The sequence below is a fragment of the Malania oleifera genome, chromosome 13 (assembly GCF_029873635.1).
Source record: "Malania oleifera isolate guangnan ecotype guangnan chromosome 13, ASM2987363v1, whole genome shotgun sequence".
Classification (NCBI taxonomy): domain Eukaryota; kingdom Viridiplantae; phylum Streptophyta; class Magnoliopsida; order Santalales; family Ximeniaceae; genus Malania; species Malania oleifera.
This window is the reverse complement of record NC_080429.1, coordinates 19,669,648-19,741,736: the sequence shown is the minus strand read 5'-3', so window position 1 is coordinate 19,741,736 and position 72,089 is coordinate 19,669,648. Positions and strand designations below refer to the sequence as shown.

The 72,089-nt window shown below is 37.0% G+C and overlaps 2 protein-coding genes across 2 annotated transcripts; one reads left to right on the top strand and one right to left on the bottom strand.

Annotated features, from left to right (window-relative positions):
* Positions 1–504: 504 nt before the first annotated feature.
* LOC131146936 (MYB-like transcription factor ODO1) lies at positions 505–2,229 on the top strand. The gene is made up of 2 exons (XM_058096793.1): positions 505–846; positions 1,389–2,229. Exons 1-2 carry the CDS (start codon positions 584–586, stop codon positions 1,933–1,935), a joined length of 810 nt encoding a protein of 269 aa, XP_057952776.1. The 5' UTR covers positions 505–583; the 3' UTR covers positions 1,936–2,229.
* Positions 2,230–18,742: 16,513 nt separating this feature from the next.
* LOC131146935 (probable serine/threonine protein kinase IRE) lies at positions 18,743–67,341 on the bottom strand. Its single transcript, XM_058096792.1, has 17 exons — positions 66,879–67,341; positions 66,454–66,521; positions 66,170–66,346; positions 64,610–65,980; positions 57,274–57,446; positions 56,807–57,053; positions 54,574–54,666; positions 54,340–54,480; positions 54,138–54,230; positions 36,283–36,490; positions 36,094–36,179; positions 34,036–34,124; positions 25,883–25,934; positions 25,743–25,799; positions 25,472–25,645; positions 19,740–19,823; positions 18,743–19,404 (listed from the first exon to the last, which is right to left on the bottom strand). The coding sequence occupies exons 1-17, from the start codon at positions 67,261–67,263 to the stop codon at positions 19,315–19,317; spliced, it is 3,588 nt and encodes a 1,195-aa protein (XP_057952775.1). The 5' UTR covers positions 67,264–67,341; the 3' UTR covers positions 18,743–19,314.
* Positions 67,342–72,089: the final 4,748 nt, after the last annotated feature.

Below are 72,089 nucleotides of genomic sequence, written 5' to 3'. Positions count from 1 at the left end.
TTTAAAAAGTTCTTTTTTTTTTTTTACTTTTCAAATACAAAAATTACATGAATAATGATGATTATGGCACACACACTCTCTCAAAATTTCTTCCAAGGCTCCTTTCATAGGCCCTACACTGAAAATTTCACAAACTTTTTTCTTCTTCTTTTTTTGCTTGGCCAATATTTCACGACCCTTCTTGTACTTTCAAATGGCAATGCACATTCTCTTCAAACCATATTGACTTGCACGTCCATTGAATTAAATCTACTTGAGAAGCATATATATATATATATATGAAATTTCAATTTCTTGGAAAGTTCATCTCCTAGAGCCCTCAAAATTAAATCACCTAAAAGTCATACAGGGGAGTGGGTCCAAAAATGCACCCGTGTTCGGTGTTCCCCTACCCACCATAGGGAAACGCATAGCCCTTGTAGGGCATTTTTACTGGCCCATCTTGCCCTAGGAGTCCTACAGGCTACAAGATTTATATATATATATATCGGGGCTGAGAGTTGTGGGACTTGCGCTACAGAAATATAGAGAGAGACCCATTTAAGTTGTAAGTAGCTTAGCTGTGGATTGATTTAAGGAAGAAATGGGAAGGCAACCATGCTGTGACAAGCAGGATGTGAAGAAGGGGCCGTGGACGGCGGAGGAAGACAAGAAGCTGGTGAACTTCATCATCACCAATGGCCACTGCTGCTGGCGCACCCTTCCCAAGCTCGCCGGCCTCCGCCGCTGCGGCAAGAGCTGCCGCCTCCGATGGACCAACTACCTCCGCCCGGACCTCAAGAGAGGCCTTCTCAGTGAAGCTGAAGAACAACTTGTCATTGATCTCCATGCCCTTCTTGGCAATAGGTCCATCTACTTAATTATTTCCTACTCTCTGTCTTTAATTTCCTCAGTACATCACTACTGTGTTTTGCCCATACTACTTACGGATATCATAATAAGTAACTGAGTGAGTTTTTTTTTTTTTTTTTTCTTTTATACTTTGTAAAAAAAAAATGTAAATCTCACACATTCAAATTAGGAGAATATATTGGCCCCATCACAAACTCCATTACGCCTAAGATGCATTAATCATAAGTAAGAATATAATTGAATATTAACGAGGGACTCAATTTAAAGTGGAAGCTCATAATAAGGTTGTGACATTAAGTATATGAAATTGATAAATTATTTTTTGTTGAAGTCCTCTACTATTCATAGAAAATCAGGGTATCCCAGAGCTCTATTTTTTAAGATTATAATGTATTGATTGTTTGAAAAAAGAAATTAACTTTGGGTAATAATATGTAGGGAACAAGCTAATTAAGTACATTTGAATATAAATAGAAAATGCTTTGCTTTGAATTTTATTATTGACAAAAAATGTTACATGTATTAATTTTCAATAGGTGGTCAAAGATTGCAGCAAGATTGCCAGGAAGAACAGACAATGAGATTAAGAATCACTGGAATACTCACATCAAGAAAAAGCTTCTCAAGATGGGCATTGACCCAGTTACGCATAAACAACTCAATGAACAAGATGATGCCCCCCAACTAGAAACTCAATCATTTGAGCATTGTGCCAATGATCTTGTCTCGAAATCAATCTCTGACAGGCCCAAGGCATCAAAAAACAGTAACCAGGCCACCTCCGAGGACAACTACGGGACACCGCCACCTCAAAAATGTTCCAGTGACGAATCTCAATCGTGTGATCGCAATAGGGACGATGATGACTTGTTAATGAGTTACTTGCAATCTGAGTCATTTTTTAATGAAATGTCATGGAACATTATGCCTGAAACAGGAATGGAGGAATGCAATGAGATTGGTTCATGCTCCTCCGAGGATAATTGGTCATGGTTGTTGGACTATCAATTGCAAGAAGATGGTGATGAAGACTTTGGGTTTGTTTATTTCAATGACTTCGACATGATAAACAACCAAGCATGAGAGGGGTACGATTTGATTAATTGAATGGAGCATACATAGTGAGCATATGCAAAAACCATTTTGTACATGATTACTTAAGTCTTTCATTTCACTATAATGAGTTTATGTAATGATGATACCACCCATGTGTGCGTACCATACACACCCCCTTGGCATATATTAGATTGAATATCTAATGACATGCCATTGGGTGTGTATGATACACACCGCTTGAGTCGGTATCATAGAATTTTCTATCTAACTAATGAGTGTGACGTTCGGAAGTTTAAAATAATGAATGTTACTTTGTTTGTACCACGTAGTTGTCACAATGAAAAAAAAAATACAAACAATAATAATTATTTTGGTCTTTAATGTGAACTTTTCTTTTGGGGTTCTAAGTAGGAGATGGCTTTCTTCCAGTTATTCTCAAAATGTTGAGTGGTACACTAAGACAAATCATATTCTATCACTTGTATATCATTCAACTGAAGTATATATGTGTAACTTTTTTTCATTTGATATATTATACATAAGGTGAAATCATATTAATTGCTTTTGGTAATACCAATCACCATATTGATTGAGGAAACTAGCAGCATGCTCTGTGATAAATTGAGATCAATCATATTGTATCATGTGTTTATCTTTTAACTGAAATTAATAGATATGTATAGCATCATGCTCTGTGATATATTGAGATCAATCATATTGTATCATGTGTTTATCTTTTAACTGAAATTAATAGATATGTATGCTATAGGCTTGTTAAAAATATATCAGTTCCAATATCAAGTTGGCTATAGCATACCAAGTAAAAAGTCCCAAAGCACAATCTAAATGATTATAGTATCTATTCTTTTAACTTCTCACCCTTACAAATTTTGCGGAAGCTGCGCTGCGCTTGGGATATGAACTTTATACTTCGCATATATAATTTTGTAAATTTGCGTGCAACTTAATATCATTTTATGTTATAATTTATTCACGTTCATTCAAATTTAATATAATGTCAAAAGACACTCACCTCTTCTGAGATTTGACAAAAAGACTATGACATTTTCTGAGATTTTAAAAATGTCACAGACTTCCCCTGAAATTTAAAAAATGTTATAAACATCTCCTAAGGTTTTTCAAAAAGACATAAACCTCCTCTAAAAAAAACTTGTCATTTTACAAGATATAATGAGAGATTTGTGCCTTTTTGACAAATCTTAAGGGACGTCCTTGGAAAGTTCAAAACCTTAGAAGAGGTTTCCGAAATTTTTGAAACCTTAGAGGAGGTCATTGTCTTTTTCCCAAACTTTAGAAGAGATTAGCGTCTTTTGCCCTTAAAATAATTAGGGTTTGAGTTCTAAATTTTGAATATTAACGAATTTGAACTCGAATCTTTCACATAAAAATCTAAAAATGAATCAACCAATTACGAAATGCATTGTTAAGAGATGAATTCAATACATACATGACATTTATAAAATGTGGACCCAGTATGTTCTAAATCTTTTTTTAAAAGTTTTTTTAAAGAAAAATCATTAAAGGCTCAAAAGAGCTTGACTTACACCGAAAGAGTTTGTCCATTTCTTATTACTAATCTCTTTTTATCTTTCCTTAAAATTAAAACATTCAACTATTAATGTAAAAATTTCAAGATTAAATCATTGATAAAACGTGTATATAAATTTTTTTTTTTTTTTTTTTTTTTTTTCATTTTATTTTTATAAACATGCATAAAATATGAAGATATAGAATATGTGGCACATTGCATGTTTCACGTGGTGACAATAACTTGAATTGTTGGGGAGTACCCTCACTTTTGAGTGTGCTTTTTGATTGAATACAATGAATAGTGACAGTAGAAATGATGACAACAGCTCACTCCACTAACACGAAAGATGAGGGAGCGTGGTTGGAGCGTTCAGAATCTTCGGGAGTGATTGGATGCATGATCTTCCATAAGCTTGTGTTGGGCAATAAAATAAGGCACGTAGGGGTGGCAAAAACGGGTTAAAACTTAATGGGTGACTCGTGATCCATCTGTTTAAATCGAATTTGAGTTTAATATAAGTTTACCCATTTATAAATGGGTCAATTCGGATCCGATCCATTTATTAAATGGATTATGCGAGTTCGGGTCGAATCCTTCGTTGGGTGACCCTTTTATGACCTGTTTAAAAATAAAATGAAAGAGTATTTTTTTAAAAATATATATATTTGTCATTTTATATGAAATGTTTAAAATTTTTTAAAATAAATAAATTTATATTTTTAAAACAAGTGGATTTGAATTTACATAATAGTCATTCATTAGTAAATGGATCAACCCGAACCTAAACTTGTTTAATCCCGATCAATTTATGACCCTCCTCAATCTGAGCTTAACCAATTTTTCCACCCGTGAAGGCATATGCACCAGAGCAATCAATTAGTGGATAGGATATTTCCATCCATGGAAATCATGGGATTAATCCTAGGAAATAGGGATACTCCTATACTTCTCTTTCACCTTTTTAAATTTTTCTTTAAAAAAAAAAAAAAAAAACTTTTGTGGCCAAGTATTTCTTAGCCTTAAAAATTGAAGCCCAGCTGGAGCTAGCTGGCCAATAGGTGAAGCTTTGCATGGATTAGTAATTATTTATTTACTTATCATCATTAATGCACCACCTCCTTTTTCTAATTTAATTTCAACCTAAAAGATATTTTATGTTTAGTATTTATATATTTGTCAAGGAAGTGGCTAATTAAGCATTCAATTTTAACTTAAACCTCAAGATTAAGCTTAGATCATGTTAAGTAGAGTACTTTTTGGGGTAAATTATGTTTGAATTTTGTTATAATAGAAATTTTTTGAAGAAGACATGTGTTATTCGTAGAAGAAATAAAATAAAATTGAATGCAAAACTGCTCGAGATTGTATTTTTAGAAGTAGAACAATAGCATCGAAGCAAGACGAGAAGAGAAAAGGGTTGGGAGGGTGATTAATAAATAGTCAAAGAATAGAAATTAAGAAGGAAAATGAGAAATTAGTACCACTGCGTACTACTAATTTTTAACTGTTAAGTTATGATTGAATGACTATAAACATATATGTTATATGTTATTGTCAGTATAAATTTGGTCAAAAAAGATGGGCTCAATTAAACTCTTCACGCGATAAAGATTCAAGATAAAACAAAAAAGACAAAGCTAAAATCTATGATGATCAATCTGAATTTGTATAACATAATCAATCCAAAATGACCAAAAGAAAAATAAAAGCAAGGTATAGTGAGGGTTGGTAGCTTTATACCATAAAAAACTATTTGCACATCTATAATTTCATTCATGAAATCATCAAAGTTACATTTGCAATGCTCTGATTATAAGTCCATATTTATTATTTCAGTTGATGGGGTTGTGGAGTATTGAGGATTTTGTGTTTAATTGTGTAGCCACCAAATGATAAATTCAGTTCATGAATCATGACCATAGGGTTCCTTTGGATTAGAGTAACATTATGACTGTACATTCAACTTGCAAAAATGACATCAAATCGTTACGTATCCTTCTCATATATTTAAAATATTTAATTACACAGCAGCACAGCAATAAATTTTTTTTTTTTTTTTCCTTTTGGCTATGGAGCAATGTCCAAGAGTCTGATTCTCCTAATGATGAGGATTGATGCCCATTGTCTATTATCCACACACCAGTGAGTCAAGTTGCATCCATTTATTAAATTGAAAAAAATGTTATCCTGCAATAAAAATAAAAATGAATTAATAAAGTAGTATATAGTTTATAGTTTAATTTCGTAACATGTTTTTTTTTTTTTTTTCTAAGTTGTGAAGAAACTAAAGATTGAAAGTGGCAAGTTATTTTATTAGTATTTCTAAAATTAAAACATTTTAAAAAACTAATGAGTAAATATTCATTTTGTGCTTGAATTGAAGAGCAAATAAAAACACGATGTAGATAATAAAATATAAAAATAATATAAATAAAAACTATTATAATAAAAATATAAATAATTATAATTATTTTACTTAATTATTATATTCAAACTCATTTTTTTAATGCTATAAGAACAATTCAATAGACGTGACTATTGAGTTATCTTGAATGACTTTTGTTAAATTATGAATGAAGGACTTTTCATTTATATTGATTATTGAATATTACAAGGGTGTATATATACATGAGAGAAAGGAAAAAATGGAAAGAGAAAAATGGAAAGTATATTTTGCTAAGATGAAAAGTGTATATTTCTCTAATACTCCCCCTCAAGTTGCAGCATGGAGATCCGTAATGCCCAACTTGCATGATAAGTCTTGCAAATGTTCATGGCCCAAAGTTTTGGTGAAGATATCGACAAACTGACTGTGGGCAAGGATATGTTGAGTAAAAAAGATGTCAGCCCGTAACTTTTCACAAACAATATGATAATCGATTTCTATATGTTTGGTATGTTCGTGGAAAATAGGATTCTGACCAATGTGGAGAGCCGCTTGATTGTCACAATATAAGAGTATAGGCTGAGAATGCGGTACTTCAAGATCATGTAAAAGAGTTTTAAACCATGTAAGTTCACAAGTAGTGGAAGCAAGCGTCCGGTACTCAGTTTCGATGGAGGAGCGAGACACTGTAGGTTGTTTCTTGGTGTGCCAGGAAATTGGACTAGTGTCCAACTGAATGAAAACCCCAGTGGTGGAGAGGCGAGTGAGGGGACAACTAGCCCAATCCGAATCAAAATAGGCTGAGACTTGAAGAGTGTTGGCAGTAAGAAAAAATAAGTCTTGTCTTGGAGATGCCATAATGTATCGAAGAACACGTATAACAACATCAAAATGTGGTTGCCTTGGCTGGTGCATAAATTGACTGAAAATATTGACTGAAAATACAATGTCGGGACGAGTGATGGTGAGATATATCAAATGTCCAAGGAGTTTCCGAAACAAGCTTGGATCAGAGAGAAGATCACCATCAATATTATTGAAATTCAGATTTTGTTCCATGGGAAAGTGGGCAGGACGAACACCAAGATGACCGCTATCAGTGAGGATGTCAAAAGCATATTTTCGTTAATTAAGAAATATGCCAGTGGGATAGCGAGCAACTTTGAGGCCAAGGAAAGATTTCAATTTGCCAAGATCTTTTAGTTTTAATTTCTGAGCAAGCATAACTTTGAAAGTGCTAGCTAATATTGGAGAGATCATTGCCTGTCATGAGAATGTCATCAACATAAACAAGTATGAGAGTAAAAAACTGATCCCGAGAGCGCGTGAAAAGAAAATGATCGGCCTGAGATTAGGTGAAGCCCTCAGCAAGTAAAACAGAAGACAATTTAGAGAACCAATTGCAAGAGGCTTGCTTAAAGTCATAAAGGGATTTCTGAAAACGACAAACACAAGTCACCCCCTGTTTGTAATAACCCGGTGGAGGGATCATATAAACCTCCTCATCAAGGTCACCATGGAGAAAAGCGTTGTTGACGTCCAATTGAAGAAGATGTTAATTCTGAGATGCAGCCACTGCAAGAACACATCTAACAGTAACGATTTTAGCAATGGGAGCAAAAGTGTCATGATAATCCAAACCTTCTACCTGAGTGTAGCCTTTGGCCACCAAGCGAGCTTTGTACTATGGATCCATCGGCCTGAAGTTTTGTTTTGAACACCCATTTACAGCTAATTGGTTTTTTTCCAGGTGGAAGGTGTTGAAGAACCCATGTATTATTGGTTTCTAAGGCTTGGATTTCAGAAGTCATGGCATCACACCAATAGGAATGTAGCATAGCCTGAGAATATGAGGTGGGTTCGGGATGTTGGGACATAACAGAAGGAAAATCCAAATGTTGATTACATAAATGATGATAAGATAAAAAAGAAGAGAGACAATGAACCGTACCTGAGGGACATTTTGAAACCTGTGAAGCCGTGGAGGACTGTGGTAAAGTAGGGTAGATATAATCAGCCAAGTAAGAGGGATGTGTGACAGCTCGTTTGGACTGTGAATAGGTGGGTGGAGGGGGTGGTGGGGAAAGAGGTGAGGGTGAGGGTGAGGGTGAGGGTGGTGGTGAGGAGGCCAAGTGAGAAGGAGGGAGAGATGAGGGACTAGGGTTAGTGTTGGTTAATGGAGTAGGTAAAGTGTAGGAAGGATGTATATCAGGAATGGGAAGGGGAAGAACTGGAGGAGATATAGGAGTTGGAGATATGAGATGATGGGGAAAAACATTTTCTTCAAAAGTGATATCACGGGAGATGAAATTTTTTTTGTTTTCAAGATTGTAGACACGATAAGCCTTATGATGATCAAGATAACCTAAGAAAACACATCGAAGAGCATAGGGAGAGAATTTATCACGGTGTTGGCGAGTAGTTTGGGCATAGCACAAGCACCCAAACACTCGCAAGTGTGTATATGATGGTGGTTTCTGAAAAAGAAGTTCATAAAGGGACTTATGATTGAGGTTGGGTGAAGGGGTGCGATTAATTAAATAAGTGGCTATGAGAATGCATTCACCCCAAAAAGAGATGGGAAGATTAGCTTGAAAACGTAAGCACCGAGTCACATTAAGAAGATGGCGATGTTTACACTCGGTAACACCATTCTGTTGAGATGTATCCACACATGTGCGCTCATGAAGAATGCCTTGATCATGGAAAAAGGTTTGAAGTGGAGTGAATAGAAATTCTCTACCATTATCAGTGCACACGTGCTTAACAGTGCAATTGAATTGATTTTTAACCATAGCGCAAAAATTCGTAAGGCAAAAGAAAGTATCAGATTTCATGCACATAAGATAAACCCATGTAGCACGCTAGTAGTCATCCACGATTGTTAAAAAATAATGTGCACTAGAAAGTGAAATTGTAGGGTAACCACCCCATATATCACAATAAATCCGATTAAAATAAAATGTGTTCTTATTTGTATTTAAAGAAAAAGGTAAACGAATGTGCTTCACTTTAGCACAAACATCATTAGGCAAATGAGAAGAAGAAATAGTTAAGGTTTTTGGAATACATGAGATAGAAGGGTGACCAAGACGTTGATGCCAAAGAGACGTGAGTATTGAGTTTTACTTAATTATTATATTCAAACTCATTTTTTAATGCTATAAGAACAATTCAATAAACGTGAGTATTAAGTTTCTTGAATGACTGTTGTTAAATTATGAATGAAAGACTTTTCCTCTATATTGATTATTGAATATTACAAGGGTGTATATATACATGAGAGAGAGGAAAAAATGGAAAGAGAAAAATGGAAAGTATATTTTTCTAAGAAGAAAAGTGTATATTTCTCTAATACTCTCCCTCAAGTTGCAGCATGGAGATCTGTAATGCTCAACTTACGTGATAAGTCTTGCAAATGTTCATGACACAAAGCTTTGGTGAAGATATCGGCAAACTGACTGTGGGCAAGGATATGTTTAGTAAAGAAGAGGTCAGCTCGTAACTTTTCACAAACAATATCACAATCGATTTCTATATGTTTGGTACATTCGTGGAAAACAGGGTTCTAGGCAATGTGAAGAGCCACTTGATTGTCACAATATAAGAGTATACACTAAGAATGCGGTACTTCAAGATCATGTAAAAGAGTCCAAATGTGGTTTAATAGGACTTCTAGATACTCTCAATTGGGATCATTGATGGGTTTGATTCCTTATTTAGTAGTTTGGAGGCTATGGAGAAGGAGATGTGTGGCTAGAATGGAGGGAAAATTGAAGAGTAGTACAGATGTGTGGTTATCCATTAAGTATAGGGTGGGGGTTTTAAGCAAGTAACATGACAGGAATGACTCAGTTAAAGGATGTTGATGTTCGGATATTGCAGAATCTGGAAGTGCAAATTGTGAATAAAAGAATTAAAACTATACAATGTGTGAGATAGTTAAAACCGAGGCAAAGGAGGTTGAAACTAAATTTGGACGAGAGCAGCTTGGGGAACCCGGGGCTGACGGGTGGTGGTGGCATACTTAGAGACCATACAGGTTCTTTTGTTTTTGGTTTTTCAAAATATTTTGGTTCTTGTTCAAATAATGTAGCTGAATTGAGAGTTGTGTTGGAAGGAATAAAGATTTGCAAACATTTGGGCCATACCAGTATTGATATTGAATGTGATTCGAATATTGTAGTAAATTGGATGAGATCCAGTAAGTGCTCCTTGTGGTATTTGTGGGATTTTTGGGAGCTGCTTATTGGTTTATTAGAGGGAGTAGACTTTTTTATAAATCATTGGTATAGAAAAGGGAACAAAGTGGCAGATGCTTTGGCTCGACAAAGTGCTATGGGGAGGAATAGTTTGTTTACAAATAGTAGTCAACTTCCTACAATTATCAATGGTTTGTATAAACTGGAGAAGATGGGCATGGCTTATATGAGGTATGTTTAGCTGATTTCCTATTGGTATTGGTTTATGCTTATATGAGGTTTTTTTCTTTTATTTGTTTTGTTGCGTGTGGTGTTTTATTGGTTTGTAGGTCCTTGCTTTGTTTGTTTGGACTTGTAGCCCTGTTTTGGCTGAATGTTGGTATTGTTTTTTGAGAGGCCTTTAAAGTTTTTTTTTTCTTTTGTAATCTCTCATTGCTTGTCTTGTAACCACGGTATTCCTCTGCCAAAAGTGAGGGTTTATCAATAAATAAATGGAGATGTCACCCTTCTTTGAGAAAAAAAAAATGTAAGTTCACAAGTAGTGGAAGCAAGCGTCGGTACTCAGCTTCGGTGGAGGAGCGAGACACTGTAGGTTGTTTCTTGATATGCCAGGAAATTGGACTAGTGCCCAACTGAATGAAAAACCCAGTGGTGGAGCAGCGAGTAAGTGAACAACTAGTCCAATCCGAATCAGAATAGGCTGAGACTTGAAGAGTGTTGGCAGTAGGAAAAAATAAGTCTTGTCCTGGAGATGCCTTAATGTATCGAAGAACACGTACAACATCATATTAACGTGGTTGCCAAAGCTGGTGCATAAATTGACTGAGAATATTGAATGAAATTACAATGTCGGGATGAGTGATGGTGAGATATATCAAATGTACAAGGATTCACCGAAATGAGCTTGGATCGGAGAGAAGATCACCATTAGTATTATTGAGCTTCAGATTTTGTTCCATGGGAAAGTGGGCAAGACGAGCACCAAGATGACCACTATCAGTGAGGATGTCAAGAGCATATTTTCGATGCTTAAGAAATATGCCAGTGAGAGAGCCAGCAACTTTGAGGCTAAGAAAATATTTCAATTTGTCAAGATCCTTTAGTTTGAATTTCTGAGCGAGCGTGACTTTGAAAGTGCTAATATCGGAGAGATCATTGTATGCCATGAGAATTTCATCAATATAAACAAGTATGTGAGTAAAAGACTGATCCCGAGAGCAGGTGAAAAGAGAATGATCGACTTGAGATTGGATGAAACCCTCAACAAGTAAAACAGAAGATAATTTAGAGAACTAATTGCGAGAGGCTTGCTTAAGGCCATGAAAGGATTTCTGAAGACAACAAACACAAGTCTTCCCTTGTTTGCAATAACCCAGTGGAGGGATCATATAAACCTCCTCATCGAGGTCACCATGGAGAAAAACATTGTTGACATCCAATTGAAGAAGATGCCAATTCTGAGCTGCAGCTAGTGCAAGAACACATCTAACACTAACGAGTTTAGCAACAGGAGTAAAATTGTCATGATAATCCAAATCTTCTACCTGAGTGTAGCCTTTCGCCATCAAGTGAGCTTTGTGTCGCTCAATGGATCCATCGGCCCGAAGTTTTGTTTTGAACACCTATTTACAGCCAATTGGTTTTTTTTCTAGGTAGAAGGTGTTGAAGAACCCATGTATTATTGGTTTCTAAGAATTGGATTTCAGAAGCCATGGCATCACACCAATGGGAGTGTAGCACAGCCTGAGACTATGAGGTGGGTTCGGGTTGTTGAGACATAACAGAAGGAAAAACCAAATGTTGATTAGAGAAACGATGATAAGATAAAAAAAAAAAAAAAAGACAATGAATCGTACTTGAGGGACATCTTGAAACCTGTGAAGCCGTGGAGGACTGTGGTAAAGTAGGGCAGATATAATCAGCCAAGTAAGAGGGATGTGTGATAGCTCGTTCGGGTCGTGAAGAGGTGGGTGGAGGGGGTGGTGGGGAAGGGGGTGAGGGTGAGGGTGGTGGTGAGGAGGCCAAGTGAGAAGGAGGGAGAGATGAGGGGCTAGGGTTAGGAGTGGTTGATTGAGTAGGTAAAGTGTAGGAAGGATGTATATCAGGAATGGGAAGGAGAAGGACTGGAAGAGATGTAGGAGTTGGAGATATGAGATGATAGGGAAAAACATTCTCTTCAAAAGTGACGTCACGGGAGATAAAATTTTTTTTGTTTTCAAGATCGTAGACACGATAAGCCTTATGATGAGTAGGATAACCTAAGAAATCACATCAAAGAGCATGGGGAGAGAATTTATCACGGTGTTGGCGAATAGTTTGGGCATAACACAAGCACCCAAACACTCGCAAGTGTGTATATGATGGTGGTTTCCGAAAAATAAGTTCATAAGGGGACTTATGATTGAGGTTAGGTGAAGGGATGTGGTTAATTAATCAAGTGGTTGTGAGAATGCATTCACCCCAAAAAGAGATGGGAAGATTAGCTTGAAAACGTAAGCACCGATCTATATTAAGAAGATGACAATGTTTACGCTCGGCAACGCCATTTTGTTGAGGTGTATCCACACATGTGCACTCATGAACAATGCCTTGATCATGGAAAAAGGTTTGAAGTGGAGTGAATAGAAATTCTCTACCATTATCAGTGCACACGTGCTTAACAGTGCAATTGAATTGATTTTTAACCATGGCGCAAAAATTCATAAGGCAAGAGAAAGTATCAGATTTCATGTGCATAAGATAGACCTATGTAGCACGTGAGTAGTCATCCACGATTGTTAAAAAATAATGTGCACCAGAAAGTGAAACTGTAGGATAACCACCCCATATATCACAATAAATCCGATTAAAACAAAATGTGTTCTTATTTGTATTTAAAGAAAAAGGTAAACGAGTGTGCTTCACTTTAGCACAAACATCACAAGGCAAATGAAAAGAAGAAATAGTTAAGGTTTTTGGAATACATGAGATAGAAGGGTGACCAAGACGTTGATGCCAAAGAGTAGTGTCAGAAACATGTTGAGAGTGGAAAATTGAGGCAGAGGGAGGTTTATAGTGGTAAAGCACATCCCGTACTTCACACGTTCCAATCAGCCTCCTCGTTGATAGGTATTGAAAGACACAAAAGGTGGGAAAAAATATAACAACACAATTGAGATCCTTGGTAAGTTTGCTGATGGATAATAAATTAAATTTAAATAAAGGAACATAAAGAATATAAGAAAGAGAGAAAGTAGGAGAAAATCGCATAGTGCCGATATGAGTTACAAAAACAATGTCACCATTTGGAAGCTTAATGGGGCATGGCTGATTGCGAAGCTGAATATTATCCACAAAAGACAAATTAGAAGTCATGTGATCAGAGACACCTAAATTAACAATCCATTTAGTGTTAGAAAAAGAAGTAGAATGACAAAAGGCAAGGTTACCGGCAAAATTGGCAGAGTTGGTGTTCAAAGACGATAAAAGATCTAGTTAATGGTATTGTTCACTAGTGAGATCAAGGATAGCAATCTCAGAAGAGGTTGAAGAACCTGTGACAGTATTTGTAGCCATTGAAGAACCAGATGCTTCCATAACGGCAGATCAGTTCAGATGAATCAAACCACCGAATCAGGTCAAATCTTATCTTTATGGCAACCAAAAATAAATTGCTGCTTCGCCAAACTGAGAGAGTCAACTGAGACGAGACTTCACCGGACTGAGATAATGCTGGAGATGATGATGTCGAAGAACTGAACTGATACGGGATCGTCGGAGAAGACAGCCAGAGTAGCTGGTTGCAAAGGATGAAGACGACGTCGGGAACTGAGAACAATCGAAAGACGGAGAGATAATGAACCAACAAACACAGGAGATGTTGGAAACTTTGAAGTCAGAGACAATGGGTTCAGCGTGTCTGAGAGACGGTAGCACCGAGCAAAACTGAACAGGAGACGACGTCTTCTAAAAGACGCCAGAAAGAAGAGCTGAGAAAGAGAGGCGGTCACCCGTTAGAATAGAACTAGAGACAACAACGACGTCAGAGAAGTGGCCGAAGAAGCCGAGAGATAGCCAGAAACCACCGGAAAATCAAGAACCTACTGCTCGCATGCGAGGCGCCAGAAAAGATGAAGAGGCTAAGACAGCTACTGCCGATAAATCAAGAAGGCCGCTGGAGGACCAACTGGAGATGTACTGGCCAAAAGATGCTGTAAGCACTAAGCATGACATAAAGCAGAGAGAGTAGGGAGCGATGCCGAAACGAATAAGCTAGAGAAGCCAGAAAAGATGACCGAAAAATAAAGAATGAAAAACAGCGAGCACTGGAGACGAGAAATCGAAGAGCTGATAGAGACAGATGGAAAACAGAGATGCAGCCAAGGACTACATGCATGCGAGAGCTGCGACAATAACACGCTGAAGAAGACAATTATACCACTGAAAAGAAACAGAGAGAAACGGGAGGCGTAAGGACGAACTGGAAGGCGGAGAGCTGTCGGAGAAGACGAATGGAGAAACACTGAGATGTCGAGAGATATCCAGATAAAATAATAAAAGAACGATGAGCCAAGAGAGAGCCTGTGATGACTATGAGCGTCGGGGAGGAACCAGTTGGAGACAACGAACAGGATGAGAGCCTGAAAGAGGCAGTATGCCAGTGACGAGGACGAGTCGACGACGACGAGAGAAGCAGAGAGACCCGAGAGATGCTGTCGAAACTGGGAATAGAGAGGGACTAAGAGAGAGACCGTCAGAGCTACTGAACAAACCACCAGAGTTACTGCAGAAGACACACCAGCCAAGAAGAGAAAGCTAGAGAGGGTGACGACAAGAAAGAGAGGGCGATGCAAAAGAAGGTGACGGTAAGAAAGACCAGCAATAGTACGGGCAGCACGACAAGAAAGAAAAGAAAAAATTAGGTTTGCTCTAATACCATGTTAAATTATGAATGAAGGACTTTTCCTCTATATTGATTATTGAATATTACAAGGGTGTATATATACATGAGAGAAAGGAAAAAATGGAAAGAGAAAAATGGAAAGTATATTTTGCTAAGATGGAAAGTGTATATTTCTCTAATAACTTTTATTGTTATTTTTTTGAAATTTTAAGAATTGTATGAATATTTTATTTTTAATTACTTTTAAGTTCACATGGTAATTTTATTTTTATTTTTATTTAAAATTGTATATAATATGTAAGATTCAATTCACAAAACTTAATTATGAATATTAAAGTATTGTAACAATAGGTTGCCAAAATGACTAAAAATTTTAAAAATCTAATTTTATATTTTATGAAAACAATTGAAAATTAAGAAATGATACAGAAAACCAACAATAAATGAACTCATTGTCATAATCTAACAACTCATAGTCATAATCTAACATAGTTTGTGTTAAGGGTGAACTGTGGGCTAATGCCAGGAATTGAAGCATGGTGTTTGATATTTTTTTGTGCCTTATATTTATTTTTTCAAACTTTTAGTTATAAATTAAACATGAGATGCAAAAAATCTCAATGAAACTTTTTACAATTTTTTGACAAATAGGTCTCACTTGCATTAAAAATATTAATGCAGTATAGCAATGTGGCATTCTATACAAGGTTGTATTTAAGACCTCAAATTTAAATTAATTTGAACTTGTGAATTAAATTTCAGACGAAAGATACTAACATTTCCTGATATTTGGCAAAAAAACACTAATCTTTCTTGAGATTTCGAAAACCCTATGAACCTCCCTTGAAGTTTCAGAACTCTCACAGACCTCTCCAGACATTTGAATTTTATAACACTTACAATCCTCAAAACTCTTATGCTTTTAAAAAATACAAGAAGATATTGACATCTCTTTAGAAAACCTCATAAGAGATTTGTGGAATTCTTGAAATTGCAGAGGAAGTTCTTGGGATCGTTAAAATCTCAAAGTAAATTAGTTTTTTTTTTTTTCCCCAAATCTCAAAAAAGGTAAATGTCCTGTATTTATGTAAAAATAAATTCAAACCCTAAATCCATCCTCCTAAATATAAATAATTCTTTTTCCTCACTTGCAAGACACCATTTTGTAGCCAAGTAGTAGATTATTATTATACATGCAAGTTAGCTACATCAAGAGGCCTCACTTTATAGTGTAATCTTTCTTTTCACCAATTCAAACAATGCATCATATTTCCAATTGATTAGTAAGTCATTGTGGTTGTGGTGCATGGTCCATGCAGATCAGTCCAAGCCCCCAATATTAGCCTATTCCTAAACCCTAACCGACCCATTTGGCACGCCCCCCTTCAAAAAAGTGAAGGGGTTCCTTTATGGAATGCTGAATCACACTCTCACTTCCATTTGGATTTCAAATGGGTCATGTTTCATAAATATTAAAAGCAAAAACACAAAAGCAACGGTTGCTTTCTGCAACACTTCGCAACTCAACACTCACTTTGAACAAACAAACCCTAAGAAAAGAAACCCTATTCAAATCTCTTGCTGTACCACTTCTATTCTTTTGTCTACTGGTGGCTGAGCCGCACTGTTCCCATTAATTTTTTCAGTACAAACTACAGAGTTCCTAAAGAAAAAATTGCCTTTAGGATTCTTTAGGTTTTCTTTTTGGATCGTGTTTACTTTTTTTCCCAACCCCCAACCACCCCAACCCCTCACAGTGAGGGGATCCTACCAACCATACTCAATTGCTCATGTTGAAAAAGAAGTACTTTGATGTATGTAATGTTTATGCAATAGATGACGTGAAGATTGTCACAATTATCTATAGTTTTTTTCTTTTTATATATAGTGTTTTGAAGTATAGAGTTTTTAGTCACAATTTAAAATTTACAAAAACTTATTAAATTATTAATCTTTCATTTATTTAAATTCAATATCTAAATCAAAGGTAGCGTCATGGTTTTCTCTGGAATGGTGTTGTTTCAAGTTTCGAGCCGTCATTTGTTAGATCAGATTAAATATTGTGCTCCGAAGGAAATAACTTTTAATGCAATATAAAAGTGCAAATAAAATGCTTTGTCAGTATCTTTTGGCACAAAAAATTGAAAAACCAGATCTAACCAAATTGAATTGAAAAATTAGCTAATATTTTTTTCTATTCAATTCAGGATTTATTGTTTGTTTGGTTATTGGATCCAATCAGTATTTGCGATTAACCTAATCAAACTAAACCAATGTATTGTAAATATATAAATACAGATATAACATCACGTAATATTTTATTAATTTAATTATTTAAATAAAAAACAATTGTATGGCACTAATCCACTCCACCTCCCAATATCCCATGCCTATTCCCAAGTAGCAACTCAACAAGCCACCCTCCTCGGGTCCTAAGGTTGCAGATAAATAAAACTGCTACTCTATAGTTCAACTATAAGAGTTCATTCATGCTCATTCATTATATAAATTAATAATTTTCCAATCCAATTTTGCAACTCCTTTAACAAATGAGTCAAACTAAGCATTAGTGAGGTCATTTTATTTCGTGACATGAGTAACTTGGTTATAGAATGAAATTAGGACGCTTATTAAACTCAAAAATCCGTAACATAAATTTAGTGATAGAGTCAATAATCAAGTCCAATAGGCTAGTTTAGTGGAGACAAAATAAATAAATAAATAAATCTCTAAAACAATATTAGTAAGAACCCATTTCATCTTTTTACTCAACAATCTCAAGAATTTCTCAACTCTCAAAGTGAGAAGTTCCAAAGGAACCAAACCATTTGTGAGAATCACCGTAACTCAGCTTGTTACGGGCTTGTGAGCTTGTTCATTTGCATAATAAACAAGTTTGAATAAGTATATTTAAACTCAATCTAAACTCAACTCAAACTCAATCTCAGTTAAAAATTTAATAAACAAGTTTGAGCATAGTAAAGTTTACCCCGAATCAATCCGTTTGCAGCCTTACCCCCGCTCCTAAAATTGAGGACCTACTTATGTACCGCATTATTCATAGCCTTGCAATTTATCTCATTACTTAAAGTTGAAACAGTAAGGAAATTGGATGGTCTTGCCCATAAATATTATCAAAATTTCAATTTCCATTCATGGTTGCATGCATTTCCTCTGCTTTCATCAAAGCCTTGGTCAGTTTGCAACCATTTTAGGCTTCCATTTGGAACATCTTAAAAAATATGTACTTTCTCAACAAAAAAACACTTTTTATGAGTACTTATATTCATAAGTAGTGTTTCATTTACACTTAAATAAATACTTATTTCTAAAAATATATATATTTTTAAAAAAATACTCATTTGAAAAAATATTTACAATAAGTAATCTCAATTTACTTTTAAATAAGCATTTTTTCAAACAAGTATTTTTTTTCCTTCAGACAAATACTTTTCTGTAAATGATTCTAAATGATCCATAAGTAAATGGAAAAATGGTTCTTCTCAATATGAGAGGGGCTTTTCTTATGATAAATCATAAAAAGAATTGGTCTAAAATTTTAAACTGGGTCCAATGATTTGGTTCAGTTAACCATTGAATTCAGTTAAACAAACTTTGATTCTATTAGATGTTTGAGAGGTATGCATAAGCAGCCCCTGTTTTGCCTTTTCTCATGTTGCATATCATGTCTCTCCGATGCATTTTCTATGGAATTGCCAATGCTGCATTATGGACCTCGCAACTTTTGCCTTCTGGAATACAATTTTTTAAGAGAATTAGTGTGGTGTAAGAGATAACAAAAACATACTCAATAGAGATAAATGAAGATTATAACTAAGGACTAATTAATTTACAAGTTCCTACATATATGCTGATTGTAACAAAGACTACATCCCACTGCTAGAGCATGTATACACAAGTGTGGGGGGAAAAAGAGATAAAAGTAGCTGAAAAAAAAGAATCATCGCCAGAGTCTAAGAAATGATTTTTGTGCATGTAAATTAGAAAACCGGAGATCGAGCGGAACTATCGCCAGTTTCGACAGCCCAATTTTAAGAATGGACGGTTGGAATGGACAGGCGACATCCAGCAGACAACCCATTTTCTTAATTAGAAAATCAACGGCTGGCCTCAAAAATGAAATCATATCACACCAGATGAGTCTCTTCTTGAACCTTTCAGACGAGGTCTCTCCTAAGGCACACACACATAGGAGTACTGGTTGTCTGGAATGTGAAAGTAACGCGGGGAGCAGAAAATTGTCATGGAAGCCTTTAAGTTCATATTGAGTGTGTATGTATCTTCTCAAGCATCTATCTTCATTGTCACTGGACAGGCGATTTAGGTGCTTCTGGAGATTCTTCTCAAGCATCTATCTTCATTGTCACTGGACAGGCGGTTCAGATGCTTCTGGGGATTCCTTAGAACTTTTCACAACAAGGTCATAGTTGATAGAAGCCAGCTGAGACAAGTTCTGAAAATACAAGAAGATGCACAAGTTGGTTTATTATCTATTAAGGTGGACGTGAGCCACTGCAAGAATCGTTCGAATGAAGGAACTAGCTCATTCTCAATGAAGGATATATCCCCCCAAAACCCAACTGTCCACTAATGATTCGTCTATGATAATGATCTTGAACAATATTATTCATGAAGTCTCAAAAGAAGAAACTTCAGAATATACCAAGGATGCAGCATACACTCATTGGAAAAGCCATGTACAATGGATGATTGAGAATATTTCACTTCCACTTGATATCCGAAACTTTGTAATCAAAACAGAGAAATCGTAAGTGCAGCAAGACTCACCTTAAACGAGAAATTACTAAATGAGTACATCACGTCAAGGGGTGGAGCAGCACTGAAGTCTGCCAAATTACAACATGCATCACCCTGTTTTGCACACAACTGTTAGAAGGCAAAATAAAGATGCATCTTGGGCTGTGAACAGATCAGATTTAGAATGAATGCATGTATATATATAAATCCCATAATATGTGTTGTAAATTAACTTGGAATTGCACAGCGGAATTTAAACAAAACAATAATGAAGAACAAGTAAAGAACACACACGCAGTATATCTGAAAGCAAGAATAACAACACGAAATACGTGGTTCGGCAATGCCTACATCCACGGGAGCAATCAGCAAAGGTTTTCACTATAAGAATGTCAAATAACACAATACAATACAATACAATGATATTTTCACTCTCTGAATATACCCAGAATGGTATATTTATAAACACTTTGGAGGTTTCACTCTAAACACCCAACCATATTAACATTCACATTCAAAATTTGAAATCAGCCTCACTGCCTCGAGGCAAACAATTGACTAATTGGGCCAATCAGTCGATTGTTTCAAACAGAATATAATTGTATGAATTCTGGATCAAACCGTTGACTGATTTGGCCAAACAGTTGATGGTTTGCTGCTGATCCTCAACACAAGTGACTTTCAACTATGTTTTCTTCCTTATTTATGCACTCTATCTAGTATATGAGCCACAAAAACACAACAATTTCCACCTTGGCGAGTATATGCCCCTTAGGAGAACCTGAAAACATAGCTCGTTGATCCACCTTGACCTTGGAACGTTAGGTTGGGTCTATCTCCCTTCTAACACTTGGAGACATGAAGTAAGTCCAAGCAATGTTTGAACTTTTCAGTAGTAACCGGTTTTGTCAAAATGTCCGCTGCGTTTTTAGATGTGTAAACCTTCTCCAATACAAGTTCACTTGAAATATTCAATTCTCAGATCCTGTGGAACCTTACATCAATATGCTTGGTTCTAAGATGGTACATTTGATTCTTAGCTAAGTAGATAGCGTTCTGATTGTCACAACATAGCACAACCCCACTTTACTGTATACCCAGCTCTTTGACCAAACCAGTAGGCCATAAGGCTTCCTTTGCAGCTTCGACAACTGCCATATATTCAGATTCAGTTGTAGACAATGCCACCAAGGATTGTACCATAGACCTCTGACATATAGGTCCTCCCACAAGGGTAAAGACATAACCCGTTGTAGACCTTCTGTCATCCATATCCCCAGCATAATCAGCATCAACAAACCCCACAATTGATGGACTATCCTATTGCTTGCCAAACATGATGCCATAACTAGAAATACCACGTAAGTATCTAAAAATCCATTTGACGGCTTCCCAGTGCTATCTACTCGAATTAGAGAGAAACTTACTCACCACACTCACTATATGTGCCAAGTCTAGTTTTGTACACACAATGGCATACATTAAACTCTCCACGGCGCTAGCATAGTGGACCTTTGACATGTCCCTGATATCATTATCCGTACTTGGGCATTCAGTAGTAGACAATTTAAAGCGACTCGCTAGAGGTATACCTACCAATTTAGCATCGGCCATGTTGAACCTTTCCAATACCTTCTCCACATAACCGCCCTGAGATAACCACAACCTCCCTGCATTTCTGTCCTGGCGAATCTCCATCACAAGTATCTTCTTGGCTGGACCAAGATCTTTTATGTCAAACTCTTTATGCAACAAATCCTTTAACTGATTTACCTCAATTAAATCCTTCGCAACTATTAAGTGTCATTGACATACAGCAATAAGAAAATAAAAGAACCATCATCAAGTTTATTCATATACAAGCAACAGTCATACTCACATCTTCTACAACCTATCCTGATCATATAGGAATCAAATCTTTTGTATCACTGCCTTGGAGACAGTTTCAGCCCGTAAAAAGACTTTTTCAACTTGCAAACTAAGTGTTCTTGCCCTAGTTCACTGAATACCTCTAGTTATACCATATAAATTTGTTCCTCCAAGTCACCATGGGGAAATGTCGTCTTTACATCCATTTGTTCCAAATGCAGATCATAATGAGCTACTAACCCCAACACTACCCTGATGGATGTGTGTCGAACCACAAGTGAAAATTTATTCCCTTTTTCTGTAAGTACCCCTTTGCAACTAATCGTGCCTTGAATTTATCTCCTTCCTTTTATGAAATTGTTTCCTTCTTCCTATATACCCATTTGCAACCTATTGTCATCTTCCCATTTTGAAACTCCACCAACTCTCAAGTTTGATTCTTATGCAGCGATTCCATTTCCTCAATCATAGTACCCATCCACCTACTTTTCTCCTGGTCGTGCACTGCCTCTTGAAAAGTAATTGAATTATTACAGCTAATAATGAAAGCATAAGATACTAACTCTTCAAACCCATACCTTGGCGGTGGTTTGATAGTGCGTCTAGATCTCCGTATAGGAATATTGTCGATTTGCCGGTTTTCCGAGTTAGAACCCCTTACAACCGGGGAACCAAGATCATTATCATTGCCCTGAGTTTCTAACTCCACCTACACAACATGTTCATTTTTACTCTAGTTTTATGACTCCCTTTTCTCTTCATTATCAATTTAAGTACGTTTCACCATAGCTTTCTCATCAAAAACTACATTCCTAGTGATCACCACCTTGTTTGCCATTGGATACCACAACTTGAACCCATTCACACCCTTTTGATATCCCAAAAATATGCAATGTCTAGACTTTGCGTCAAGCTTCGATCTCTCCTCACTAGACACATGAATATAGGTTGGATAATCGAATACCTTCAATCCGGAATAGTCTACTGCATTTCTTGTTCATACCTCTTTTGCCACTTTCCCCTCTATTGATGCCCTTGGTGATCAGTTTACCAAGAAACAAGTCATACTAACTGCCTCAGCCCAAAAGTTCTTCGATAGCCCTGCATTAAGCCTGAGACACCGAGCACTTTCAGCTAGAGTTTGGTTCATTCTTTCAGCCACACCATTTTGTTGAGGTGTCCGATGAACAGTGAAATGTCTCTTAATGCCCTACTGCTCACAAAACTCCATGAACCTAGAATCAGCGTACTCAGTCCCATTGTCTAACCTGAGGCATTTGATTCTCCTCCCTGCCTGGTTTTCCCCTTCAACTTTCCACAACTTAAACTTGGCAAAAGTATCAGACTTGTGTCGCATGAAGTATACCTAGACTTTCTGTGAGTAGTCATCAATAAAACTCACAAAATAAACATGTCCTCCTCTTGATGCTACTCTAACAGGCCCCCAAACATCCATATGTATATAATCAAGAATACCTTTCGTCCTATGAATTGCTCATTCAAATTTTTCCCTATTTTGTTTCCCAATAACACAAAACTTGCAAAAATTCAGCTTACATGTTTTCATACCTTTCAAGAGTTTCTTCTTATGAAGTTCTTTCATACCATGTGCACCCATATGCCCAAGTCGCATATGCCACAAAACGGTTTCATCAAATTCAAAATCTACGGCTACAACTCCACCTACAACAGTAGTTCCCAGGAGTGTATAAATATTTCCATCTAACTTTTGCCCTTTCATCACTGTCAAAATACCTTTGCACACTTTCATAATCCCACTTTCGGACTTGTAATTGAATCCATTACAATCCAAAGTGTCAAGTGAAATGAGACTCTTCCGTAGGTTCAGTATGTGTCTTAGATTGCTCAAGGTTCTTATAGCACCATCAAACATTTTAATTCTAACACTTCCATTGCCAATGATTTTACAAGAGACATCATCGCCCATAAGAACTGAACTTGAATTTACCAACCTGTAAGTGTTGAACCACTCCTCATTTGGAATCATATGGTAAGAACGTGCTGCATCTAGGATCCATGAGTCTGTGAGGCAATCCAACCCTGATGAAACTGAAAGTACATCACTATCACTGCAAACTGAATTTTCTTCTTGAACTACATTTGCTAATTTTGAAGTCCCTTCATGCTTTTCAGCATTTCCTTTCTTCCATTCCGGACACTCTGGTTTGATGTGCCCCTTTTTACCACACTTATAACACCAGATATCCTTTTTCTTCTTGGATTGAGTTTGGGATTTTTGACTCGATCCATTTCTGAATTTTTTTCTCCCACGATCATGATTACCTTTCACCACAAGTCCTTCTCCGTGTGAATTTTCATCACAGATTTTCATCCTTTGATGAAATCCCAACAAAGCACTTGTCACCTCTTCGAAGTTTAGGGTCTCTTTCCCCCATGTAAGAGTGGTAAATAGGTTCTCATATTTGTGTCACTAGCAAGTAATTCAGTAGCATCAACGCCTGATCATCTTCTTCAAATTTCACATCAACCTACATTAAATCACTGATGATTTGATTAAATGCGTTGATGTGTTGATTCAAGTTTGAACCATCAACTATCTTAAGCCAATAAAGACACTGCTTAAGAAATAATTTGTTAGTAAAGGATTTGGACATGTACCGGCTTTCAAGCTTTTGCCAAACAGCCGCAGGAGAATCTTCGTCCATGACATGATAGAGTACTTCATCAGCCAGACATAATCGTATTGTAGCAATGGCCTTTGCCTCTAATTCTTTCAAATTAGCCTCATCCATACCTTCCGATTGAGCACCATACAAGGCCTTTACCATCCCTTGCTGCACAAGAAAATCTTTCACTCTCCGCAGCCACAAACCGAAATTTTCAATTCCATCAAATTTGACAACATCAAACTTTGCAGATGAAGTGCCCGATGCCATAACAGCAATGCTCTGATACCAATTGTTGTGAATTAACTTGGAATTGCACAGCAAGATTTAAACGCAACAAAATAATGAAGAACAAGTAAAGAGCACACGGGCAATATATCCAAAAGCAAGAATAACAACACGAAGATTTACATGGTTTGACAATGCCTACATCCACGGGAGCAATCGGCAAAGTTTTTCACTATAAGAATGTCAAAGAACGCAATACAATACAATACAATGATCTTTTCACTCTCTGAATATACCCAGAATGGTATATTTATAAACACTTCGGAGGTTTCCCTCCAAACACCCAACCATATTGACGCTCACATTCAAAATTTGAAATCAGTCTTGCTGGCCCAAGCCAAACAGTCCGACTGTTTCAGACGGAATGTAATTTTCTGAATTCTGGATCAAACCGTCAACTGATTTGGCCAAACAGTCGACGGTTTGCTGCTGCTCCTCAGCACAAGTGACTTTCAACTATGTTTTCTTCCTTGTTTATGCACTCCATCAAGTATATGAGCCACAAAAACACAACAATATTTATATCTAGTAAGAATTTAGGGCCTTTCTAATTGTGGAAAGCAGTTTTCATTTTCCATTTCTAGATTTTCAAATAATCACAAAAATGTCACCTTACTTTCAAGCTTTCCAAGATGCATATAAGAAATCTAGAAAACAATAAAACGATAAAATTTTGGTTTCAGATCCTTCTAAGATTTCAGAATATACACATTATGCATCCAAATCTACATGATTTAATAAGGATTCAGGTATAATTAAACTTGTATATGAATCAATGGACTGGATTTTTTGGATCAAATTAAGTGAGGCAAATTTGGTGACCATTCATTTTAGGATCAAGCCATTTGCATTCTTGGATCTACATATTTCATGGGTCATGATCTCATCCACTCACAGCCCTAGCTATCTAAACAGAAATTAACATGAAATGAAAAACAATAAAGCACGTTTTTTTACATCTTCATCGAGTAGATGGCTGAACGATCCGCTGCTGCATGAAATGCTGCATGTTTCTGTCATATCATCGAAGTCACTATCTCCGTAGACATGTCCATCTTCCGGATTCCATATATATCGGCTAGTAAAATAACTTGTGTCATCTTCACCTTCTGCTGATGGTATGAACATGGCCTGCAGGTAGACAAGGGAATTGATCTACATAATTAAGATCTGTGATTCCGTCAAATTATTATTTTAAAAAAATTTTAAAGTACACATATAAATTGACCTTTTGCCTTGCAACCGTATCCCAATTAATATCTTTGAAAAATGGATGCCGCTTCACCTGCCAGAATAAATATGATTTTTCTTAGTTCTATCATCGCTGGAACCTGCAGGAGATAAATCCATTGGCTGTTATAATGCTACCTCTCTGGCCCCTGTTGCCCCTAGCCTTTGAACTGGATTTTCAATAAGCAATCTGAAATGAAGTTATCAGTGTTTTTAGTAACATGGCATGTAGGTGGGTTTCAAATTTCAATGCTTAAAACTACAGGACTTAAATAAGTAGCCAATATATATATATATATCACTGAGTTGATAGCAGTGTTGGTTGTTCAAGGCGGAAATAATATAGTGTCAAACAGCAGTACTCCCCCCTATAAATTTGAAAAATATACACTGGCAAACAAAAGGTGTTGGTGCACAATTAAAAAATTCACATCAACAACTAAAGGAAGAACATAAAGAGAGGTGGCAAAGATAATTTAATAAGTTATTTAATGAAAATTAAGTTGAAAGCTTAAACCTAAAAGTGAAAAATGAGGAAAACACTAAAAGTATGAGATTTCTTGGCAAAAAATTAGAGTCATTGAAGTTAGGAGTCTTAGGATGGCTTTAGAAAAGATGAAAAGTGGAAAATGTATGGACCAGATAACATCCCAATTGAAGTTTGGAAATGTCTCGGGTACAAAAAAGGTATATGGTTAACTAATCTATTCAACACTATTATAAAAACAAAGAGAATGCTGGAGGAATGGAGGAAAAGCATGTTAATACCTATTTACAAAAACAAAGGTGATATACAAAATTGTAATAACTATGACAAAATTAAACTTATGAGTCATACGATGAAACTGTGGGCAAGGATAATTGAACAAAGAATAAGAAAAGAAACAAGGGTCTCAGAGAATCAATTTGGTTTTATGCTTAGGAAATTGACAACAGCAGTTATTTACCTTCTAAAAAGATTAATAGAGAAGTTTAGAGAAATGAAGATGGACTTGCATATGGTTTTAATTGACATAGAGAAAGAATATGATAAAGTACCTAAGGAAGTTCTATTGTGGGCTTCAAAAAAGAAGGGAGTGTGCAGCAGACATATTGATGTCACTAAGCAACCGTATGATAGAGTAAGGATTAGCATTAAGACTGCAGAGGGAGAGTTTCCAATCACAATAGGCCTACATCAAGGTTTTACTTCAAGCCCTTATCTTTTTGTTTTAGCAATTGATGAGCTTAATAGGAATATCCAAAACAAGATCCCATGGTGTATGCTATTTGTAGATGATATTTTTTTTAATTGATGTATGAGTAGGGTAGACTCTTAGTAAGAACTTTGGAGAACAGCCTTAGAGTCTAGAGGTTATAGGATACGTAAAAATAAGACAAAATATATGAATGTAATGTCTACCATATAAGGAAGAATATTGAGTAAAATTAAACTTAATAATTAAGAAATTAACAACATTAATAGATTTAGATATCTTGGATCTATTATGCAAGTGAAGGGGGAAATTGATTAGGATGTACTACATAGAGTTAAAGCAGCTTGGGTAAAACGAAGAAGTGTGTCAAGTGTGTTGTGCAATTGTAGAATAACATCAAAATTAAGAAAAATTCCACCGGACGACTGTAAGACCAATCATGTTTTATAGATCAGAATATTGGGAACCTAAGAAACAACACATTCAAAATGTAAAAGTGATCGAAATGCGCATGCTAAGGTGGATGAGTAGTATAACATTTTAAAGGATAAATAAGGAATGAACATATTCACAATAAGTTTGGCATGACACCAATAGAAGATAAGATAAAAGAGGGATGATTCAGATGATTTGGACATTTGAAACGTCGGCCAAGTAGTGCGCTAGTGTGAGGAGGAGCGAGCTAGTCTTGTAAAAGGTACTAGAAGAGGAAGGGGTAGACCTCAAATAACTTGAAATAAGGTAGTGAGAAAGGATTTAATAGCTCTTAAGTCTTAAGTTAGTCAAAGAAAATGTCCTCAATCGGGTGAATTAGCAAAAAAAAATTCATATACCCAACCCGACGTAATAGGACTTAAGGCTTGTTATTGTTGTTGTTAACTAAAGGAAGAACACGTTTTAAATCTTAAGAGACTAGACAATAAACAAAGACACCCACATACACATACATACACACAGATACACACAATTAGTCTTGAATAATTATAGGAGGAATGCAAATCACTTGGGTACACGAAAAAAGAAAAAAGGATAATATAGCTCACATATTAAAATGTGAGACACAAAAACAAGGCCTAGTAATCCCATGTTCAAACACAACAATTCGAATGAAAGGGTAATTTTTTCTTTATTTTTTCCCCAATAAGCAAGGAATAAACCGTCGACGATTTCAGTCCATACCGATTGTTGATTCGAATGCGTAGCGAAAACACACATACAACTTGAATCCGGAACAAGTAATGTAAGCACCCAACGATGAATATACGGAACAAGCAATCACAATGAGAATAAAGGAAAGCAATAAAATCAAAGACAAAAGAAATTATGTGGTTCGGCACTACGTCCACGGAAGCAAGCGGCTGATTTTCACTATCAGATTGTAAAGCTTACATCAAGGGTTACAAATATAGTTTATATATCAACCCTATGCGCACAGAAGACTTCGAATACATCTAAAACACTCCTGTAGTAATCCTCGGAGGAAAATCCTCTAAAATCTCCTAATCTATTGATCTCCCGATTCAAAATCCATGATCTTCACCAAACGAAACCGTCGACGGTTATCTACCTAGAGTTGTTCCTTCTACAGACCGAAATCGTCGACCAAACCGTTGACCCAACTATCGACGGTTTCTTCCTGTAGCTCAACTACCTTGTTCTTTACTTCACCATGCTTTCTCGGCGCATGCCTTCCACTCAATATGAACCACATCTCCAACAATCTACACTTTAGCGAATATTCACCACTTAAGAGAAATATGAAAGCATAACCCGCTGCTCCACTCGGGACAGTAGATTGGAACCGCCTCCCATCTAGCACCTCGAGACGTTAACCAAGTCAAAGCGATGCTTGAACTTGTCTGTAGTAACAAGAACTCCATCTAGTTGAATACCCAGCTCCTTAAACAATCCTTTAAACCACACTACCAAGTACTCCGACCCAGTTGTTGAAAGTACAACCTGAGACTGTACCCTCGACTTCCAACAAATAGGCCCTCCCACAACATACCCTGTTGTAGACCTCCTATCATCCAAGTCCCCTGTGTAATCTGCATCCTTGGATCTCACAACTAACGGATTACTCTGTTTCCTGTCGAAACACCCCACTGCACTGGCGTAGGGGACCTTTGACATGTCCCGAACATCACCGTCCGTTCTTGGGTACCGAGCAGTAGACAGTTTACATTGATTCGCCAACAATGCACCGGTGACCGATTTTACATTAAGTATGCTAAACCTCTCCAACACCTTCTTCATAAAACCACCTTGAGATAACCGCAATCTCCCTACAATTCTGTCCACAAAGCCACCCTGAGATAAACCCAATCTCCTTGCAGCTTTATCCTTGGGAATCTCCAACCCATGAATCTTCTTGACCACACCCAAAACCTTCATGTCAAATTCTTTTCTCAACAGAGTTTCTGACTGATTAACCTCAGTCAAAATCTTTCCAGCAACTAACATGTCATTAATGTAAAACAACAGAATAATAACCCACTTGCATCCTATCACCCTCTTCCGCTATGGAAGCTCCAACTCTCACATCTAATTCTTATGTAGCAACTCCATCTCCTCCACCATAGTACTTATCCATCTATTTTTCCCTTTGCAGTGCACCGCATCTTGAAAATAAGTATGAACCTTGTTGGTAGTAATAAATGCATAAAACATCAGATCATCAAATTCATACATGAGCGGTGGCCTGATAGTGCATTTGAGCCCATTGTGGTCCTACTAGACTCCCAGCTAAAACTCCCTGCAATACGAACGATGTCATCTCTGCCCTAAGTCTATAACTCCACCTGCATCACAATCTCCTTTTTGCTACAGTTTATATTGTGATATTGTTGGTCTCCTGAGCTAGAGCTCCCTGCATTATGAACAATGTCATCTCCGCCCTGTGTCTCCAACTCCAACTATAACACATACTCATTGCTGCTGCAACTTTCTAACACCTGTTTCTCTTCATCTACCTAAGTACACTGCACCATGGCTTTAATATCAAAAACCATGTCTCCACTGATAACCACCTTGTTTGCCGTTGGATCCCACAACTTGAACCCCCCTTTCTGATACCCCAGAAAGATATACCGTCTAGACTTTGCAACAAGCTCAGATCTCACCTCACTAAAAACGTGCATGGCTGGACCTCCAAACTCTCTCAAACCAGATAAGTCTACCGCATAACCTGGCCAAACCTATTCTGCAACTTTCCCATCTAGTGATGGTGATTGGTTGATCGAGAAACCCGCCATACTCAATGACTTTACCAAGAAGTTCCTTGCAAACCCCACATACAACCTGAGATGCTGCTCTCAAAACTCCTTGAACACTAGCGTACTCAGTCCCAATGTCTGACTTGAGGATCTTTCTCTCGGTTTGGTTTTCCACCTTAGCCACAAGTTAAACCTGACAAACATCTATGACTTGTGCTGCATGAAGTACCCCCAGACCTTTCGTGATAAACTCACAAAGTACCTATGTCCAACCCATGATGCTACCCTCACCGGTCCCCAAACATCCAAAATAATGTAGTTAAGAATACCCTCTGTTTTGTGTGTGGTTGTTCTACACAAAATAGTATTACCTAACTCAGAATTTGCAGTTGCAGCTCCACTTACAACTGTATTACCCAGCAATGCATAGATATTCCCCGCTAACTTCTGACCCTTCATCACCATCAAAACGCCTTTACACACCTTCATTATCCCACTTTTAGACTTGTAACTGTAACCGTTACAATCCAAAGTTCCCAATGAAATCACATTCTTTCGTAGATCCAGTACATGCCTTACATCACATAACGTCCCTACCACACCATCATACATCTTGATTCTGATATCCCTCATTTCGACTACTTTGCAGGCAACATCATTTCCCATCAGAAGGGAACCAGAACTCACCCATCTGTAAGTGGTGAACCAGTCTGTGTTGGGCATCATGTGATAAGAACAGCCTGAGTCTAGAATCCAAGAATTCGTGAGGCATTCTGAACCTGATGAAACAGAAAGCATATCACAATCACTGCTCCTTGAGTCGCCTTCTTTCACTGCATTCGCAGATTTTGACGAACCCTCTTGAGTATCTGCATTCCCCTTCTTCAGGTCCGGACATTCCGATTTTATGTGCCCAATTTTCCCGTACCTAAAACACCGAACTTCCTTCCTCTTCCTGAACTGCGACTGAGTTTTATTATTACTCGATTCGCTCCAGAACTTACCTCTCCCACAATCCTGATTACCTTTTGCCACGAGCCCTTCACCTTGTGAACTCTCATCGCTAGCCTTCTTCCTGTGATGAAACCCCAACAATGCACTCGTGATATCCTCCAACTCCAAGATTTCTTTCCCCTATGTCAGAGTCATAATCAGATTCTTGTACGTAGGAGACGTAGGTAGGGAATTTAGCAGCATCAACACCTTGTCTTCATCCTCGAACTTCGCATCAACCCACTTTAGATCGCTGATGATCTGATTGAATATGACGATATGTCGATTTATGTCCGCACCCTCTGCCATCTTAAGCCTGTAGAGTCTTTGCTTAAGATACAACTTATTCGATAAAGACTTGGACATATATCGACTCTCCAGTTTCATCCAAACTGCCACTGGTGATTCCTCATCCATGACGTGATACATCACGTCATCGGCCAGACAAAGCCTGATAGTAGCCACAGTCTTTGCTTCCAACTCCTTCCAACTCATGTTGTCCATGCCTTCCGACTGTTTTTTGTATAGTGTCTTCACCATACCTTACTGCACCAACACGTCCTTAACCCTCCTCTGTCAAAGTCCGAAATTTCCTGTTCCATCGAACTTACCAATCTCAAACTTTGCAGAAGAAATCCAAGCCTTTGCAACCAATAGCTTTGATACCAATTGTTGATTCGAATGCGCAGCGGAGACACATACAACTCCAATCCGGAACAAGTAATGCAAGCACCCAACGATGAATATACGGAACAAGTAATCACAATGAGAATAAAGGAAATCAATACAATCAAAGACACAAGAAATTATGTGGTTCGGCAATGTGCCTACATCCACGAGAGCAAGCGGCTGATTTTCACTATCAGATTGTAAAGCTTACATAAAGGGTTACAAATATAGTTTATATATCAACCCTATGAACACAGAAGACTTAGAATACATCTAAAACACTCATGTAGCAATCCCTGGAGGAAAATTCTCTAAAATCTCCCATTCTACTGATCTCTTGATTCAAAATTTGTGATCTGCGGCGAACGAAACCGTTGACAATTTCAGCAAACCGTTGACGGTATGGACTAAAACCATCGACGGTTTCAAGACCGTCAACAGTTTCTTCCTGCAACTCGGCTACCTTGTTCCTTGCTTCAACATGCTTTCCTGGCGCATGCATTCCACTCAATATGAACCACATCTCCAACAATACAGAGAAAGAATATACAATGTGGAGGACAAGGCACCCTTCAATCAAACAAGAAAGCAACATCGAAAAAGGATAATATTAACAATACAAATCTAATGTAGCGATGAATGTGTTTTGTCACAATTTTGGTAAGAGACGCCTTTGAGAAATCATTCACAAAGCAACAAAGCAGTGCAAGAAAAAGCACCTTACTCCAAACCAAAGTAGTAGGAGTAATAATACCCTTGATTCTAGCATTCGCTCCAACTAGATGCACCAAAAACAACAAAAATAGCAAACCAAGCCTTAAGCCCCACTCGCTGGGTCAGATACATGAATCCTTTACCACAAATTTACACAATCATGGGCAATTTGTTCTGAAAATTTAAAGGCTATTATATCTTTATTCACTTTCTCATTCCAAATTATCTTAGTTCTACACCTACCCTTTCTATTGCCACTAACAGAAACTCGAGTGTAATATTTGGCCTAAGTTAATGCCCAAACCATCTGAACCTCCCCTCCTTTATCTTATATTCTACAAGTACTATGCTTAACTTGCCACGAATATGTGCATTTCTTAAGTTATCTTTTAACGTTATACCACTCATCTGTTCTTAACATTTTCATTTCAAAAACTTTTACTTTTTGGATATATTGTTTCTTAGTTGCCCAACATTCTAATCCATATATTATCGTTGGTCTTATAGCTGTCCTATAAAACTTATCTTTTGATTTAAAGGTATTCTACAATCACACAACAAACCCAAAGCAAGAAGATGGTGAATAGAAAATTCAAGAGGAAAATACTAATAAACAATCATGACAACTAGCTTTCTCCATAAATAACCAATGTTCCAAAAGGGAACAAAGGATCACACCCTAAATTTCTTGACCATTATTTTTAGCTTAGCAATCATGTACTCCATTAATTTGAAGCAAACATGCACCAGAAATTTATTAAAAAAATGTCACAACAATGATATCCACCACCAAGCCTCAAGTTCCACTAGGTGGAGTTGATTATATGAACAGCCAAAGCAATATATTCATAAATTTTAAGTCTTCTCAAATAATTTCTTACTTCCTCAACCAAGTTATTCTTGGTCTTCACCTCCCATCCTACAACCCCCAACATCAACTAAATCATTTTTTCCGACTAAAGCATTATTTGGTCTATGTTGCAAGTTCTCAAACCATCTAAGCCGCCCTATCTCATCTACTTCTAGACAAATGTGCTCATTTCTTTCTTTATCTTTTAATTGGACTTAGACTGCTCATCCATCTTAACATGCACATTTCAGCTGCAATTCCTTTTTTTGGATATGTTGTTCCTTAGCAATCAAGGATGCATACCACAAATTTAAAGCAAACATCATCAAGAATGATCACATTACTCATGATTTTGAATTATAATTTGGAGTAGCTACTTTCATTTTTCTTTTTTCTTTTTTCAACTAGTAAGAATTGACCCAAGATTTCCCGAACCCCCCCTTTATCACTTAAGCCAAGCCTCAGGGGCCATTTGGACTCTAGTGACCGTTACACATACTTCTCTTTATATGTACAGCAACACTGAGACAATCTGCATACACTTCAACTTATATCATTGAAAAAAAAAAAAAAAGGAACACAAATTGTATATACAGAAGCACATGAAATTTATGCAACAGAACGGGCAGAAATTTTTAAATTTTTGCATCTTACTTGTCAATTAAATCATATGCCTCATAGCTCATCTCCTCAGGTATCCTGGGCCAGGGTATGTCTCTATTCATAATATTGTCAAATATTTGCTGCAGCAAAATATAACTCATTACTGACAGTGTTTTGAGCCCTATGCAGATAGGACTTAAGAAACAATAGAAGTTTACATACACATCATTTTTCAATATCAAGTTCATTTATAAAGCTATAGAATAATTGATAGTAGAATAGAACATATCTTTATGATTCAATCCAACAGCCGGGAGCAACAATCGAGTGCAAATAAGAGCTTAAGAAAGACTTCATACAATTATACAACAAAAGCTATTTTAAAAGTCAGATGCTACAGGAAACTTCAGACCACAAAATCAGCACAATTCAATGAAGAACTGATCTTTCTTCTTCTGGAGCAATGAATAATCAAAAAGGGTCAGGCATGAGAAATTTTTCTTAGTGAATAAAACACATAAACATACAAAAATCTGGCTGAAATCTTAACAAATATCAGAATTCAATATTATGGAATTAGCTCATGAGGGCCTCTAAGTCATTCCAAATGATTTCTTCTTTCTTCTTTTTTGGATGGGTTATTCCCACAGAATGGACAAAACAATTTCACATGCACCATGGAGAAGGTATTAACATTTGTTTAGGCATTGTCCCCTTCTCAGATAGGCATGGACCAGGATATCATTTGGCCAAAATTCCATAATGGTGATTAGATAGATCCGTCTGAGCTCTCACCTAATATTTGATGCAACTAAGCTTCTAAGCATTGACCAGAAACGTGTTTTTCTTGTTTATTTACAAGAGAAGAAACATTATTTAAGTATTTCATCACCGATCTGGATTGCTCCAAAAAGTTCAATAAAAAGTATATTTTTTTAAAAGGAGCCACAAAGCTACACCTTGTGCCTCAAGGCTTGAGCCTTGTGTTTGAAGGTCTTAATGCTTCGCCCTGTGGTTCCAAATATCAAAACAAATACCTGGAATAAGATCACCGGCCTCATTAGTGCACAATTAATGGAACCAACATGCCTGGTGCTTCACAGTAGCTGACAATATATAACTACATACCCTTAATCTTGTAGACTTGATATACCAGACATGAGGATATACTAGGTAGTCTATCATATCTATATTTGGAAGTAGGTCCACTCAATTTTAGTCCCTGAGCTTTTCCAAGATGTTAATCTTAAGCAACTTCAGTGGGAGACATGTTCATGATATGCAGGTACCATGCATTCAGATGGGTCTTTCAAAATCAATAGCAATTGAATGCCCTAGAAGATCTAGGAGAGAGAGTGGTAGAGTCCTTTCCACTAACATTAATGGTAAATGTTCCACGGAGAACAATGTTGGTAAATGCTCTAACTTACCACCTATCTAATTTATATCAGTAACTCCACTGTCACAAAGCCATCTGACAGGCTAAACATTTGGAAGATGAAAATAAATTGACAGGAGAAACATAATAATAGAGCAAAAAACAACGAACATAGTTTTTTTAGATGAAATATCATTTTAAGGCTTTTTATGCCAGACAACTTCTCAAAGACTGTATCTAAGACAAAGATCTCTCAGGCTCAACTGCCTCTTTGAAAAATCTATCATACATGTTAATTGGTAGGAAAAGTCGGTCGTTGCTAAACTAAATTTTTCCAATACCAGCAATTGCCATGCCAATACAGCTAATATGCAACCAATTGCACCTTAAGACAAGCTGGAAAAATATACAAGCAACAGCATTGCGTGTCAGGTGATTATTGAAGGCACAGTTTCCATAAGTAAATTTTTATGCGACTGATTCCATTCAGGTTATACTCACGTGAATGATTCAATTACATGGCAACACATGAAAGGCTTAATTCATTATTCATCCAATAACATTGTGGAGCTTTCATTATTTCACATATTAGGATGCAAGAATTGCAATAAAGGATTCTAAAATTAACTAGAAATATTTTGAGGGCAATGCTGAAAAAAAAAAAAAAAACATAAAAATAGAAATCCAGGACCATTTAAGAACTGAAACTTTTTGAAATTCATGTAGCCTACCAGCGGATGTTCTGCATTGAATGGTGGAATACCCACAAGCAGCTCAAAAAGAATGACACCCACAGACCACCAATCAGCCGTTGCACCTACAAGGAGCATAGCATGGAAGACTAAAAACAGTAAAAAAAAATAACCTTAATGATTCAGTGAACATGTATTATTTAATCAGCAAATAAATTAACTTCGAACCATGTCCCATGCCAAGAAGTATCTCAGGAGCCAAATAATCAGGCGTGCCAGCAACAGTATGCTTCTGGCGCTGCTCTCTCTTTAATGATTGTTGTACTGCAGTAGTTTTTGGTTCCTGTCCAATAAAAGCAGTACTGCTGAATGATGGACCTGACAGGTCATCTGTGATGTTGATCAGACCAACCTTGGAGAGCCCAAAGTCTGTCAACTGTAACAGTAAGGGATTAGAGACTTGCGAGAATTGATACGTAGTGCTTTCAATTGCTGTGCAGCTTAGTAAAGTACAGGAATTGAAAATGAATGCCTATAATAAAAAATAGCAATTAGATATTTCACTTAAATACTGGAGTAGCGCTTGACTTCATTTACACATGAATCAGCACAACAGTGTCCATGCAATGAAACAAAAAAATGCTTCAATGAAGGGGCAATAACTTTTCTAATGATTATTGTGATACAAAAGGAGGAGAATTATTCACAATCAAATACAAATTTAGGTACAAGAACAGAAGTGGAACTACAAAATGAAATGAAGGGACATGGTTTTTTCTAATGATTATTGCAATACAAAAGAGGAGAATTATTCACCATCAAAGACAGCACTAGGCACAAGAACAGAAGCAGAACTGCATATTTGATGAGAAATGTAAGGGCACATTTAGTTGTGGAAAACATTTTTCATTTTCCAATTTTTAGTTTTCCAAAGAATCATAAAAAGTTTAGGTTATTTTTTAATTTTTCAAGATTCTTATTAGAAAGTTAGAAAAAAATAAAATAAAAGGAGTTTGTTTACATGTTGATGTAGGATGAGAAGCAGCTATTTGGATGGATCTTTTCGACCCAAATAGGAGGCCTATGTCAAAGAATAGGGTGAATGGTATATTGGGTCCGAAACCAAAATGTGCTTAGTTAGTTGTTTAAGTATGTGTGTGTAGTTTGCTTGTATTAGGATTATTTATGTTGGGGGCTAGTTTGTAGTAATTGTGTATTTTCTAGGGGTATGTTTGTACTGCAATGTAGTTTTTGGGTTTGTGTGTAATTTCACGAGTTTAGTGATTTTATTATAAATAGTGTGAAAAAACCATGATGTAGGCAGTTGATGAATTTGAATTGGAATGAATGTGAGTTCCCCCCCTAGTATCTCCTCTCTCTCCTCCCTTCCCTTTCCTTCCTCTCTTCTATTTCCTCTAATTTATCCATGGCTGCAGAATCTTGATGCCACCCCTACATCATTTATTCCCTCCTTCCAAAAAGAACTCAACTCCGTCGAGTTGGGAAAAGTACCAAGGAGCCCATCACCATGAATAGAGTCATCTTGTTTCGTAAGAAAGGAACCAACAATATGCTTCAACTTGGTAAGTGGAAGAATTCATGATGGCATCAACTTATACTCCTTGTTGTCAATGGAGAGGGATTAAGAATTCTCATATCCATCATGCTTCCCCTTCCTATCAAATAACCATGGTTGGCCCAAAAGGATATGACAAATTTTGAGAGGAAGGATATCACATTGTACTATCTCCATAATCAATCTTGAAGGTAAGTAAAAAAACGATCATGGACCTTCAAGTTGATATTATTCACCCAAGCAATTTTATATGGTTCAGGATGAGGCTCAACTCCCAAATTTAACTTCTTCACAGCTTCTTCAGAAACTATATTTTTGCAACTACCAGGATCAATAACCAAAGTACAAAGCTGTTTTTGGCATATCACTTGCATTTGAAAGATGTTGGTCCGCCTCCAATCCTCTTATCTCTTCAACCTTGTGGGAAGAGAGTATATGTCGAAGCACTAAATAGGTTCTCAAATTGCCATCATCATCTAAGTCACTTGGAATTTTTGTTTCAGCTTAAACTGCTTGAGTATCATTATCTTCTTCTTCCTTTTCTGCAACCATGAATTGGTTAGGACGTTGTGCAGCTCGATGTCCAAAATCTTGACATTTAAAGCATTTGAGTGATGGTTGGCTCTAAGAAGTTGTTCTAGAATGCTCAGAAGTCTTCCAAGAGGTATTAGTTTGAACACATTTACCCAAGTGCTCAACTGTCTTCCCTTGTACAACTCCACTAGTACTCTTCTCAAACCGAAGGATTGATGTAGGAGGATTGTGTTGCATGTCCTTCTCAATCTGAGTGGCAAACTGTGCTGCATCCCCAACTGTGACAAGAAGACATGCAGCAAGTTTGGAAGCAATAGCTAGCTTCAACCCTTTTTTGTGCAAAGCTATCATAATGTTCTTTTTCCATTCAATATCCGCATGAGTGGCCAAATGATAGAATCTATTAGTGTGGTCCATCACTGTCTTTTCTTCTTGCTTCAAATCAAAGAGCTAATTCAAGTCAGGTTTTTTTTGTTATTGGGATAGGTGAATTCCTATAGATCCATCCGCAGAAGGAACCGGACATCAAACAAAAATCAAAAGAACCAAATGAAGATGAACATGCTGCTGATAACTGGAAGGCACAAATTACTCTTGCATGGCTAGCGTCATCTCATCCCACGTTGTAATCTCACCAAATCTCCTTCTTCTAAAGATCTCGCTTTGTTTAATCCACCAAATTCGAGCAATTCCCTTCAATTTTGATTCAGAAAAAAGTACAACTTTCTAGCCTCATTCATGTCATACCATCGGAAATAGTACTCCAACGAATACACTCAATCATCAAATTCATCCGAAGAACCATCACCATTAAAATCTGAGACTTCTAATTTAATTCCCTCACTCAAATAATTATTTTGGCCTTCACACAACTCAAAAGCATGAGGGACAGCAGCTATTCCATGATCTTATTTGGTAGGAAATTCCATGGGCCTTTTACCTGAGGCTGCAACTTTGATTGTTAGTCAAAGTGTTGGGCTTTTGCGGAGTCTAGTTGTGTTAAATTTGGATGGTGACTTGACCTTTCTTTAATAAGAAATTTCTATCCTAAGGCTTAGTCCATGGAGTGAAGGCTTGGGCCGGCCCAAGCCGTACCCCGGGAAAAATTTTTTGGGCCCGTTTTGTAACCCATTTGGAACCGTGTGCGCAGCATATAAAATGATTGTTTTTGGGTGATTAAGGTATGCGGTCACACTTCGCGAGAGAACGAGAGAGAGCATTGTACCGCCGCACTCTCTGTATTTGTTCCTGACAATAGTAAAATCCCTACAACTCCGTGGATGTAGGCAAAATTGTCAAACCATGTAAATACTGTCTTGTGCGTGTAATTGATTTTTCTTTGGTGTGTATTCTTTCTCTATTTTGTTTCTCATAGGTTTCGGGAATTTATTGTTAATTCCCAACACAAAGCACTAGTAATAGTCTCCAAAGCATTTTCTACCAGATAAAAACTCCACCTTTGCAGACAATTCAACACTGGTCACCATGATGTAATTATGTGAGGCAAATCGCAAACTTCACTCTCAATTATTTAAGAATAATCTTCAAGTCACCTTTAATCTTGAGTATCATGCAAGACTAAAAAATGCAGCAAAAAAAAAAAACTAATTCTTGATGCTGGCAATGGCAATTTCAGGGCTTCGTGCCAAAATTATCGTGCTTACAATATGTTGTCAGTGATCAAAATACTATGCTGCATATCCAAATATCATGGAGCAAACATTAATTTCTCGCATCTAGGAACCAATTTCTCGTGATTCTGGCAGCAGGAAGGAAATCTGGCAGAATCCCACACACAGTCGCCGGCGCGTTGGCACATGAGTTGCCGCCGGCGACTTTTCGGCAATGATTTTCTGGGGAATGAAGGGTAGTTAGTCAAATGGTGGTGGTCGTGTGTCAAAAAAAAAAAACTCGAGCAAGGGTGGATTTTGAAGGGGGCGGCGGCTGGAGAATTTCAGGTGGCGTGTGGGGCGTCACAGCTGGTCGGTTGGTGATGAAATTTTTAGGGGAAGGGTTTCGAGGGGTTTTGTTTTTTGTGGTGTAAGTGGTGTTGCAGAATCTAGGCTGGAAATCAGGGTTTCGAAAAATGGGACACAACTGGCATTTTTTGAAAAGCTCAGAAACTGCAGAACTGCTTTTCGAGACTTCTTTTTGTACTGACATTTCAGAACAGAAAACCAGAAGTTTGAATCAGAGATACAGGAGGGAAAAAGAAGCATGGAATAAAGAAGAGACCAGAGAAGAAGATAGAAAAGGTAGAAGGAGGGAAGAGGAACAAGAACAAAAAATCAGGATAGAAAAGAGCGTGTTCAGATTAGAAAATTAAAAATAAAATTTAAAAAAAAAAAAAAAGGGGGGGAAAGAGAACTTATGTTACCTATGGTTTCAAGATATATATTCACAGGAATAGATTAGTTAAATTAGTTACAATTAGTTATATAATAAATTATATTATTGTTATAAAATAAATAATAATGTGAAATGTTTTATAAGTTCATAATAAAAAATAAATAAGGAATAACTATTCATAAGTTTCAAGATGGGAATGACTATTCCTATCTTATGAATCCCCAAAATTTAAATTATATTTCATTTTATTCCAACTAATAACTATTCTAACAAATCAAATGAAGGGAATTATGGGGAGACAAATAGAAGAAGAGGAGAAAAAGAGAAGGAGAAAGAAACAAAGAATAAGAACAAGGGCAAATTGCTGCTGGGCAGCAGGGAATTAAGGACAGAGCAACAGATCAGAACAGAGAAAAGAAAGAAAAAGAGAGAAGGGAAAAGAAGAGAAGAGGAGAAGGGTGAGGGAGACTGGGTGGACTGAAATGGAAGAATAGAGATCCATATTAGGCCCTGATACCAAATGATGCAGGGGCAGCATCAAATTTTTGCAGCCTTGGCGAAATTAGACAAAATAGAAGAAGAAGAAGAACAGGGAAGGGAGGAGAGAGGAGATAAGAGGAGGAAACTCTCCATTTCAATTTAAATTCATCAGCAACTGCCAACATCATGGCTTTCACACATTATTTATAAGAAAGCCTCTAAACACATGAAATTACACATATACTTCTAAAATTATATTGCATTACAAACATACCCCTAGAATACACAAATACTTTAAACAAGCCCCCAACATAAATAATCCTAATACAAGCAAACTACACACATACTTAAACAACTAACTAAGCACATTTGGGTTTCAGACCCAATAAACCATTCACCCTTTTCTTTGACATAGGGCCTCCAAATTGGGTCGAAATGATCCATCTAAATAACCGCTTCTTGTCCTACATCACATGTGCAAAACAAATTTTCATTTTTTATTTCTAGATTTAAAAATAATCACAAAAAAAAAAAACAACTTGTTTTTCCAATTTTCCAAATTTAATATGAGGTAAATATTTGGAATCATGAATTTTGGGGGTTGCATTTGGATTTGCATGGATTTAGAAGAAACTCTCACACAAATTAAAGCTCAAGATCCGAATTCTATGCTCCAATACACAAAGTAAGAGTTAGAAATTTAGAAAATAATAAAAAGATATTTCTAACTTTTTTATAAAAGTTTTAAAAATTGGGAAACAAGGTGCCATTTTTGTAGCTATTTAAAAATTAGAAATGAAAAAAATATATTTTCACAAGAAAATATTGTCAAAAACTGTTTATTGTTGTTCATTTATCTCATACAAATGTTGCAAAATTTTAGGGGAAAAAAAAATAGCGAACTTTTTTGGTAATTTTTTGGAAAACTAGAAAGGAAAACTAAAATTGCTTTTCACAACTAAACATGATCCAAATGTTGAATAGCCATGCACCAATGATAAAAAAGTAAAATAGAGCAATGATTTATCCCCAGATAATAAACTGAAAAAATAACCTTAAAAGCAGTCTCCTATGCAGGTAGTATTAGAAATTTCTAAGGACCTACAGCTGATTCATATTAACAATAACTAAAAGCCTTTGCTCCATTTTAGCCCAGTCAGTGCCTTGCACACTTTATTGCATGCTTCAACTGCATTTTCTAATGTCTCCCCACACTTCCCCTGACTGCATTTTGCACACTCTGGCACAATGGTAGAAGTCTTGGGCTGTTAGAGCAGAAGCCGCTTCAAGCCAATACAACACCCAATGCACAATGCTATCATGCCATATTAGGGTTCTAGGGCGGGCATGATGTATGCAGCCTTACCTTTCCATCTGAAGAGGTTGTTCTATGATCTGAACCTGTGGCCTTCAGGTTTAGACCCTTTCTGGCTAGTAGGTGGAGGCTTACCCTCTAAAGCTTATGGCCATATTGTGATCACCCCTCCTGAAACCCTATTTAAGGGGACGAAAAAATAATGCCTTTTCCTGCAATTTATTTATAGCAGAAGTATTGTACCCCATACTCACACAATTGCTCCCTCTTTCACAATATTTAAGCAAGAAAGAAAGGAGCCTGAGTTCCATTGAGGCAAAGGTTCCCGAACAATGACAACTGTGTAACTAGTTCCTACACTCCAGCAGTCCTACACAGCATAAAAAATGCACAACCTTCAATAAGTTTGAATCTAAGAAGTATTAAAAGCATTATGCTTAAATTACATCATAAAAGTCACATGATCAACAATGGCTAACCTGCCTGCACCTGCTAGTCACCACCCATAAGTCATCAGGGTTTCCTAAACGGTTCTTATTGCAGCAAAAGTGGTAAAATGGGCCACAAACTTTTTTCCCTTGTGCATAAAAATGTCCCCTCTGCCTTAACTGTTTCTTACATCCCTTTTCCTGCTTCTTCATTTGATAATATAAGGAAAATTATTACAGAATAATAAATGCCACAGCCATTCTCAAATTTATATTGTACATTACACATCAGCCTTCTACTGCCAGAGTGGATTAGTTTCCAAAGAACAGTGTTGCTAAGAGATTTTCAGGCTTCTTCACATCAGATAAAGCACAAAACTCCTGAAAAATAAAACCAACTCCAACACAGCCAGAAGTTCAAAAAACACTCTGCACTGCCCTTACCTTTGTCAAATTTGATCTTTAACCTGAGGCTGCTTAGGGGATAGAGCAAGTCCATGAGAATTAAAATTCAAAGTTTGTAACTACTCAATATTATCATTTTTTATAACACATTGTTATTTTCCAGTCAATTATCTTCTTTCCAAATTATTACACAAATAGTGTATTGCAGGGGGATAAAATGAAGAACAACACATCAAACACCCCCAAAAGCATAAAAACATTTCAAGAACAATCAGCAAGCACATTGAACTTCAAAAATCCAAGCACCAAAAAAGAATTGATGATGCCCTTAGCAGCACATTCTACCTTGCATTACAATAAGTCAAAAATAACTAATTCTTTAGGTTTCCCTTTTTTCAAAGGAACATTGTGCAGTGTGAATTGTTGTGCAAAGATTACCAATTCGCAGTGGAAACACAAATCGAATTGGATCGTGCAATGCAGCAATCAACGATGAATAATACGGAAACAATCAATCATACAGATAATTAAGGAAAGCAAATAATCAATGACACGAGATTACGTGATTCGGCAATGTGCCTACGTCCACGGGAGCAAACAACTAATTTTCACTATCTTCTCAAACAAGGGTTACAATATTGTTTATATGCTAACCCTATGCGTACAAAAGTCTTAGAAAGTTCCTGAGTACCCTTGTAGCAATCCTCGGAGGAAAATCCTTTGAAATTCCCAATCTATTGATCTTCTCAATTCAAAATCCGTAATTAGTGCCAAACAAGACCATCGACTGTTTCAGCAAACCGTGGAGGGTTTAATGCTGAGAATGAAGTATGCAGACTGAAACCTTTGACGGTTTCAGGCAAACCATCGACGGTTATCTCCCAAGACCAAATCGTCGGCCAAACTATCGACAGTTTCCTCCTGCAGCTCAACTTCCTTGTTCTTGCTTCACCATGCTTTCCTCATGCATGTATCCCACTCAATATGAGCCACACACTCCAACAATCCCCACCTTGTCGAATATTCACCCCTTAGGAGAAACACGAAAGCATAAGCTGCAGCTCCACTTGGGATAGTAGATTGGGATGCCTCCCATCTAGCATCTGGAGACGTTAATCAAGTCCAAGCAATGCTTGAGTTTGTCTGTTTTAACAGGCTTTGTCAACATATCTACTGCATTCTTAAACGTGTGAACTTTCTCAAGTAGTAGTTCACCAGAAGCAACCAGTTCCTTGATCTTGTGAAATCGCACATCTATGTGCTTTGTCCTCGCATGATACACCTGGTTTTTCACCAAATAGATGACACTTTGACTATCACACTGCAGCTAAACTCTACCTTACTGGATACCCAGCTCCTTGACCAATCCTGTAAGCCACAACGCTTCCTTGGCAACGTCAGCCACTACCATGTACTCTGATTCAGTAGTAGATAAAGCAAAAAGGGACTGCACCATGGACCTCCAACAAATAGGCCCTCCCACAAGGGTGAACACGTATCCTGTGGTAGACCTCCTGTCATCCAAGTCTCCTGCATAGTCCGCATCCACATAACCTACTGCTAAAGGATCACCCTGTTGTCTACTAAACATAATGTCATAGCTTGTTGTACCCTTCAAGTATCTGAGAATCCACTTGACTACATCCCAATGTTGTCGACCCGAATTCGAAAAGAACTTGCTCACCACACTAACAGCTTATGCCAGGTCCGACATTGTATATACCATAGCATACATCTGACACCCCACTGCACAAGCATAGGGGACCTTTGACATGTCACGAATGTCATCATCCGTCTTTGGGCACTGGGCGGTAGACAACCTAAAATAATTTGCTAACAATGTACTCACCAGTTTAGCATTAATCATGCTAAGACTCTCCAACACCTTCTCCACATAGCTGCCCTGAAATAACTACAATCTCCCTATAACTCTATCCCAAGAATCTTCTTGGTCGTAGCCAAGTCTTTTGTGTCAAACTCTTTACTCAACAAAGTCTCCAACTAATTTACCTTAATCATATTCCTTGTAGCAATCAACATGTCATCAACATAAAGCAGCAGAAATATGAGTGAACCGTCCTCAGACTCCTCACATAGACACAGCAATCATACTCATACCTCCTATAGCCAATCTAGATCATGTAGGAGTCAAAACGTTTGTAGCACTACCTCAAAGACTACTTCAACCCATAAAGTGATTTTTTCAGTTTACAAACCAAGTGCTCCTGTCCAGGTTGACTAAACCCTTATGGTTGAACCATGTAAATTAGCTCCAAATCACTATGAAGAAATGTTGTCTTTACGTCCATCTGCTCCAAATGCATGTCCTAATGTGTCACCACTCCCAACACTACCCTAATGGAAGTGTGTCTGACCACAAGGGAGAAGATCTCATCACACTATGTGAGTAACCCTTTGCTACAAGCCGAGCCTTGAGTGTCTCTCTTTTATTTTCTAAAACCGCTTCTTCTTCCTATACACTCACTTGCATCCTATCGCCCTCTTCCCCTTGGGAAGCTCCACCAACTCCCATGTCTGATTCTTATGTAATGACTCCATCTCCTCCACCATAGCGTCCATCCATCAACTTTACTCTTGGTTGTGACCCATCCCCGCTACTAGTGATAAGTGCATAAGACATCAGATCATCAAATTTGTACCTGGGCAGTGGCCTGATAGTGCGTCTGGGTTTGTCTACAGCTATACTATGTTGCTGCTGGTCTCCTAAGCTAGAACTCTCTGCGTTATGAACAACTTCATCTGCACCTTAAGTCTCTAACTCCACCTGCACCGCATGCTCATTACTGCTGCAGTTCTTTGGCATTTGTTTCTTCTCTTCTTCCTAAGTACACCGCAATATGGCTTTCTCATCGAAAACCACATCCCTACCGATCACCACCTTGTTTGCCTTTGGAACCCACAGCTTGAACCCTTTCACCCCTTACTAATAATCCAGAAATATGCATCGTCTAGACTTTGTCTCAAGCTTTGATCTCTCCTCACTAGGAACGTGCACATAGGCTGGACACCCAAATACTCTCAAACCGAAGTAGTCTACCTCGATGCCTGTACACACATCCTTTGCAACTTTCCCATTTAGTGCCACCCTTGGTGATTTTTTAATCAGGAAACACACCATATTTACTGCCTCTGCCCAAAAGTTCTTCGCGAGCCCTGCATTCAACCTGAGATGCCGAGCCCTTTCAGTTATGGTTCAGTTCATCCTTTCTGCCACACCATTTCGTTGTGGTGTTTTGTGTACTGTGAAATGTCTCCTAATGCCATGCTGCTCGTACAACTCCATGATCCTCGAATTAGTGTACTCGATTCCATTGTCAGACCTGAGGCATTTAATCTTTCTCCCAGTCTGGTTTTCCACCTCAGCTTTCCACAATTTAAACTTGGCAAATGTCTCTGACTTGTGCCGTATGGAGTACACCTAGACCTTTCGTGAGTAATCATCAATAAAACTCACAAAATACATATGCTCCCCTCGTGAAGCTACTCTCACCGGCCGCCAAACATCTGAATGAATGTAGTCAAGGATTCCCTCCGTCTTGTGCGTGGTTGCCATGAACTGTACCCTATTATGTTTCCTAAGCACACAATACCTGCAGAAATCCAGCTTGCATGATTTGATCTCCTTCAAAAGATTTATCTTATGAAGCTCCATCATTCCATGCTCACCTATATGCCCTAACCACTTATGCCACAAGACAATACTATCCGACTCAGACTCTGCAACTGCTGCTCCACCTACAAGTATGGTGCCTAGCTGTGTATAAATATTTCCTGGTACTTTCTGCCCCTTCATCACGGTTAGAACTCCCTTACTCACCTTCATTATCCCACTTTCAGACTTGTAAATAAACTCGTTACAGTCTAAAGTGCCCAATGAAATCAAATTCTTTCTCAACTCCAGTATGTGCCTAACATCCCATAACGTCCTCACAACACCATCAAACATTTTGATTCTGATATTCCACATTTCAAAAATTTTGCATGAAGCATCATTCCCCATCAGAACAGAACCAGAATTTACCAATTTGTAACTAGTGAACCAATCTTTATTGGGCATCATATGATAAGAGCACGCCGAATCTAAGATCCAAGAATCTGAGAGACCATCTGAACTAGAAGAGACCGAAAGCATATCACCATCATCGCTACCTGAGTCTCCTTCTTCCACTATATTCGCCGAGTTTGATGAACCTTCTTTATTTTCTGCATTCCCCTTCTTCCTCTCTAGACAATCCGATTTAATGTGCCCTTTTTTCCCTCACTTAAAACACTGTAAGTCTTTCCTCTTCCTATAATTGGACCAAGCCTTATTGTTACTCGATCCACCCCAAAACTTGCTTCTCCCATGATCCTAATTACCTTTCACCATAAGTCCTTCACCTTAAGAATTATCATCACTGGCTTTCTTCCTCGGATGAAAACCCAAAAGGGCACTCGTGGTATCCTCCAACTCTAGAGTTTTTTTCCCCATGTCAGAGTCGTAACCAGATTCTCGTACATAGGAGACGCAGGTAGGGAATTCAGCAACATCAACGCCTTGTCTTCGTCCTCAAACTTCACATGAACCCGCTTCAGATTACTGATGATTTGATTGAATACGTTGATGTGTTGATTTAGATTCAAACCCTCTGCCATCTTAGGCCCATACATTTTTTGCTTAAGATATAACTTGTTCGTCAATGACTTGGACATATACCGGCTCTCCAGTTTCAGCCAAATTGTCGCCGGTGATTCCTCAACCATGACATGATACATCACGTCATCGGCCAGACAAAGCCTTATAGTCGCCACAGCCTTCGTGTAACAACCCCAAATATATATATACATTATTAGTGTAATAATCATAAAAAAAAAATTAGTTAAAAATTAAAAAATTATTATTAAATTAAATTAAATTATTAATTAACTAAATAAAAAATATTTAAAAATAATAATAAATTAATTAATTAAAACTATTAATTAATTAATTAATTAATATATAAATATAAAAAATATTATATATATATATATATATATATATATATATATGTATAAAAGAAAGGATCAGGATGCAAGTATCCTTATCTTTCAATTCAATTCAATAAAATTGAATCAGGAGACCCCCCCCCCCCCCCAACCTGCAAGAATCAGACCCCCTCCCCCAAATTCGTCTCTCTCATCCATTAATTAATTAATTTATATATTTATTTATATATTCATTTCTTAATCCTTAAGAAACCTTAAAAATTACAAAAATACCCTTCCTCCAAATTCTTTATAAATAGGAGATCCTCAATTCAATTTTCATAGAAAATTTCAAAAAAGAAATTGAAGGATAAGTGAGGAAAAAGATTTAGTGGGAGACGAAGAATTTTTACATACTTAAAATTCTCACTCTTCCACTCTTTTCCAACTCACTTTAGGAATTCGTTTTAAACCATGTTAGAGGAGTAGATCCAGGTAAGTGGGCTAGATTATGTCAGATTTTATTTTAAAATATACCTGATTTAAATTAAGTACGTAAATTTAATTATAGTTGTTTTATTTAAATATATACTTGAGTTAAATTTAACTACACAGATTTGATCATATCCGCTTTTTATTAAATATATCGGAGTTAAGTTATAATATTTGGAATTGATCATATCTGCATTTTTATTTAAATATACCCAAATATATTATTATAGATTTTCTCGGTAATTTATTAAAATTATAATTAGAACGCAAATTGCGTGGCATGAGTTTATTTTATTGCATAAATGAGCAAGTATGAGATTTTTACGGTGTTATATTTATTATATGTTTTATTGTGAATAATAATGAGATTTTATTATAAATTTTATATTGGGAAAATGATGGGATTATTATACTGTTTTTATTGCATAAATTATAATTGTATGTTTTAAAAACCCTAATGGCTCGAATGTGGTGGATGCTCTGTACCATAGCTACAGATGAGTATGAGTGCAGCCACACTGTTGTGGAAGTGTTGGCGGTGGATAGTGGATTTGTCTTGAGTGCACACCTACTTCCGGACCAAGATGTGGTAGGAAAATCGCACTTACAGACATGATATTTTTTATTTAGTTTGGTCGGCCAACCAAGCTAAGTCTAGTCTTCGGACCGCACAACCCAATCATCGGGGTAAACATGACATGCATAGGCCAAAAGGAGTTTTTTATACATATTTATATATTTATGTGTCAGGGCCATTCGTTGGGCCTAAATGATGATTTGGATGAAAAAGTATGCATATATTTATATATTTAGACATGGCCATATTTGAAGGGCCTACATGATGATTTTCAGCAAAAAAAAGTATACGCGTATATGTGAACAGAGCCTTGAGTAGTAGGGCTAAATGATGATGTGAAGGAAAGGTATAATGGGAAGTATATATATTTATATGCATACGTCTTTTTCGATAAAAATGAGTTAAATTATTCAAATGCATTTTTTAACAGTTAAATTGTTAACTGAGTTATTTTTAGACTAGAAAGTTCATCTCAGCCATACACTGATAATAATCTAATCGTTACTTACTGAGCGTTGTCTCACCCCCAATCATTATTCCATATTATAGATAAGATTGAAGAGCATTCCAAAAATCAAAGTGGGCGCAGTGAAAGCATGGGTGAGATTAGAAAGAGTTATTTAGGATAAAGATTAAATTAGTTTATTGTTATGTTTTGGAAATTTTAAGGAATAATATTGATATTGGAGATATTGTTGTAATAAAGGTTTGGTTTTTAGTACTCTTGAATAAATGTATTTGAGATTTTATTTACTTCCGCTGTAAAATTATTTATAGGTTCAGGTCACTACACTTCACTTCCAACTCCTTCCAACTCATGTTGTCCATGCCTTCCGGCTGCCTCCCGTATAACACCTTCACCATACCTTGCTGCACCAACAAGTCCTTAACCCTCCTCAGCCAAAGTTTGAAATTTCTTAATCCATCGAACTTGACAATGTCGAACTTCGCAAAAGAAATCCCAGCCATTGCAACCAATAGCTTTTTTTCTTTTTTTTATCTTTTTTTTAGTAAAAGAGGCCGGCACCTCCTAAACTTTATTAAAAAACCCCTCACTTATGGCGGAGGAAAACCGTGGTTACAATTTTGAGCCTTTGGGACAATAAAAGCAAAATTCCAAGACCCTAAAACTAACTTAACCAACATAAACCAAACCAAAAAATCAAACACCAGCAACCAAAAAACTAAGAAACTAAACCACTAAAAGAGTAATAACACAAAACATCATGAGCACAAAGAAGGAAAACCCAACAAGTCCAATCGAATCATTCCCCTCACTTGCTGAGGAAGATCATCTTGGCAACTATATGATCGTGAAATACCAGATTCACCCTGTTTGGCAAAGAAATCTGCACTTTTATTCGCCTCCCTGTAAACATGTTCCACTTTGAATTGTATGCCTCTTAATGCTAGCATAAGTTCTTCCCACAATTCTCATAAGTTCCAAACCGAGCACTTCCCAGAATTTATCCACTTAACCAACAAAAGCAGAGTCACATGCAATCTCCACTTGATCAAATCCGAGATCTTTGCACAGATTAATCCCTAAAATAATCGCCTTCAATTCAGCCATGTTATTTGTTCCATAACCCAATAATGAAGAAAAAGCTGCTTTAAATAAACATTTTTCATCTCTTATCACGCCTCCACCACCACAATTCCCTGGGTTACCTCTACAGCTCCCATCCACATTCAACTTAACCCAACCTATCCCAGGTTTACACCATCTGACTACACGAGAAAGACGAACCCCCACATTTTTTACTTGAATATCCAAAGCACGAAGGACTGCAATATCCGTGCAAGAAGCAGGTGCACATTTATTTAACTTGTCTGAAATGAATCTCAGCCAATATTTAATATCAAGCCACACAATTCTCACCGAATCATAAATTGATTCCATCCTGGCTCTACATCGACGAGTCCAGAGTCTCCAAATGATGAGACTAGGTATAACACCTACCAAAATGCCTAACTGTGAGGCCTGTCTTGCACAACTAAACCAGACATTAACTCTGCCTTTCCAAGTACTCGTTGCCATACAACTAACACCCAACGCCACTACTGCTTTTTCCCATACCTCCTGAGCAAAAGATCCGGTGCAAAACACATGGTCTAGAGATTCAATCTTGGCATTTGAACAACAATCACATCGAGAGGCCATCTGGACACCTACTTCTTTAATACGAGTATCAATCGGAAGACAAGCGAACCAAGACTTCCACATACAACTTGACACCCTTTTTGGCAACATAGGATGCCAGATCCATTTTGCAATTGAGAATTCCTCTTTATGCTCCCTTATAATTTCCCAAGCACTTGCCGTGGTGAATTTCCCATCTGTTGAAGGTTCCCAAATTACTGTATCTGGACCCTCCTTGCAAGAAATAGCAGATTCATTACTTCCTCAGCCTGATCTTCACCCAACAGATCCACTAATAAATCAACATTCCACCCATCTCTATCCCAACAATCTCGAGTTCGAAGCTTATGGTTACTGATTTCCTAAACCTTAGCACAAAGGGGGCCGGAGGCTAACCAACAATCAAACCAGAAAGAAGCCGACCTTTCTTTAATTCAGACATGGACATGCTCTAAAACTTCAGGAATCACACGAACAATCGATCTCCAAAATCTGGTTCCTTTCTCTAGTTTCATTTCTCTCAAGTGGTGTTTCTTATACAAATACTTGGCTTTAAAGAATTGAGTCCACAGATTATCCATAGTCAACAATCTCCACACAAACTTCATATGCAATGATTTTTTTACCTCCTCCAAATCCCTAACACCCAAACCACCCTCACAAACAGGCTTACATATATTAGACCAGGAACACCAATTCCTTTTCCTTTTGTCATTTACTCCACTCAAAAAAAAATTTGATAACATAGAATTTATCGTTTTGAAGACAGTAGTAGGAATGTCCAATACCTCCAATTGATAAACCGTCATTGATGATAATACATGCTTAATTAAAATTAGGCGGCCCCCTTGAGATAAAAGCTTAAATTTCCAACCCGCTATCTTTTTTCTCAATTTATCAACTAGGGGCTCTAAAATACTGGCCGTAAGCCGACCCGATACCAAAGGAACACCCAAATATGTAGCAGGAAAACCTCCTTCGGCAAAGTCAGTCGTCCTTAACATAGATCTCTTCCGAGCAAAAGCAATTCTCTTTGACAAAAAAATACTTGACTTTTCTTTATTTATCAATTGACCAGACCAATAGCTCTTATACCAATTTGTTGTGCAAAAATACCAATACGTAGCAGAAACACAAATCGAATCGAATCGTGCAATGCAACAATCAACAATGAATAATACGGAAACAATCAATCACACAGATAATAAAGGAAAGCAAATAATCAATGACACGATATTTCGTGGTTCGGCAATGGTTACAATATTGTTTATATGCCAACCCCATGCATACAAAAGGCTTAGAAATCAGCACCGAACAAGATCGTCAACGGTTTCAGCAAACCGTCAACGGTTTAATGCTGAGAATGAAGTATGCAAACTAAAACCGTTGACGGTTTCAGGCAAACCGTCAACGGTTTCCTCCTGCAGCCCAATTTCTTTGTTCTTGCTTCGCCATGCTTTCCCCGTGCATGTATTCCACTCATCAATATAAGCCACACACTCCAACATGAACTGATTTTTATCAAAAGAAACCCCTTGGACAAATAAATTACAAGCATCAACAAATGCATGCAAACAAATACATTAAGTTTTCGACATGTTATTGGGGTATTTGAGTAAATGTTAGATGTAAGATGTTGTTACACATGCACCTACACATGTACACACACTTATACACTTGCAATATTACTAAATAAAATTTGACAAACAGAAAAGTTAATGCATGATAAAACAATAAAAAGCCAATACACTTGCATATTCCCAAGGCTATCTCCATAGATATAAAAGATGTTAGATTACCACTTTACCTAAAAGCTTAGTGCTTGTTTTGTATCATTGTTACTTTTTGTTTTTTGTTTCTGTTTCTGCACAATAAAAAAAAGCAGATTATAAAAATGCGTTTATTTATGCTACCAATTTTCTATTTTTGTTATGGTTTTTAGTTGTTTTGGCAACTTGCTATCAGAAAGTTTTATATTCACAAATGATTTTTTTAGATTAAGTCATTCATTTTATACACATTTTTTAGTTAAAATTAAAATAAAATGATCATATGAATTTAAATATAATCAAACTAGAAATATACAAATTTTAAAATAATAATAATAATAATAATAATAATAATAATAATAATAATAATAATAATAATAATAAAAGCCAATTACAAAATATTTTTACTATTCTTCAATTGTCACATATTATAAGATTGTTGTTGTAAAGCAAAATTTGAAAATATAACAATTAAGTAAAATAATTATAATAATTTTTATATTTATTATAATATTTTTTTATTATTTTAATTATATTTTTTATAATATTATTTGATTTAAAGACAAAAAATAAACATTTTATAGTTAAGTTTTTTATTTATTTTAGCTTCACAAATATTAACCAAACAAGTTGTTGGTTTCTAGTTATTAGTTTTTGTTTTTGGTTTTTGGTTTTGGTTTCTGGTTTGTATTTCAATAATTTTTTACAGTAATACCAAACGGTCCCTTAAGTTGCTAGGTTATGGACCAACAATGTAAATCAAATTTTAGCACTCCCCCTGACATGCAGCCCAAAAAAATACAAAAAATCACACCCATTACTGCAAAAATAAGATAATTTTAACCATCACAAATAAATATGGGCAACAAGATGCAGGACCTCCTGACAACCATTGGCAACTATATCTTTGATATCATGTTATATTAGCACTTCACATAAAATCTTAAACTGTTAGGTTGTGGACCACCAATGTATATCAAGCTTTAACAAAAAGAATAGAAGCATTAAGAGGATTAAAAAAAAAAAGAACTAAAAATACAAAATACTGACCTTAATGTGACCATCAGGACCGATTAGTAAGTTGTCTGGCTTCAAGTCTCTGTGAATGACATTCAAGGAATGCAAATACTCCAAAGCAAGAACCTAGGAAGAATAATATGAAATAATTTTAATGTTATGTAAGATATATGCACCAATAAAAAAATATGGTGGGCGAATAAGGATCAAAGCAAGGATATTGGTATTTCCTTACAAGTTCTGCAATATATACACGGGTCATGTCTTCATCTAAGCAACCCAGATTTCTCAACAAAGAATAAAGATCTCCTCCATTTAGGTACTCCATGACTAGATAAAGATTTTCCCTGCATGTGAAGGAGTAGAAAAACCGGACCTGTTCAACATTGAATTAGGGAGGAACATCAGAAAAGGTTCCTCCAGATGCAAGTCATTCGTATAAAGATTACATATTGTGAAACCTGCTCACCACAAAAGGATTGCGGACTGATATTAGAATATTACGCTCAGCCAGAATACTTTCAACTGCATTTTTACGAATCATATCTGCCTTCTTTAAAACCTGTAAAATGTTCATATGAGCTTAATCTTTATTGACCATCCATAATCTTCATTGTAATGTATTCAGTTAAATCATCTTTAAAGAAGAAGTTGAGAAATTCTCCATAGAGCGAGGGTTCAAAAGCTCCAATGTGGTTTGGATTAAGAATGAGAAAGTGACAAAATCACCAAAAATATGGATCAGATAAAAAAAAATTATATTAAATGCATTCATGATAACAGTTTGTTTTTGTTAGATTACCACTTCACCTAAAAGCTTAACTCTTAGGTTGTGGGCCAACAATGTATATTAAGCTTTAACACTTCCCCACGTGAGCAGTCCAACAGCACGTGAAGAGATAAACACCCAATAAATAATACCCATGATAGGGAATAACAATTTTTTTAAACACCACACAATAAACATTGACAATATGATTAGAACCCAGGACCTCTTGGTAACCAGCTCTAATTCCATGTTAGATTACCACTTTACCTAGAATCTTAAGCTCTTGGGTTGTGAGCCAACAATGTATATCAAGCTTTAATAGTTTTAAAGCTAGTCAAGCACATGAACTTGCCATCAATTTTTCTAAGTGGGGGAGACTTGGTATAGGACAAGAAGAAAGACCTTGGAAAGATCCTTGTTGGAGAATAATTAAGACCTGGCTCGAGCAATTGTTGGATTTAGTTAGTAGTTAATTGTGTATTTAGTTTAACTATTATAGGATTATGTGTATTGGGGGGCTTGTTTATAATATTTGTGTACTTTAAAGGTATGTTCACAATTCATATAATTTTAGGGGTATATGTGTAATTTCATTTGTTAGAGGTTTTCTTATAAATAGTGTATGAAAGTCATGTTGAAAGTAGTTGTTGATGAATATGAATTGAAATGAATGTGTGATTCCCCCTTTTATCTCCTCTCTCTTCTCTTCCCCTTCCTTCCTCTCTTCAATTACTTCGAATTTCTCCTCATGGCTGCAGATCCTTGATGCCGCCCTGCATCATTATGATATTTGTAAGATCCTTAGGTCAATTACATTTCCTTGTATATTTGTGAATTTGTATCATTGTTTCTTTAAACTTTCTAACATTCATAAATCTCCAAATGCTTCCTTTTATTATTTGGAGGTGGAATCTCACTTATGGGATTTTCACTTGCTCAGAATTAGAGGGAAGTGGATGAGCTTGTTAGGTTGATGACTATCCTCAAATCTTCTGTTCCTCATTCTGTGAGTGATGTTTGTACTTGGCTTGGGATAATTCTGCTATTTTTTCTTCCAATCTTTTCTTTGGCAATTGTTGAAATCTCTCTCTCTTCTCCTTTAGAGAGCATAATTTCAAAGGCTAACTTCCATATAAAACCAAGGCTTTCGCATGAACTTTTGTTTGTGACAGAATTAATACTAATGACTTGTTGCAAGAAAAGCAACCAAATAAAGCACTTAGCCATTGAATAATGTGCTTACTATCTAAGCTGAGTGAGAACTTGTTCCCTCAGTGTCAAGTGGCTGCTATAGTAATCTTTTTACCTTTTTGGGGAAGATGTGGTTGTGGCCACAAGATATCATTCATTTTATGACGGAACGTTCTGGGGCTTCGTTAAGAATAAGAAAAGGAATGTCCCAATGTGCTTGGCTTGCTATTCTTTGGGTTTTCTAGAAGGAAAGAAATACTAGAATGTTTCAAGATAAAACTACGCCTTCTTCTTTGTTATGGGATGGGGTGGTTTTTCCTGCTTCTCTTTAGATTTTAGCTTCAGGGTTGCTTTGAGGTGTTTGTTTGACTGATTTTGCTAGGGTATTGGAAAGCAGCCTGTTTGTATTGTTTGGTTATTTGTCTGAGGACAGCATGCCCTTCTGAGTTGTAATTTCTTCTTGTTTCTGAATAAATTATTTTCCCATTAAAAAATTTTAATAGAGTCATATTGCCTTCAGTGCTATATGATGCAGACACAAGATGGCATAAGACCATACAGATTTATGATTTATCTAAAATCTCATGGCATATAAATAAAGTAGAGGAAATGAAATTGCACAACATGTCTAAAATCAAATTTGCAATCAAAGAGTGAAACACATATACCCAAGAACAATGATAATAAGCATGTTTCCATAGATTTAGGAGACGACCACTTCATGAGGGTAATGGTTTCTCACCTTTATAGCAAATAAGTCACCAGTGGCCCTTTTTCTAGCAAGGAAAACTCGCCCAAATGCCCCTCTGCTAATGGGTTTTATGATTTCAAAATCTTCTATAGATGTTCGGTCCTTAGAACCCTTTATAGGGCTTGTCCGCAGACTACGAACTGTATCATCTTCCATTGGACTATCTTCATCAGCCACGACTGCTGATGAATCCAATTTGACATCTTCTATCTGACCACAAAGGTGTACATATTTCTCCCTGTTGAACACAGATATGCAGCAGTGGGACTGAGAAATTAGAATTCGAGGGAAATATTGAGGGGAAAAAAGGATGGCGCATCAAAAAAAATTACTTTTGGTCTTAATCTATTCACATGATCTGCCTATTTTAAAAATCATGAAGAAAACCTAGAAAGAAGATTCACATTTGTGAAATACAATGAAAGACATTTGACAAGTTGTCTCAAAGCCAAACTCACTGCAGTAGTTTCTCTATACGTCTCCCAAAGGTCTCTACAACAAGGGCATCTGCCTTTCTATCTTGGATAACATATTTTAATTCTTTTAGGCGGTCAAGCATATATTCCAATGCACTGTAGTCATTCTTGTTTACATCGGCAACAGAATGAGCAATATCCAATAGCTTGAGTATCTGCACTTGATGGATTAATTGACATGTTAAAATGAAAACAAACAATTATTATGAAACCATAAAAATAAAGTAATTAAATGATTAAACAAGTTTTGAAAATAATGTTTACAAGATTTCCAAGCATGGGGCGAAAACGCAGATTATGAATTGAACATTTTGACTTTTGACCAATACCAAATAAAAGATCCACCTAATATTGCCTCCAGAATAAGAAAAGGCACAATGCTTGTAAAAAAAAAAAAAAAGAAAAGGAAAAGGAAAAGAAAAGAAAAGGAAGGTCACAAGAAGACAGAAAACTGAAAAATATAGTTTTAAAAAACAGTAATAATTGCATACATATATGTGTGCGGGTGTGTGTGAGAGAGAGAGAGAGAGATATGCAACAAAAGAGAGTTGTTAGAAAAATATATCAAACTTATTTGTCATGAGGACTAATAGAAAGATACAATGGCACGCAGGAACAGTCGGCATTCACCCATACTTCCGTTCAAAAAATGTAAGAACTTACAACGAAGTATAAATCTTTCATTTACAAAACTAATAATCTGGCCATCAGACAGAAATCCTAAGCAGCAAATAGAGCTCTTACAATTAGCTTTCCGTGCAAATAGGTAATGTTGATGCCATTTGAGGAATGAATAATGATAGTTTGCCATTATTCAAGCTAGGCAATGGAATGCTTCAGGCAAATAAAACCTTTGAGGGCAGCTGGGCAGGATGACAATGGTGAGTGTAATTTCAAATTAAGAAAATGAAGTAATTTTTTTAAATATTCCCAATGCACTCAATGGAAATTTGTGCTATGTTAAAGTAACACAAAATACTTCCTAAAAGAAAATTTGATCAAAGATGAAGATAGATGCAGATCATGCCAGCCCTAACATGCCTGCAAAATGATGTTATATAACCCACAAAACTCATGCAAACATAGAAACAGACAGAAGAAGGAGAAAATTGAGAGAAAAAGGGAGTGAGAAGGAATGGAGAGAAGGACAAATATCATATTATATATGATAAAAACTGGAGAAAATTTTAGAGAGAGAGAAGTTGATTAGCATGAGGGCATCAACCTCCATAACCCCCATGAAGGTAATCAACTTCCTATGATACCTTCTACTTATTTATTCACAACACACAACCGTGAACCACTTATTTCCATTTGTAACGCCACATTAAACCAAATATATTTAGGACGATATAAGAGCAACAAAAATAATTAGACTCGAAAGTTATCAATAAGAAAAGGAAGTTTTTATGGTCGCGTGCCTGGTATTCTATTAGTTGGACGTGTGGAAGGAAAGGAATAGTATAAATTTTTAAAAACAATCTGCCTCTCTCACTATAGGGTAGAGTTGGTTTTCTCGCTTCTCTTTGGGATTTAGCTTTATGAGTGGTTTGAGGTGTCCCTTTCACTGATATGCCAAAAGGATTAGATGGCACTTATATCATAATTCTTAATAAAACTAGAGCAAAAGGAAGCGAGAGGAAAATAAAGAATAAAAGATAGCAAAGAATGAGTTGCTATTCATTGTATTCAATCTTTGAACAACCCCCTATTTATACAAAGAACTGGAGAACATATAATTAAAGGAAAATCAATCTGTATGCTCCTTTCCAAAATAAAATGATATGCTGACTTTTCTCTTTAGGAAAGTTTACGTGATTTCAGCTGGAGTGCGGCATTCCACAACACTCCCCCTCAAGTTGTTGTGGATATTTATGACACCCAACTTGCTAAGTAAATAATTAAACTGTGTGAATCCAAGAGCTTTGGTGAAAAGATCAGCAGGTTGCTAGCTTGTATGCATGTAGATTGTTAGGACAATGCCACTCTGGAGTTTTTCTTCAACCACATGACAGTCTATTTCGATATGCTTGATTCATTCATGGAACACTGGATTTGAAGCTATGTGTATAGTGGCCTTGTTGTCATAGTACAAACTAACTAGTTGAGAAGGCATTACTTCAAGGTCTGAAAGTAGAGATTTTAGCCAAGTAACCTCACAACATGTGGAGACCAAAGACCTATATTCTGCTTCAGCTAAGGAGCGTGAAACTGTTGTTTTTTTCTTCGTATTCTAGGAAATGGGTGATTTTCCAAGTAGGATGCAATAGCCGGTGACCGATCATCTAGTGTCCCTACATCGTGCCCAATCTGCATCACAATATGCATAGAGCTGAATTTCCCTAGAAGCAGATAAGAAAATTCCTTGACCTAAGGTTTTCTTAAGGTATCGTAAGACCCTGTGTGCTGCATCCAAGTGTAGTATTCGTGGCTTGTCCATAAACTGACTTAGTATATGGAATAAGCTAAGTCGGGTCTTGTGATGGTTAGATAAATTAATCTTCCAACAATTCGCCTATATGACGAAAGATATGAGATAAGTTCACCATCACTTTCGTTGAGTACAAGATTTTGATCCATGGGAAAGTTTCCAATTTTAGCTCCAAGGAAGCCTGTATCTTCTAATATCTCGAGTGCATGCTTCCTTTGAGATAAGAATATTCCTTTGGCTGAACAAGCCACTTTGATTCCCAAAACGTATTTGAGAGTTCCAAGATCTTTGAGTTTGAAATGATGCTTAGATATTTCTTGACCTCATTAACCTGCTCCAAACTGTTTCCAGCAACAATAATGTCATCCACATAGACTAAACTGGCAATGAAATTGCCCTCATGGGATCGGACGAGTAGTGAATAATTTGCCTTGGATTGTTTGTATCCTGCATCAATGAGAGTGGATGAAAGTTTGGCATACCATTGCCTTGAAGCTTGTTTGAGACCAAAAGAGACTTAACGAGCTTGCAAACTCTAGTCTCCCCCTTTCGTCCAAATCCCGGGGGAAGCTACATAAAGACTTCTTCATCAAGGTCACCATAGAGAAAAGCATTGTTGACATCGAGTTGATGGATGTTCCAATTGCGAGCCAAAGCAAGAGCCAAAATGTTACGAGCCGTGGTCATTTTAGCAACCGGAGAAAATGTCTCAGTGTAGTCAATGCCTTCTTGTTGACTGTAGCCCTTGGCAACTAGGTGAGCCTTGTATTGTTCGATGGGTCCATCAGGGTTGCATTTGATCTTGTACACCCATTTGCAGCCAATGGGTTTCTTACCAGGAGGAAGAGGAGTAAGGTGCCAGGTGTTGTTGAACTCGAGAGCATCAATTTCAGCACGCATGGCAGTACGCCAATTGGGATCTGTCATGGCCTGAAAAAATGACTGTGGTTTTTTGGCAAGAGAGAGGGTTGTGGTGAAAGCACGGTGAGAAGGAGATAAGCGGGAATAAGACAGAAAATCAATGAGAGAACAAGGTTTACCTGACGAACGGACCATTGCAGAGTCGGATGATTGAGCGGGCCGAGACGGCAGAGCCTATTCCACATGAAAATCTTGCAAGTATGTCAATGGCTAAGTAGGACGACTGGATCGTCCAGGTGGTGAAGAAGAGGGTAATGGATTAGATGAGGATGGAGGAAAGGGAGGCAGTGAAGATGGTGACGAAGGTGGAATGTCAGTGATGTTGTCAAGAGAAGGAATTGGACAAGGTAGGACAGGTTCCATGGGTTCGGGCATAGATGATGCAAAGGGGAAGGAATCTTCATGAAAGAGGACATCTCGAGACACAAATATTTTATGTTTTGCAAGGTTATAAAGTCGGGAGCCCTTTTGACCATACGGATAACCAAGGAAAGCACATCGAGTTGATCTAGGATCGAACTTAGATGGGTTTTGCATGTGAGTGGAAGCAAAGCATAAGCATCCAAAGACTCGCAGATGGCTATATGCAGGTTTGACATTATGCAATCTTTCATAAGGAGACAAACCACCTAAAATAGGAGAATGGGTTTAGTTAATGAGATAAGTTGCGGTAAGAAGGGCATCCCCCCAAAAGTGTTTAGGCATATGGGCTTGAAAAATTAATGCACAGGTAACATTAAGAAGGTGACGATGTTTGCGTTCAACTACTCCATTTTGTTGGGGAGTGTTGATGTAACTGATTTGATGTATAATGCCTTTGGGAACATAGAATTAGGGCATGTCAAATTCAGGCCCATTATCACTTCAGATGATTTTTATGGTGGTGAACAATTGATTTTCGATAAGGTGCATGAAGGATTGCAAGAGAGAGCGGGTGTCAGATTTGTGACGCATTAAGTAGACTCAGGTACAACGGGTATAGTCATCAACAATGGTGAGAAAATAATGTGCACCAATAGTGGAAGGGACACGATGGCTCCCCCAAATATCAACATGCAACAAGTCAAAAGGTTTAAGAGAAGAAATTGAACTAGATGGAAAAGGTACACGAGTCAGTTTAGCCAATGGACAAATTAAACATGATTCCGAATTGGAACTACAAATTTCTGGGAAAGAAAAGACATATTTTTATTTGACAGATGACCCAAACGACGGTGCCAAAGTTGGGAAGTGGATGTAGATGTAGCCACCTGACAACAAGCATTCCTAGTGTTGGTGAAGTGGTATAAGTCATCCCGTTTAGTTCCCATCCCAATCATCTTCATCAAGCGTAGGTCCTGAATGAAACAAAAATCAAAAGAAAAAATAATTAGACAATGATAGATTTTGCATAATTTACGAACAGAAATTAAGTTGAAATGAAAATTCGACGCAAAGGGCATTGTCTAAAATAAGATTGGAAGAGAAGTGAACTTATCCAATATGAGTGACGGTGGCATAAAATCCATCCGGTAATTAAACAGCACGACCGTGGACCAGGAAAGATTGGGTGAGAGCAGTGGGTAAGCAAATCATATGATCGGTTGTGCCACTGTCAAGAATCCATAAGAGATCATTATGAGATTTACCTGACAATGAAGATTCGACACTACCTACTTGGTGTGCCATAGGTTAAGGGGGAACGAAGTTGTTGAAAAATGGCCAAAAGCTGCTGACACTGTTTAGGGGTGAAAGGAAGGCTACTGGTAAATGGATTTGAAGAAGTTTGATGAGCACTATGCTTGGGACCTTGATTGGGTTTAGAGTTACGAGACCCTAGAGGGAAGCCATGGATGCAGTAGCATCAATCTACAGTATGGCCCTCTTTGCCACAGTGAGTACATTTGAGAGACTTCCTACATGGACTGGGGCGTCCTTCCTTTCGTGGCTCATGGTTGGTGGTCGCCAAAGCAATGTCTTCAATGGATGGTGGGGACAAAATGCTACAATAGCTTTCTTCTTGAAGCACGAGGGCATAGGTACGGTTGAGAGTAGGAAGTGGATTAATCAAAGGTATCTGCCCAGTGCCCACGGATTGCAGTGTAGGAATCGTTAAGCCCCATCAAAAACTTCAAGACATGATCTAGTTCTTGTTGTGTGAGAGTCTCCTTGCGTGCACTACAAGTGCAGGTAGATGTTCCTTGAACTGCGCATAACTCATCCCACAAACTCTTCAATTTGGCAAAGTATGCACTAACTGATAAAGATCCCTGAGCAAAATTAGCAATATCTTGTTTAAGCTTGTATAGGCGGGGGCCATTCACTTGGGAGTATCAATCTTTCAGATCATCCCATATGGCATGGGCAGTTTCATAATATATCACACTATTAGAAATCTCTTTCAAAATGGAATTAAGAGGCCAAGAAATTACCATAACGTTGCATTGTCTCCATTGTGAGTATTTTGAGGATTCGGAAGATGGTGGAGCTAGCGTGCCATCAAAGAAGCCGATTTTGTTCTTCGCTTGAAGTGCAAGAATCATTGCACGGCTCCATGTGGATTAATTATCCCCCGTGAGCAGTGGAGAAACTAAAATCAGTCCAAGGTGATCTGATTGTAGAAGGCATAAGTGATGATTGGGATCATCATATTTTTCCACCTTGGTTGCCTTTTCAACCATGAGAAGTAAACCTTTTTATTAAAAAAAAAATACAAACTGGGTCGAGCCGGGTCTGGATCGGACTGAACCTGGGGCGTGGCTTGGACCTGTGACACGGGTCTGATTTGGGAAGCGGATTTGGGCTTCAAATCAGAATCTGTGAAGAGAAATAGAATCCGGCCCAAAAAAACAAAAAATTGCTTTGGATTGGGCTTTTGAAAACAGAATATTGTGAAGCCCAGAAAAATAACCCAAATCTGATCTTCTTCAACCTTTGAACAGAAAGAGTATGAGCAGATTGTGCACCTCAACTGTTTGACAAAATGTCCAATGAAAACAGAAATTAAATTGGACAAGTTGATCAAACCAAGTGGAAAATAAATAGCATCAGAATAATACCACAATCAAGAGCAGCAGAATTTTGAAAAATAAAAACTCACACTCAACATTTGACAGTAAGGTTGATATAAGAAGATAAAAAATAAAAAAAAAAACAAGCTCTGCTTTTTGGTATTCAAAGGAGGGATAGAACTTGAGGAGAATTATCCTCAAACAAGAATTGTACCTCTCAAGGATCTATTTGCTCTAATACCATAATAAAACTAGTAAAAGATAGCAAAGAATGAGTTGCTATTCATTGTATTCAATCTCTGTACAACCCACTATTTATACAAAGAATTGGGAAACATATAATTAAAGGAAAATCAATTTGTACGCTCCTTTCCAAAATAAAATGATCTGCTGACTTTTCTCTTTAAGAAAGTTTACGTCATTTCAGCCGGGTGCGGCATTCCTCAACAATTCTTCCTTTGTATGGATACTGTATTTCTTTTTCTTTCTTTTATAAATTTTTTTTTCTATCTAAAAAAATTTGATTCAAACTTATTTACCTGCTTTGAAAAAAGAATGGGATGATACCTTCAAGGAAATCAACATCCTTAACCATGCTGGTGATAATTTCACTCCAGAAAACACCAACTTATTTTTTTATGCATTTATGATATCACTACTTCCAAAAATACATTTAAAAGTATTTAACGTATTCAAGCCCAGACAGGCAAATGTTTCAATTCAACAAATAAATTAAATTTGTAATATCACTAGAAAATAGAATGATTCAGATAAAAGTGCATGTGAGAGATGAACTGTATGTGCAAGATAGCACCAATTGAAAAGGGATATGACAGATATCAAGATTGACATAGACTTTCAACAAAGTGCCATTGCAAATATCTTGGATGCACACCAATGGGAGATACAAATAAAATGTAACATCTAGTGCACAAGGCTTCCACGCCATCATGCATCTAACGAGGGCAAGATGTACCTGCTCAAAATTCTCATGCTCTGAAATTGTCCTCTGTCCACTCAACAGCAATTCTATCTGGCTAGTTCGTGGTGTTAATAATGGTGATCGAGGGGTCAAACTCCCAGCAGATGAGCCTTTTGTACCTAATCCAGGTGTCAAAATTGAATGTGCTTCACATGATAAGTCTGGAACATTCGGGTCATTGACAAAAGCATTATCAGCTTCCGAGATACAATCAAGCATGTCTTCAGAGCATTGGCAAGACAAACCATTCTGCTTGCGCAATGATGACTCCAACTCCTCAAGTACATCAGATGTAGAAACTCTTGCAACTTCACGGGTTCCACCTACAGTATCTGTGCTTTTTGGCGTCCATGACTCCAGTATTCTTCCAAGGGTGTCTGCAACTCTTTCAAGCCTCTCATCTACAGTTAATCCTTTCAAGTCGCATCTATCAGCAATTGTGCATATTCTAGAATGATTCTCTACATGTACAGTTGGTATTTCAACCTCACAAATACGACAGATCATCAAATCTTCGTTTGCTGCATTCTGTTGATCCCCCGAAAGTCCCCAAGAAACTCTCCGTACTTCTGTATATGCCTCCGAATGTTCAGGACACACCAGAGTATCAAGATTTTCAGCATCATCATCAGTGTTAGCTTTTATTCCATCTTTTTTAACTTGCAATTGGTCTGAACTATCCTCAGAATGGGAATCAAATGCATCATAGCCTTTCCTATGGTTTTTCTCAGCGGGAGATGGAAGTTTCTTCCAAGACGACATCCTATAACTGCTTGCGGGTGAATCAGCACTGGTTGCAGTGGCAGCTTCCAAATTATCAGCTCCAAAACTTAAATTTTGATATAAATGCTCTGGCTTTGTAATCAAGCCACTTTGGGCCTGCCCATGCAACTTCTTTGTATGCTTCTCATTCACTTCATGCCCACCCAATGGGCCGCTGAAGTCCTGTTGCAGAGCACTGAGAACTTGTTCTGGATAGACTCCAAGATCACTAAGTTGGTGAAGTCCCAGAACACGATCCTCTTCATAACCACTCTCCTTCTGAAACTGCACAAGCCTGGTGCATCTAGTAAGGATAAAGAGAAGGCGTGTATGAGCTTGTTTGAGGATTCCCATAGGTAGTTCTTGACGGCGATCATCTAGATTCTGAACAATACCTTCACATTTCAGCCAAAACTCATTAGGCAACATCAATGCACATTGTCGGGCTACAAGTAAAAGATCTTCCAAACTCGCTTTCCATTCAGGATGAGACTCTGCAGATTTTTCAAGTATACCCACCAAATCTCCAGCAAAAACACCCAAATCACCGTTGACTTCTTCCTTCAATTTGTTGAACTTTGCTCTTATAACTACCATGATCTCCTAAAGAAAGGGAAGAAATTTTGAACGAAGTGGAATGCAATAATCAATTGGCATGAACAATTTAACTATCACAAAAGAAGAAAGAAAACAACAAGACAAAAATGAACACACACACCCAACTTGCACACACACTGCACACACAGATGAGAGAGAGAGAGAGAGAGAGAGAGAGAGAGAGCAAAGTATTACCTCCATATGCCCTACTGCACGAGGCTTCCAAAATGGATATGGCCGTACTCCTTTGGAGTTGAGTTCATGGGAGAAGCTCTTAATATCTGTGGTCCTCTTCTTACGTCCACTTGTAAGGCGCAGTATAGCCTGAAAACGTGGAGATTGGATTTCCTTGGCAAAAGCAGCATGATGATCCTACAAAAAGCGCAATGTCATGAAGCTGAGCTACCTACATTAGTCCAACTACCCAAAAAATGAATTAGATAAAGTAGACAATGCCTATCCAATAAAAATCCCGTTACCTTCAACCCTGAATTGATCGCTGATGGAAATTTCAAGGATTTTGAATGATTTCGCTGGATCGTTTTCCCTACGCATAATTAAATATACCATTTTCAGCAGGTGAATTTCATCCATTTGCTAACTGGGAAGTGCAGAAAAAAGTGAGTAATTTATATATATAAGTTTAAACATAATTTTAAATATAATATATAATTCGTGGTTTAAACCCAATCAAACAAAAACTCTATTCAATTGAGCCCTAATAAGATTCAAAATCTATATTATTTTCGCAGCTTTCTCGGCAACCAAAGTAATCCATAACTGTTTGCATATCAAACTGCAAATACAGAGTTCACATTCCACGCAACAATTCACCCGTGGACATTGTGTTCATAACAAATAAATCAAAAATTCACATACGAATGGATGAAAAAAAAAAATGAACCTTGCCCCAAGGAACTTGGTGGCTGGTGAAGCGTATCGATTTTTCCATTATTGGAAGGGATGGAAGACGATTGAACCGAAGCTGAGAACCGCAGCGGCGACGGAGCAGATTTGATCCGAATGTGGTTGAGGCCGAGCGAGGACGCGAGAATCGGCGACGAATGCAACTCCTCTTCATCATCTTCACTGTCCCTCGCCTCTGCGGCGCCTTCTCTGTGTTGGCCTCGGTGGATTGGGATCGGAGGGATCTTCCTGAGCTTGCCTACCGACGCAGCTGGCGACGACGCCGAGTTATCTTTGATGTCCGACGGCAGACGGTGCCTATTGTTAGGATTCCGAGGATGAAGTGGTTCGGGAATGGCACGCGGAGGTGGAGGATCCGACATTGATGATGGTATGGCTCATCATGTACAGTGGACTGGTGTTAGAGAGAGAGAGAGAGAGAGAGAGAGAGAGAGAGAGAGAGAGAGAGGCATTCGCGCGAAAATGGGGAGATAGAGGGTGACACGAAGGCGGCTTCTGTTGAGCCACTCGGTTTAAACGTGCTTCCCGCGATGGATGTTGAGTATTGACATCACGTGCGTTGGAGGTTGTGATTCGGGAACGGGACGGTGACAGACGACCCAATGAGAACATAGGTTACTTTTGGCAAGCGGATATAGCAATTCAATAATTTAACAAGCTGCATTGTTACTATTCTAACATAAATAAATATGTCATGAAAAATATAAATGGATGTCACTCCTTCATCTTTTACCATCATAAATAATGTACTATCTTTATTATTACATAAAAAGGGTCCTCTTTCTCTCATTTGGATACACACAAAATGATTGAAGAGATCAATAGGCATGTAGAAAGGATGAGAGAGAGGGGAAATAGAAATAAAAGAGATATTTTGTATAAGATCAGTTCCAAATCATCTTATAAATCCTCCCGAAATAGTGAATTTTTTTATTTCATCCGCCCGTAAAGTATGCATAACCGAATCACGTAAAATTTTCGTCTCATTTCTATTTTTTTTCCTGCATATTTGATAACACGTTATCAGTACGAGACTCTAACTATTTGAAATATTTTTTTAAATCTTATTTAATTTAGTATAATATTCTCTAAAAGAGAATATGTCTTTTATAGTTTAAAAAATATCAATTTCCATAAGAGATGATAAGATAGTCCTCTTAGAGATGCTATACGTTTAAATGACTCGCTTATATATTTATTCTCTCGAAGAGATAGACTTCCTGAAAAGGTTATGTATCTAGTCTCTATAAAAGATTACATATTACCTCCTAAAAATGGTATATTTTTAACCTCCCGAAAAGATGTTAAAATTAACCTCTTAAAGAAGTGAGACGTTTATCCTCCAAATGAGGTAGTACATTTAACTTCCAAAAGATGTGGTAAATTATTACCCATTTTCATATTGTAATTGAAATCATTCTATTGAAGAGTACAAATTGAGAAAAAAAATAATGTTCCTAAAGAAACATATTTAAGTACCCTCGGAAGGGTGGAAATAATATTATATTTATTATTATCTCAATCTTATTTCAATTTTTACATTTAGTTTTTCTAAATTGCATTATTATTATTAATTTATTCAAATGTCGAACCTAAGTAAAGTCGAATTTGTTCCCCTTTATCAAAGGCAACAATATTTTGTCATGGATTCTTGATAAATGTTTATATTCATTTAAATGCAATGAAATTGGGAAACACTATTTTAGATGAAAATACTGCATCCATGTATGATCGTGTAAAAGTTATGATATTCTTCTATAATCATTTAGATGAAGAATTTAAGACTGAATACCTCACTATCAAATACCTACTTATCTTATAGAAAAATTTAAATGATAGATTTGACCATCAAAAGACTGTGATTTGACCAAATGCTCGACATGAATGGTTGCATCTGTGGTTACAAGATTTTAAAACAGTCAGTGAATATAATTCAGCTCTGCATAAGATTAACTCAAAACTAAAATTATGTGGTGAAATTATTACTAATGAAGACATGCTTGAAAAGACATTTACTATTTTTCATTCCACTAATGTGCTCCTACAGCAGCAATTTACGGAGAGGTAACTTACAAAAAAATTTGAACTTATATAATGTATTCTTGTTGCTGAGCAAAAAAACAAGTTTTTTATGAAAAATCACTAATCTCGTCCAACTGGTTCAACCTCATTCCCTAAAGTGAATATGAATACATCTCGTAGTCAAGGATGAGGCCGCAAGCATGGTCGTGGTTGAAATAATCACTGGCATCGATGTGAGACTGCAATCCCCCAGAAAAGGGATGACCCCCAAAAGAGGGATGACTCCCAGAAGTAGGATAATGTTCAAGATCAACAACTCAGGCATCATGAAAATAAATACTACAGATGTAGAGGAAAATGTCATTGGTCGTGTACCTGTCGTACGCCCAGACACTTTGTAGATCTATGTCAAGCTTCTATAAAAGAATATGAAAAGAGAAAAGAAGTTGAAACAAATTTTGCTGATAATATTGTTCCAATATACCTTGATGCTGAACCATTCAACTCCGTTTATCTTGATGTTGTTGAGTTTTTTTTAAATCAAGACAAAAATAATGATATAATATTTTAAGATATAAAGTAAAGTAATATTGTATTTGGATTTCAATAAATAAATTATCGTATTTGTTGTACCTATGATCAATTATAATAATGAGTTTTTAAAATATGCATTATAGCATGATTATCCTAAAACTTTGATCGATTCTAAAATGTCTATGGAAGAAATTTGTTTAGCTGATAGTACTACAACACACACAATTCTTCAAGATAGAAAATATTTTTATTACCTGAATATATCTTCAACAACTGTTAATACAATATTTGGTTCTACATTTTTTATTGAAGGCTCTAGAATAGCTAATATAAAGTTACCTAATGGTACTTTATCACAAATTGATAAAACTTTATATTCCAACAAAACCAGAAGAAATCTGTTAAGCTTTAAAAATTCAAGACCCAATGGATATCACATTGCAACTACAAATGAAGGCAATAAAGAATTCCTTTATATTACTTTTATTGTTTCTAGGAAGAAATAAATTTTAAAAAAATTGTCAACTTTATCTTATGGACTGTATTATACAAAGATTAAAATAGTTGAATCATATAATGTCTTGCACCACAAGTTGTAGCGCCCCGAACCCAGTGGGACCCGGAGTGCTAATATTCCATAAATAACCCTATAATACTCTGATAGCACCATATCAACATCCATAATTACTATAAACATAGAGCCAATGGAAGCAAAATATACTTTTACAACCATGCATACCACAGTACTACTCTCAACTAGTCTTACTAAAATTTCCCAAAACATTATACAACCCAGAATGTTCAAAACAACTAAACAAACAAAATAATATCCAACCAAGCTCACTCTCAGCTAGATCGTCTAGGTCCCACCCCAGAATTCCTAGACTCGGTTTCTTGTAGGTCCTGAAAAATTGATATATTTACTGGGTGAGACACTTTTCAGTAAGGTAGAATAAATTATTTTTAGTGTGTGGCTAACATGAGTTTTAGTGAAATCCGACAACTCACTTAATTTACTTTATCCGACAAGTATGACATTTGTATAATATAACTCACACCTACACTGTTGGAAATACACATTTTCTCCATAATATAAATTAGTTCCATAAATAATATCATTTACATAAATTTACATATATGCATAGAAGAAACCCCCTTTTGGACATACAACATTATCATGTATAAACCCCCATGATTAGGTTGTGCGGTTCGAAGACTGGACCCAGCCCTGACTGGCCTACCAAAGTAAGTCAAACGTCATGTCTGAAAGTCCGATTTGCCTACCCAACCTGGTCTAGACTCCAACGGGGTACACAACCCTTTTGTGGCCAAATCGACTTGTCAATATCAACACTTCTATCTAGAACAGTGTGGTTGCACTATCTCAATCACTAGTTACGATATCGTACTCTCATCAAAACTGGTCCTCGGGGTACTTAAACTATATAATGCAATTTGAGTAATAAAACTGTAATAAAATTCTCGTTTTTGTAATTTAGTATAACTGTCATATCAAACTCGACACTCAGTCGTCATATCAAACCCGACTCTCAGTGTAACGTCCCCCTTTTCGGGCATTGTCACTTTCCTTATGGGCCTTGTGCCCGTGGCAACAACGGGTACCTATCAGAGCACTCGCTGCTAATGGGGGACATTAGCTACCCCAAACCAGCAAGCCCCTGGTCAGAGAGTCGTATTTCGCTACAATCATTCATAAACGAGAGTTCCCGGAGATTGGGAGACATTAATTGTCCCTTTGCTCTGATACCACCTGTAACGCCCCGACCCATTATGTGGGCCCGGGGTGCTACTTTAGTGACATCTGTGTACCTGATATCATAATCATTCAACATAAATGCAGCGGAAGTAATGAAACGTTCTTCATACATATATTACCATAGTTCTAAGTCCTTTCATACATATAAGTTTCCAAACATCCATATTACAATCCGACCCAAAAATGGACAACTAGTTCGGTCTACACAACCATAATACATGTTCTTTAACTTACAACATCACTTACATACACCTGAGATCATACAGATCTTCCCAAAAAGACTATTCTAACTTTCACCCCCCGACATTGCTAAGCATGATACATGTTATTTCCTAAAAAGATGATTTGTATATTGGGGTGAGACACTTCTCAGTAAGGATGATCAAATTAATATCAGTGTGTGAGCAATATGTATTAGTGATTATAGAAAACATATGTTCTTCATATAACCGAAAATAGCTTTCTTTACATCATATGTACTTATACAGTTGGAAATACTTGCTACATATTCCTGATAGAAACAGTTCATTAATTACATAACATCATTTACATAAATATACAGATATATATAAAAGACACTCCTGAGAACTAACCGCCATGTATAAACCCCCGTGGGTCAGGGTTGTGTTGCTCGAAGGTTGGACTAAGCCTGGAGTGATCAACCCAGACAAAGTCAACATACATCCGCGTCTAACTCCAACTACGCGGGCATCCGCAACTTGGTTGCGTGCTCCGATTGCCCTGCCATGTCCTGAAAGTCTAGGCTTCCAGGTAAGGTACACCCTCTACCAAGGCTAATCGGCTAAAACCACCCACACCACTCTCGCAGTATAGTGTGGGCGCACATGGCCACAT

What these genes read in the sequence shown, in the direction of transcription:
- LOC131146935 (XM_058096792.1), bottom strand. Translation starts at nt 67,263, where the DNA reads ATGTCGGATCCTCCACCTCCGCGTGCCATTCCCGAACCACTTCATCCT. An exon ending in CGTATAGAGAAACTACTGCA is followed by an intron (nt 57,054 to 57,273) that starts GTGAGTTTGGCT and finishes TGTGTTCAACAG; the next exon opens with GGAGAAATATGTACACCTTT. An exon ending in GCCATCTACTCGATGAAGAT is followed by an intron (nt 19,824 to 25,471) that starts GTAAAAAAACGT and finishes TGTGCAAAACAG; the next exon opens with GGTGATGCATGTTGTAATTT.
- LOC131146936 (XM_058096793.1), top strand. Translation starts at nt 584, where the DNA reads ATGGGAAGGCAACCATGCTGTGACAAGCAGGATGTGAAGAAGGGGCCG. An exon ending in CATGCCCTTCTTGGCAATAG is followed by an intron (nt 847 to 1,388) that starts GTCCATCTACTT and finishes AATTTTCAATAG; the next exon opens with GTGGTCAAAGATTGCAGCAA.